Source organism: Anolis carolinensis, chromosome 2, assembly GCF_035594765.1.
Source record: "Anolis carolinensis isolate JA03-04 chromosome 2, rAnoCar3.1.pri, whole genome shotgun sequence".
NCBI classification, from domain to species: domain Eukaryota; kingdom Metazoa; phylum Chordata; class Lepidosauria; order Squamata; family Dactyloidae; genus Anolis; species Anolis carolinensis.
The window spans coordinates 166,242,393-166,308,746 of record NC_085842.1 but is presented as its reverse complement, the minus strand read 5'-3'; the positions used below and the strand labels follow the sequence as shown (position 1 = coordinate 166,308,746).

General features: G+C 41.6%; 1 protein-coding gene across 1 annotated transcript; it reads right to left on the bottom strand.

Annotated features, from left to right (window-relative positions):
• Positions 1 to 7,810: 7,810 nt before the first annotated feature.
• Positions 7,811 to 55,197, bottom strand: lmbr1l (limb development membrane protein 1 like). The gene is made up of 17 exons (XM_008114412.3): positions 54,830 to 55,197; positions 26,654 to 26,738; positions 23,818 to 23,848; positions 23,085 to 23,224; positions 22,103 to 22,206; positions 21,657 to 21,783; positions 20,747 to 20,815; positions 19,299 to 19,363; positions 17,626 to 17,701; positions 17,094 to 17,177; positions 16,543 to 16,619; positions 15,620 to 15,697; positions 14,403 to 14,476; positions 13,531 to 13,621; positions 12,504 to 12,570; positions 11,138 to 11,299; positions 7,811 to 10,008 (listed from the first exon to the last, which is right to left on the bottom strand). The coding sequence occupies exons 1-17, from the start codon at positions 54,899 to 54,901 to the stop codon at positions 9,950 to 9,952; spliced, it is 1,461 nt and encodes a 486-aa protein (XP_008112619.1). The 5' UTR covers positions 54,902 to 55,197; the 3' UTR covers positions 7,811 to 9,949.
• Positions 55,198 to 66,354: the final 11,157 nt, after the last annotated feature.

The following is a 66,354-nucleotide window of genomic DNA, read 5'->3' as shown; positions in this document are numbered from 1 at the left end:
GGTAGTAACAAGAATTTCTTGATAGGATTCAGTTTGTCTGGTTATGCTGGTTTGTGATGACAGCTACTGTACAGTATATAATGTTCATTTTTTTGTTCAACAATAAATGTGAATTCTTCTTGATAGAAAAATAAGACATCCCCTCAAAACAAGACCTAGTGCATTTTTGGGAGCAAAAATTAATATAAGACACTGTCTTATTTTCGGGGAAACACGGTAGCTGTGCCCGGCCATGCATTGCTGTGGCGAAGTATGGTGTATGGGAAATAAAGTATCTTATATTATCTACTTAGAACTGGATTATATGAGGCCCCTTCTACACAGCTGGATAAAATGCACACTGAAATGTATTATATGGCAGTGTGGAGTCAAGGTAATCCAGTTCAAAGAAGATTGTCAAAGACAGAACGCCACAAGATCAAAGATAACAGAGTTTATTGGATAACAGAACTCAAAATGCCCGTAAAATACAAGGGCCAGGCAGTATTAGCCTTTAAAAGCAAAAAGGGGCAAGGAAAAACGTTCAAAAGATAAACCGGATTAAACCGGAGTTTAATCCGGGTAAAAACAAAACAGCTTGCTTCAGCCTGGGGATAAACAAAACAGAAGCCGGGGAACAAAGTGTTCAAAAGAATGCAATTAATTGGCAGCAGATTCCTCTCTGCTGCCAGCACTGTGCTTTGAGTAACTTGAGTCACTCCTCCACACAGCAGGCAAGATTTCCAATACACACAGATCAGCCGAGGATTGAAGCAGTAGAGTAGACCCAGTTCCTTTCCGTAGTTCAAGCCAGAAGCAGACGTTTGTAGTTTCACCAAGTCCGAGTAGGGGGAAGTCAAGCCGTGGTCAGTTCAGTCCGAAATCCAAAGCAGGAGATGGCGTCCGTCAAGAAGACGACGGAAGGTCAAAGCTAATGAGATTAAGCACAAGTTTGCACAAACAAAAGCCCACACAATTCCTCCCGCCGTCTGACCCCAAATTCCAAAACAACTTACGTATCAGCACACGAAAACACACCAGTCTTCAGGAAAGCGTCCCACACAGATCCCAAGCATTCGTCCAGATTACCTTGCCCAACGCAATTTGCAATTGCTCCCAAGCCTCATTTTATGCCAGTTACAAATCCTCATCACTATCAGCTGCCCTCCTTAACCCGGGCGTTTCCTCATCACTTTCCTCATCAGAGCTGGAACACCTCTGACTACGCCCCACAGCATCCCCAGCTGTGGATCCCGTCCCATCCCTCCAGCTTGTCCATGGGTCTAATCCTGAAGGTCCCCATTCATCTTCCATCCCATCATTGCCAGTGGCACCCAATTCCTCCCTCACCCGAGTCCAATCCATCTCATCCTCCTCCGAGCTAACCAGCCCCTCCTCCATTCTCTCCGTAAACCCCTCAAAAGACTCTTCGTCAGATGGTGCTGCAAAGATATCTCGCAGTCTCTTTCTTTCTCGCTCCTCAAGAGTATCTGACTCTCGAGGAGTCTTACGCCCACGTCTGCCAGTAACAGAGCCATGAGGCTCAATCATAACAAAGATAATATAAGATTATATAGCTGTGCGGAAGGGCCTTGAGTCTGCACTGCCATATAATCCAGTCAAAATCGGATAATCTGTATTTTATAGGCAGTGTGGAAGAGGCCTAAGTGAGGCCTAACACTGCCTGCCCCTGGGCTGAGTGGGTTGCTAGGAGACCAAGTGGGTGGAGCTTAGCCTTCTAACTGGCAGCAATTGGCTAAAAACAATTATTCCTCTCCCTCTAATTAGGACTTTATTTTTCTTTTATTTTTGTTGTATGAACGTAGAGGCATGGATGAGGGGTTGTGCTGCCAAGTTTAGTGTTTCTGTGATGTGTTGTTTTGTTGTTTTGTCCTAGGCCGAAATTTCATTACCCTTTTATATATATAGAAGGGCAAACATTCAATGCCCATATACACATAGAACCGAGACAGAGACAGTTGCAGAAGCGATTTAACTTTCTCCTGAGGGGATGTTCGATTCTGGCTACAGGGGGGAGCAGCTGCTTCATCATCCACTGTGACGGCACTTCCTCATTCCAACGTCGTAAATTAGTTAAATTTGCCTCCCCACTATATAAGTGGTACCTTATTTCCTACTTGATAGATTCAACTATCTTTCGGGTTGCTAGGTCAGCAACAAGCAGGGGCTATTTTTTATTTTTTAATTGACGGGTGCTCACCCCGCCACGGGCTGGCCTCGAACTCATGATCTCATGGTCAGAGTGATTTATTGCAGCAGGCTGCTCACCAGCCTGAGCCACAGCCTGGCCCTTGTCCTCAGTAGTCAGCCTCTCCCCTCCCCACCTATAAGAGGGTTTCATGAGACCAGTTGTTCTGGTTGCAACAGTGTAGTAACACTGAGGCCGTGGACCATATTTTAGTTCTTAGGGACCACTGTGGCCCATGGAGTACTGATCTAATTGATGCAATGCCACCTCTTCAGGTCCCATGGCTCAATGGTATGAAACCATAATGCAAATTGGTCTTTTGACAACTCTGCCGAAGAACAATGGTGCCGCAACAAACTACAACTCCCAGGATCCCAATAGCCTTGAGCCATGCCAGATAAAGCATTAACTCTATAGTGTAGACACAGCCTAGATTACACTGTGTAACACAATTTTGTCCCTGGGTTATAAATGTCATTTCCTAATTGGCTCTATCATTTATAATACGTGGAAAAGGTTTATTAAGCTGCAAAAACTTTTGTTTTTGCAGAACATCCTGCTATAGTTTTTCAATTGATATCTTAAGAGTCTCAACCACTTCAGGGTACTGGGTTGCTGTGAGTTTTCCAGGCTGGATTGCCATGTTCCAGTAGCATTCTCTCCTGACTTTTCACACATATCTATGGCAGGCATCCTCAGAGACTGTGAGGTCTGTTGGAAACTAGGCAAGAGAGGTTTATATATCTGTGGAATAATGTCCAAGGTGGGAGAAAGAACTCTTGTCTGTTGGAGGCAAGTGTGAATGGAATGTTGCAATTGACCACCTTGATTAGCATTGAATAGCCTGGCAGCTTCGAAGCCTGGCTGTTTCCTGCCTGGGTGAATCCTTTGTTGGGAGGTGTTCGCTGGTCCTGATTGTTTCCGTCTGGAATTCTCCTGTTTTCAGAGTGTTGTTCTTTATTTACTGTCCTGATGTTAGAGTTTTTTGAATACTGGTAGCCAGATTTTTTCATTTTCATGGTTTCCTCCTTTCTGTTGAAATTGTCCACATGCTTGTGGATTTCAGTGGCTTCTCTGTGTAGTCTGACATGGTGGCTGTTAGACTGGTCCAGCATTTCTGTGTTCTCAGATAATATGCTGTGTTCAGGTTGGTTCATCAAATGCTCTGCCATGGCTGACTTCTCTGCATTAATTCTATAGTGCAGAGACAGCCTAGATTACACTATGTAACATGATTTTTGTCTCTGGGTTATAAATGCCATTTCCTAATTGGTTCTAGCATTTAAAAAACATGGAAAAAGTGCATTAAACTGGACATCCTGCTATAGTTTTTCAATTAATATCTCATAGAATCTCAACCACTGCAAGATAGTTTGTGGTAGCTACAAGGACTCTCGAAGTAAGGTAAAGGTAAAGGTTTCCCCTGACGTTAAGTCCAGTTGTGACTGACTCTGGGGGTTGGTGCTCATCTCCATTTCTAAGCCGAAGAGCTGGCGTTGTCCATAGACACCTCCAAGGTCATGTGGCCGGCATGACTGCATGGAGCGCTGTTACCTTCCCGCCGGAGCGGTACCTATTGATCTACTCACATTTGCATGTTTTCGAACTGCTAGGTTGGCAGGAGCTGGGGCTAACAGCGGGTGCTCATTCCACTTCCGGGATTTGAACCTGGGACCTTTTGGTCTGCAAGTTCAGTAGCTTAGCGCTTTAACACACTGTGCCACCAGGGACCCCCTCGAAGTAAGTACTGCACAATTAAGCAGGAAATAACACTTTACATAGTGTAACTGGCCTATATTCATGAAGAACCAATATCAGGACAGATCCCTTCCTCCCTTTGGCTCTTTTTATTGCCCACCAGGATATAGAAAGATAAATGGAAGAAGCAGAACCAGCCAGCAGAAGCCTCTTTATTGAGACCTCTTTCCTCAGCCAGTTCTTCTGGTCACCCTCACCCGAGTTATCCACTGTGGGCCCTAGGGATCTGCTGGGATTTGGTTTCAGGACCCCCATAGATATCGATATATATGGACACTCAGGTCCCATAACACACATTTTGGTGCCTCAAATGTTACCAGTTTCTGGGTATATATTTGACCATTTGATTCTACAGCTTTCCCCCAATAAGCTTTATTTTTTTGAGATACAGAATACATGCCACCTACCATTTTTTAATCTGTTCTCCCATGATAACCATATCTAAGAAGCTTGAGCTGATGCAGTCTATTCAATACAATGTTCTGAATCCATGCCCCCAAATAACCCCAGGAACAAGCCTAACACTAACTAATGATTTATTTGTGGGGTGGGTGGGTTGGGCTGTTATATGCAATAGTACAGTAAATTGTATATCTTATATAAAATGGCAAAATCAAGGTTTGTTCTTTCAGTTGAAAAAAAAAAAACCCTTGTTTTCTAGCCATGGATGGTTGAAGCTGAGGATGCAGAATCTGTGGATATGGAGGGCAGGCTGCAATTCCCAGAATTCCTCTTAATTGACTAGAATTTATGGGAGTTGTAGTTCAGCAACAGCTCCTGGAGGGCTTTACTTTATGTTAACTGGGATATGCAGATCACATCTGTCCCCAGAACCCTCTTTCCTGTTAAAAGGTAGAGGGAATAAGATCGGGTTTACAAGAAGATCCCAAAACCTCTGTATCGGAGGAAATGGTGTTGGTACTATTTTGCCAAGCAATGGACAAAGGACCAGCAGAGCACATTACAATCAAAACCAATCACGGCTGGATGGGGAAGAGCCATGGCAATGCAACACCCACCACAACGGGGGAAAGAGGAACAGATTTCTAGTTCCCTTCCTTTGAAGTGAACCACATGGTCCTGTAGAGAAGAAACATCTGGTCCAATGCAGAATATAGATTGGTGGTCATGCCAGTCAACTAGCCACATTAACTATAATTTTACTTAAATCTGTGAATAATCTACAACATTCTAACCCACCATTATGTTGTAATTATGCATGTGACGCTCATTTATTCATTCTATGATGACCATGACAGGGGCTATCTGTAACTTCCATCCATCCCTATACCATATTAAATGTGTGACAGATGAAGGTTTGCTTAGTGCCCTTCTCTACTGCAGCACATGGCTGGTCCAAGGCATTTTGATGTTTGAGGCAAAGAACAAAGTGGCAGCCTCTTCTTCCATTCCTACAGGAGCTGACCATTGTCCATTGAGTTATCTTCTACACTATTGATGAGACTGCACCAGGATAACTTGAAGGTTGTAGGCCTGCAAGCATTCAACTCTCATAGAACCTAAGGCATGAAGCCCTAACACTGGCTTCCCATAGATACAATGCTTACTACATTACACCAGACTCTTCTATTCTTCTGTCAATGTGATTTGGGTCTCTCCTCCCATGCTGCAGTCTCTGTCTGCTGCCCAAGACAGCTATAATACACCTGCAACAGTTAATGTTCTTTAATCACTTCTTTTCCAGAGTCACCTATTTGCTCATACAAACATTCAAAACGTCATCAGGATTGATAGCAGCACTGCACTCTTTTATGACGCAAGCTGCTGTAAAAATCCAGACAACAGCAACAGAGATAATAGCTGTTATCAAGGGAGAAATGGGTTGAGATGTTTTCAGAACAAAGGAGGTTGCTGCGCTTACCAAGAGCACACATTCCTCGCACAGTGTCAAAGCAGCTACGAAGGAATTCTTTCAACCCTGGGATATTGAAGATCACATGAAACACATACTTTGTGGAATAGGCCTGGTTTCAGGTTGGCTGCTATTGCAAGATTGTGCAAGCTTTTCATATCTCAAGCTTTTCACATCCAAGGCCCAACTCTATTCATAAGTTGTTTATACACTTACCTAGCTGGTAAATATCTTGGAGCATTTTAACTACATGGAACTCAGTTTAAAGCAAGCTCCAGTGTATGCCCATCTTAAAAGCGAGCTCCAGTGTATGCCTATCTTGAAAGCGAGCTCCAGTGTATGCCCATCTTGAAAGCGAGCTCCAGTGTATGCCCATCTTGAAAGCGAGCTCCAGTGTATGCCCATCTTGAAAGTGAGCGCCAGTGTATGCCTATCTTGAAAGCGAGCTCCAGTGTATGCCCATCTTGAAAGCGAGCTCCAGTGTATGCCCATCTTAAAAGCGAGCTCCAGTGTATGCCCATCTTGAAAGCGAGCTCCAGTGTATGCCCATCTTGAAAGTGAGCTCCAGTGTATGCCTATCTTGAAAGTGAGCTCCAGTGTATGCCCATCTTGAAAGTGAGCTCCAGTGTATGCCCATCTTGAAAGCGAGCTCCAGTGTATGCCCATCTTGAAAGCGAGCTCCAGTGTATGCCCATCTTGAAAGTGAGCTCCAGTGTATGCCCATCTTGAAAGCGAGCTCCAGTGTATGCCCATCTTGAAAGTGAGCTCCAGTGTATGCCCATCTTGAAAGTGAGCTCCAGTGTATGCCCATCTTGAAAGCGAGCTCCAGTGTATGCCCATCTTGAAAGCGAGCTCCAGTGTATGCCCATCTTGAAAGCGAGCTCCAGTGTATGCCCATCTTGAAAGTGAGCTCCAGTGTATGCCCATCTTGAAAACGAGCTCCAGTGTATGCCCATCTTGAAAGTGAGCTCCAGTGTATGCCCATCTTAAAAACGAGCTCCAGTGTATGCCCATCTTAAAAGTGAGCTCCAGTGTATGCCCATCTTAAAAGCGAGCTCCAGTGTATGCCCATCTTGAAAGCGAGCTCCAGTGTATGCCCACCTTCCCTCTTCTCTCCAGGGAACAGGCAGTGAAGAGGAAAGCAGGGCTCCTGCATCAACTCAGACTTGTGAAAAAGGAGAGATTCTAAATAGTGGCTGTGGGCAAGTTGTACTTCTGGAATAGAATTCAGGCCTTGTCCTTCTTTGGATTAAGCTAGTTTCTCACTCATATGCCCCTTTAAAACAGCATGAGAATGAGAGAGAGGTAATGACACTGCTACAACCCACTCTATAGTGGACTCGCAAGAGACTTCACAGGCCATCCTGTCCAAGCTCTACTCAATGCAGGATCTCCAATTCAAGCATCTCCAGCAGGAAGCTGCTCAGCCTCCTTCTGAAGAGGAGACCTACCATGTCAAGTCAAAATCTACCTGCCTGTAACTTAAAACCACTAGTGGTCCAACCCAAAGCTGCTTCACTTCTGTGATAGCCCTTCAGGTATGAGAGTGAAGGCACGGCCCACATGTTGATTCCAACTTAACTGAAGACTAGCAACCAAGGAGTGGATGCATTCCCACTCATTTGTAGTAGGCTAACTAACTCCCAGAAACTGTTAATCTTGCAGTAAACAACTACAGCTGAAAAGACGGAAATACTGAAATGTAGTGCTATGAAGAGATGAAGAAAACCATCTAAGTGTATCATTGGCTTAAGTGTTTGGGCTCAAGTCAGTGTTTATTGTCAGCTCATCTGTACGTAGCACAACTGCAAAGCCCAGAATGCCCATCTACATTAGAAATGCTTCACCTTCACAGTAAACAATTGTCACATTCAAATAAAAAGGGCTAGAATGGCCCCACGTGTGACTGGAGGTGTATTGTATGTAAGGTCATATTGAGTTTCTTGCTTTGTCTACTAGTATGCTTCTTTTCCCAGCCAGCAATCAGAGAATATAAAAAACCAGGCAATTTATTGCTTACATGGCTAAGAGTCCATAAAATAGTACAGTACTGAGACCAAAAAGCCATGGGGTTGGGAGGGGGAAGACAAAGGTTACACATCTCCATTTAAGTTGGTCCACTCAGCCTGCAATTCCATTATATGTAGCTGCAATAGAATAACTAATTCACTTTCAGCTCCCTGTATATGTCTGGGTTGGGTTAAGAATGTAGGGCTTTCTTCAGTTCCAACTTTAGAAATTATAGGGGCCAAATCCCATTGCAGCTCGTAATTCTCCACCTATGAGGCAACCACACGTCAACATACAAGCAGGGAAGTTGTGTCACAAGCACAGTGGAGAAAACAGGCAGGAACAACTCCAAACATTAGATTCAACGTTCACATTTTACCTGCCACGAGGAACAATCATCCCCGACATGCAATCACCATTCTGATATCTGTCCCCATACCTTCACCCAATTTGGGTGTTTTACCTATTACTATCCCCACAGAAATCAGAGAAAGAATGAAAATGGAGGGCTGAATAGCCTCATGTTCTACTTGCTAAGGACTGAATGCAAGTTGACTGAACAGCCCATGCCATCATCCAAGGATTCAATGCATGCGTTCATATTGAAGCCACTGGCATGTGGTTGTCAACAGCAAGCAGTCTGTTTGACACCTTTGAAAGAAGGGTAATGGAAGGGGTAAAAAGCCTATGAATAATGAACTAAAGGGAAAGTTTCCTCTTGAACTGCTCTTTCATACTTCATTTCATCACACACCTAAGCCTTTCCACCCTTTCACTATCCACCTCAGCACCAAGCAAACTCACACTCTAAGCCCCTGTCCTCTTCCATGCCCTGCATGCAATAATGGGATTGCTCTTAAACCTGGGTGACTTTAGATTGAGGAAGGGGAACCAATGGTTGTCTCAGTATCATTGCCAAGGGTCAAGAGTGGTGGAAGTCCAACCCTCCATTTTAATTCTTCTTGATTTGTATGGTGAAGTAACAGGCAGAACATCTCAGTGTAGTTAAAAATCAGAACAGCTTCATGTAAGTAGAGCATGAAATGAAAAGCTTGACAGATTGTCTATGAAATCCATCTCTGTGGAAAATTTGTTCCCACCAGCACAATGGAGATCAGAGGAAAGCACAGGAGCAGTTTCGATCTTCCAGGGAGCTTCTCTAAGTCTGAAAAGGGTCAGGAATGAAGGGAAGGCAATGGTGGCTAGTTTTCCACTCTGCCAGGCAGAAAGGGCTGTGTCCCTAACTGCTGGGCAGGGGGAAACCCAAGAAGGCAAAGCTGATTTACAGTTACCCAGAATACTGGGGCGTTTCTTGGATGCCCACCGTAGTGGGAGAATGAAGCATAAACAACACATATCACTAAACAAAAAGATATAACATATATACAAAGGGCAGCTGAATGGAAAGCCAGGGCAACATGGCCCTAGTAGCGCCAGCTTGTATTGCACTTGAGTGAGGTATGTAAACATGGAACAGAGTTCAAATTGCTACTCAGAACTGGCTCAAAACTCAAACCAGGCTGGTTTGGGTCACAGGATTTAGCAAGAAAAAGGAGGCCTATGAGGATACAAGGCTTAATACAATGTCAAATGTAAACTCAGGAGAAGCAAGAGCTGTGAAATGCAGGCTCCTCTGCCAGGACCAAGGAAGGACACCAGGCACTTTCACCAACAGCCTGCACCTTTGCTTTGCTCCCAGTATCACTCTTCTGGATTGTCCAATCCCTCTTTCTCCAACATCTATTACTTGCACCTTAGTTCCGCATTCTCCACTGCAAGGTGCTTCTTCAGCGGATAGACAAAGGAGGCCTTAAGGAAGCGAGTGAGCTCTTTAGAACACTTTGAGCCCATCGCTATCGCTTTTTCCTCCTCCTCAGGCTTCTGAGTTGCAGAGACACAAGAACCAAGCCGCCATAGACTTCACTTTCCCATCCTTTGGTTTGGTCAAATCACTGGTCAAAAGGAGGGTGCAGCAAGGAAAGGTGTCCTGCCCTCTTCTGCTGCAATTTGATGGCTCAGAACAGGAGAAGCACAATCATGGTGGTCAAAGTAAGGATATCCCTATGACAGGAGGCAAGCATGGCTGCCAGGCCACATCTCATCCAGGGATCAAGCCCAATTTAGCTGAGCTTACTTAGGAGGTGTGACCGGGTCACAGGTAGAGGCAGCTTGTGGAGGCCTGGGAGGAAGAAGAAAGGAAGAGGGAGATGCATTAGACACCAATGCCGGCAGTTTCTTATCTTGCTACCTAGACAAGTAGATACTAAAGAACTGTTTTAAATTTCCTTTTATTTTTTTCAAAAATATTGGTATTAAGTGTTTTAAAAATATTATTAGGTTTTTGATGGATTATCTTTAGGAATCACTCTGGGTTCAGAAATAAGATGAAACAGATAAATAAATAAATAAATATACGTGAAGCATTCTTAATGTGTTGCGGATGTACCACCAATAAAAACAAAAACAAAAACAAAAACAAGAGGAAGAGAAAAAGCCAAAGACTGGATGGATGTAGAAATATTCCTAACATATAAGGTGACAATTAAAGTTGTTTGGGCTATGAACTGGCAAATCATGGTGGAAGGATCACAATGTTCCAAGCACTATATTCTCAGGGATCCAGGGCCCATCCGCCATGTACTATCAGCCCTAAAATACAGGGCTTATGGGATCATTATCCTCCTCCTCTTCTATTCATGGGATATTCAATTCATTGCTGATTAACCAGTGTGGAAGACAATGTTAAAAAGTGATTTGCTATGTAATTTGCTGCAAAGCCTCAAAGGTAATCTGCTACGATTCAACCCTTGTTGAGTTACTCATTATTTTTTGTTCCATTTGGCAGGAAGAAAATATAACTTTAAAAGAAACAGTCTATAATCTCAGGGGTGTCAAATTAATTTTCACCAAGGGTCACATGCGTCTTATGGTTGCCTTCAGAGGGCCTATTGTAATTGTAAGACTGTATAAATGTAATTATGTTGCCTGGCATTGAACACCTCATGGGACACACAAAACAATGTGGCGGGGTAGATTCGGTCTGCAGGCCTTCCATTTGACACATGTGGTATATTATCGTCCCAAAATGTTACACGTTTACTACTTTCATAGACTTTGGGTGACCACTTATATGAATAATATTATCAATCTTTATGTTCTTTGCAAAAAGAATGTCTTAACGCAAAAGGAATACTGTTATTTGTAACCTATTACCTCCAAGTTTGGAATCACCCCACTTATTGATCCTTGTCTCCCATTATGAGCACAAAGTGTAAGTAGAAGAGCTTTAGGGGAAAGACCTCACTTACCAAAGGCCCTGATGAGTTCAGCTTGCACAGCCCAAGTAAACTTCTTCACCAGGCAAAGAGTAGTCAGGCCAGCAAACAGCATGTTGTAGAGAAAGACAATGTAGAAGTTTCCCAGCCAGTTAAACCTTCCAAAATCACCTAATAGGTCAAATCTTGTGATCCCTGAAACAAAAACAAAGAAAAATAAGATGCCTCCAATGAGGCAGATATTTACATCTTCAAACCCATCTGTTAACCATTTTCAACCGTCTACATCTTTTTTCAGACGTTCCTGAAGATTTTTGCACTAAACAACAAAGCAAACACGATTTTCTCCAAAACATATACAAAACTGATTTCTTGGAACTAATTTAATTCTAGTTTTATCTAATGTGGGAATCTCTAACAGAAACACAGCCCCTCCATTAAGTACAGGTATCCAGAGTTCACTCTCACTCTTGTACCATGACAACACTGTGATGGTCCTTTATTTCTTTTTGTCCCTACTACTAACAAGGCCAATAAAGGGAGTTGCTTCTGCCTGCATAGAAGTCCCTCAATACAGGCCTACATTCTGTCAAAGACAGAACATAGGCCTGCAATCCTAACATCATCACCATTTCTTTCTTGTATAATTTTCCTGATAAAGAAACCAACGTAGTTTCAAAAGCTTGCATAATGTATGCTATTCTTTGGTGTTGGACCCACAAGCTGTATTGCTGCTTGTAGGCTTTCAATTTTGTTGGATTTTCCTACACAACCTACATGTCTACCCCTGAATATTTTTGGAAGCCCCTTGTCACTTATCACATCCTAATTCTTCACAACTGTGAGAATGTCCCCACACAGTTGTTGTTGTGTGCCTTCCAGGTCATTTTGAGCTTATGATGACCTTATCATAGGATCATTGATCAAAAATAAATTACAGGGACATCATAGCTCACAGTGATTTACAATCTCATAAGCACATTGAGAAAGAAAAAACATGGACTCTGAAACTAGGTGTAGAGTGCAGCACCCTTGCCACGTTTTTAAAAGCAAGGTTCTATTATATCATTCTGGAAATAAGTGTAGGCCAGTGCCTCTTGAAGCTTTAGAAATGAAAAGCCAAAATGAAATAGCTTTCGGGGGACAGATCTCCAACATCCTGTCTTTACTTGGATTCTTTCCAAAGATAAGTGGAAGTATGCATACAAAGCAAACAAACAAACATAATTGAACCCACATAATTTAACTCACACCATTTAGATTTTATTTCTTCCATTTTCAAAAGCATAGAACCCCTGGCTATCAGTCAATTTTCCACAGTTAAATTAAAATGATTGCTTTAATCTGGCAGCCTCCGGAAGCTGGGGAGGATTCCATAAACAAAGTGGAGGAGACTCACCCAAAGTACGAGACAAAACAGGGAGTGCAGAACTCAACACCAGCAGGGAGACACAGTTCCCAATGATCTGCAGGAAAAACACAGCTTGAAAAATAGCCACTTGTGAACTTCCTGTCCACTGTATGAATCCCTTCCCTGGTAGCCCTAGACAACACTGGGTTCTTGCTACTCCTTTACTCTCAGATCCTCAGCTCAGCCATGAAATGGGTAGAACTTCCTCAAGAGGAGAAAGGAAAAGGTAGCTCCTGGCTCACAAGTGACTGTACTGACCCAAAGAGGCTATTAGATTAGTTATGTTCTTCTCCTTTACTCTGGCCAACAAAGAATTCAGACTAGCAACTCTCTTGGAATTGTAGACTCTCATGATGCTGTGTGGGGTGGGGTCAGGAGAGGCTCAGAGAGACCATCTATAGCATTGTGCGGCACTGACAACTCAAGCAGTGACCTGAGATGCCAGCAGCCTCTGACATCCTATTAGCCAGCACTATCCCTGGCTTGCAAGTTACTTCTACCCATGATGTGGTCAAGGCCTCCCGCTTAACCATCAGGAAAGCAGTAGCAGAAACTCAATTTTTGATCACTCCCCCCTCCTCCCCCTACACTCACTTCAATAACACTGGAAGCTCACACTGCATTTGACTGGAGATACTAGCTATGTGATTAGTATCTGAACTACAATGGTTTAAGTTCTCAGCTAGCGGGCAAGAGCCTTTGTCTGTCTCTGTTGCCACTCAGTGACAACTCAGCCTCTCAGTCCTTTGAGTTTCCCAGTCCCATTCACTAACAGCTTATCTGATCTCCAATTTCTGGGTGAAGCTTCTTCATCCTGACCCGCTTTTAGAGGAAAAACTCCAACAGTTCTGTACCATATTCTGAACAACATTCCCTTTGCCTTCTGCCAACTGCTGTATTCCTAGCATATTCAATGCCATCATAGCAATTAATCCAACGGGGTGTCCTAAAGGGAGGTTTCCAGTGGGAGTAGGCTACTTTCAAATGTCTTGTATACAATAGCAAGAAGGCTTACCTTTGTCATGGCTGTATCATGCCTCTCAGGTAGCAGTTTGGTGAAGAGAGGGGAGCTGTAGAATCCCACAACAGAGGAAACCATTAGATAGCTAAGACATCAGAGTGTTAAGGAAGAATGGCAGAGGAGTAATAACTAAGCTCCTGGTTGCTTAAGGAGGGAGAAAAGGGCTGCTACCTATTACTCCTCTTAATTGTTACCACAAATCCCACATCCTACTGTCACCATCCAAATGTCCTTTGCTCAGAAGGAAAGACAACCCCATATGGAGGTTCTGGTTCTGGCTGGCTCTCCAGAGCAAGTGTCTTCTTGGAGTGAAACTTGGAAAGAACCACTCTGAGTGAGACCCATTGGGCTATGCTGTATTAACAGCCATGCCGTCAGTGTCCTGCTGCTACTAAATCAGCAGGAGAGTAGCTGGTATACAGCTCCCCTGCAGAAAAGCCAACCTGCCCATGGCGCTTTGTCAAAGTAAGAACTATTCTGTAGGAATTGTAGGATTCACATGGCTCACTGATATCCCTTATATGCAATTCTCTGGTGCGTAGCATGTGGGCTGAATGGCAGAATTTCCACAGAGAATAATGTCAACATGCAACCACAAACAAAATTACATGCACATCCTTTTTGATCAAACCTTTTGACCCTCTTCCGTCACTTCCTACAGAAGCTCAGGAAAAGAGCTGCAATTCAGATATTCAGGTAAGACTTCCCAAGAGCAGGAAAAATATCCCTGAGACACTTTGATATCCATGGTAAGCAGCAGAGGTAGACTTCTATGGTGACAGAAAATACAATTGGAAACTGAAGGGATTTGCCAGTGGAACCTTTCTAGCAACATTCAGATCCCAAAAGGTGGTGCAAAAGGATACAATATCAGGATCACCTGCAAAGCTGCTCCAAAAGAGCCAAAGACAGAAAAGGAAACTTTCCCCAGCGGCGCATCCTGTGAAGGGAGGGAAGAAAGAGAATTATAAACTGGGGGGAAGAAAGAGAAAAGAAACTGAACGAACAGCTCTTAAGAATCCTTCTGGATTCATTTTCTCCTTCACAGCTAGACTGGTACAGAAGTTATCTGAGTGTATGAATGCTTGAAGAACCTGAATTTTGAAATTAAAAACCAAACTTTTATGTGGCACACTAGCAGTGCCTTCCCCTTTCTTTTTAGATTTCAAAACTTTATGGCCACAGTATAGACAACCAGGGCTAGGGAACACAGAGCCCTCCAGAGGTTGTTGGACTACAATTCACGTGATTCCTCACCAATGATGATGCTGGCAGGGCACAGTGATGCAATCTAACAAAATCTGGAGAGCCAAACATTTTTCACATCTAGTGTACACAATTAGCATTGATGAGAAGCTTTCTTCAATCAATAGAACAGGAAATAAGAGATGTCTTCCATCCCACCTTCCATGTGCCCTCAAATCTATTCTGAGTATCCTCTGGATGTTTCTCCCTCTGGGGGAGAGGGAAACATTGATTCATGGAGAAATTTTAAGGGACCACAAGAACTATCTAGTATAATCCACTGCTATGGAGGAAAACACAACCTAATCACTCCTGAAAGATGCCCATCCAATCTCTATTTAAAGGCCTCCAAAAACAGAGAGCCCCAATGGATGAGAAGAAACCTGCTTGTATAATGGTGCAGGCATTAATCTAATCTGCTTAACCAAAATATTTTATGCCAATAATTTATACAATTGATATAAGTTCCAGAACTCAGTTTATCTTCAGCCCACATTTGGTTTTTCTTAACACGGAGAAAACACACAGTTCTGAATGAACGCAAAGGAGGGAGATGGCCATTTCTAGAGTGGTTTTTATTCATGAGGGCTCATGAAGACTTTAAATCTACAGGATGGGCATGTGTGTTTATCCAAACCGCGCGCTCTGACAAAGGCCACAAAGGAGTTTTAATATTTAATAACTCCTTTATTTTTTATTTTTTAATTTACAATATACCATATACAAGATAGATAGGACCCCTTCGTGACTTTTCACTCACCCTGCATATTTCAAATAGAAAAACAAATGTAGCAGAGACAACAGCTAAAAGAATGACAAGCAATTCCTTTTCTCTCACCTGGATACCTCTCGGCATTGCAGCATCATCCAACAGCAGCTCCAAAACATGGAAACAGACAACAAGAACAGAGATGCCCTGCAAAAGCCAACCAGGTAGGGGAGAAATCTTAAAACAGCACATTAAGTCCCAGTCCTATACAGGTAAAGCTGCAGAACCCTTTTCAATAAGTACAGCTGTCTTTTAATGCACATTATTGGGTAAACTTAATTACTTAACTCTAAACCTGACCCCCACTTCCATAAAAATTCAACAATGGACACTTGTTTCAAACCACATGTTGTGATGCTTTTATAAAGTTCCCTCCATATTGTGGCTCTTTGTTGCCTCCCAGAGGCTTCTCTGTCCAAGGCCAACACACCTTTTTGAACAGAGCCACTCGAGTTTGCTGTAACAACAAAACTCTTGCTCCTACTCCAAAGTTACACCAAACACCTTTGCTCTGTGTGGGAAGGGCCTTTATTTTCGGTTTTCTATATCTAGGAAAAATGTAAAGGTGTTGATTTATGTGCTCTTAATTCAACTGTTATCTTACTTAGGTTTAGAAAAAGGAATCAGCCAAATCCATGGAAAAGAGGATTATCAGCAGCTAACAGAGCTAAAATTGGAACCTTGATATTCATACAGCTTACAGATACATAGCCACCAATAGGATGGCTCTCTAATCATTCTGTCCCCTTTTTAACATGCAAAATGAAAGTGTATCGCCATTTTCTATCAACCCTCCCTAATCCACACATGGTAGCTGCATATCACAGGAAAAGCTTTAGATCGGTGATTTTCCAAACAGTATTGGGGATTATGATGATAATGCTATGAAATGGACTAGGTGATAAACATGAAAGACTCTATGTATTCCAAAGAAGAACTCTCCTTGCTGTTTCAGCATTTACCATCAGGGAGCAACTAATGTCAACACTTACCGTCAGAGATAGCAAAGACAACATGGCCAATGGGTAGCCCAAGTTCCGTTGCCAGGCAGAGGCTTTGCGGCGCGTTTCTGCCAAAATCAAAAGATGCATAATGACTGGCTAGAAGCATAACAGCTATCCAAACTGTCTTAAGGGCAGGTGCATGCATGAATGCAGATAGACATGTGAGTACTCCTATACCTTTCTTGACCCATCTTAGAATTGATCAAAGGTACCATTAACACAAACTTGCTTATCTACCTAATTCATTCAAGCAACAAAATAACTTCACTTGACACAAACATTAATATTTTTATTTTTTAAACGATACAAGTAAGAAAGCCCCGATTCCCATTGTCACAGCAGAACAAAATACAAACTAGCTACCTGGTGCCCTCCTGATTTGCTGGACTATAAGTCACATCATCCCCAGCTGGAAGAGCTTTGGGGGATGATAAGAACTGTAATCCAACAAATTAGGAGAGTGTCAAGTTAGGTGAGGCTACTCCATATGGATAGAAAGGTTAGCGTCCAATCCTTTTCCCACACCACTTTATTCTTACCCAGCGTTATGCGATGTGCGTGAATTGCCAGATATTGTTGTCTCAACACTTCCATGTCAAAGCTAAGCCAGCAGGAAGTTTTCCCTGTTCAATGTAGAAACAGAAATAAATAAAAGTTTAGAAAGTAATAATAATAATAATAATAATAATAATAATGAAAACTTTATTTGTATTCAGCCCTATCTCCCCAAGGAGACTCAGGGCAGATTCCAACATACAACAGCAAACATTCAATGCCTTCATAAAACAAACAAATACTGACATAAAGAGAGAATCAGGATCAAAGAGGAAGAGGAATCTGGATGGTGCTCATGCTTAACTTTCAAAGCAGTAGGATCGAAGTGAGGACCTTTTGCCCTCCAAGTGTTCGGAGACTGCAATTTCACAAGCTGTTAACTACTGGCCATGCTGTCAGGAGCTTGTGAGAATTGAAGTCCAAAACACTTGGAGGTCCAAAGATTCCACATTTGTATGCTAAAGATTGCCCAAGTCTACATAAGTCCCATCTCCACCAGTCTGAGTGGGTGCTTACCAGACTTTATCTTACGAGAGATAGCTGCCTCTTCAAATCCTGTACAGTTCAGCTGCTCATCTAAATCTTCCAGTAGCTAGAGGGGAAGAGAAACATATCAGATACCTGACAATCAAGAATTCCACAAATCAACACTGTGGACTGTCTGTCCTCTTTCAAACACTTATTGGAACACAAGACATGAGCATGAAGGCATAATATTTCCACAATACTCCCTGGATCATGGCACTTTTGCTCAACCCCGTCTTTCAAACCTTCTTCTCAAAAGAGCACCTGAAATATCATCAGACACAGCATAAACAATATCAAGCAAGGGCTAGAAACTTAGGGGTATAAAATGTATTTTATTTTTGGCAACTCAGTTTGATCTTTCTGGATTCTATATGGCAGGCATGGGCAAACTTGAGTCCTCCTGGTGTTTTGGATTTCAACTCCCAGAAATCCCAGCCAGTTTACCAGCTGTTAGGAATTGTGGGACTTGAAGTCCAAAACACCTGGAGGGCCAAAGTTTGGCCATGCCTGCTTTATGGGTATAGCATGGCAGCAGTTTTTAGAACTGAACATTTATTTTGACTCACAGAAAACACAGGCCTAACCCAAGGCAAAAGTTAGAAGAGGTAAAGGGCCTTAGGTCCTCTTGGATAACCAGAAGTGCTCAACAACAGGTAGTGGCCCAATGCTCTCCCCCACACCACCTCTAACTTTACTAAATCCCGAATGCACAGGCTTCACAGCCTTCCTAAAACTAAATAGATTTAGGTCTTGATCAGGACCCAGATGGGTGACTTCTTGAGAACCCCAGGTAGGTCATCTTAATTGAGAACCCCAGGTAAAGCATCTTCCACTACAGGAGGAAGAAAGGCACTGTCATAAACACAAAGGACTTCAAGCCATCAAAAAGAGTGTAGCCTTGAGCAATTTTTCACAGAGTTTTTTTAAAAAATTGCTCCTTTGGGCCATAACTTCTGGAATCTCCCAAGTTATCCCAGTAAAAAGATTCTGTGAGTTCCACTCCAAAGAACTATAATTTTCACAGCCCTATAACTTTATGTCTTCTAGTCAGCTGGGCCTAGACTTAAGATGAAATTCACCAAGTAACTGGATTCTTCCCCATGCTTGGCACCGTGACATCAGTGTACACAGTGTGTCCCTGACACAAGGGGGAAAGTCACATACTCTACTGTCACTTGCTCTCAAGCAGCTCAGCTGGGACTTAGCTTCATTCACACTGTGAGTTCTTCCACAGGGGAAAAGAAATTGCAGCTGACTGACCTATGCAGCGTGGGACAATGTTGCTCTTACCATATCCTCTTGGGTTCAAGAGCATAACTTACTCAGCACATTGCTAGACCAAGGTGCATGTGTGAGTAAAGATGGATGGAGGATCCACCATTATCTCCAATCAGATGACATAAATAACAGTAGAATCTCCCCACAATGCAGGACAAGAAAGTTCATCAGGCACTCAATGAGGCAGGTGAGAAATTTCTGTGGCCTGAATCAGACTTAAGAGCCAGAGGTTCTTCTCCCCTGATCCTCACATTATTTCCACCTCCTGCCCAGCTAAATACTTTTGCTAGTAATAAGCAATTTACAGGCTGCCCCCTATACTTTCTCCCACCCCTCATTTTGTACTAGGATTTATGTGCTCTTGAAATGATCTCTGTTCTTACCCTGGGCTTCACCAGCAGCGTTCCTGTGACCGTGAACATACGAGACAGGCCAAAGGGTGTGCACACTGTGGAGAGGAGCACAGAAAGAAAACAACAGATGAACATCATTTGTCATGAGCCCATCTGCCAGCAGAGGGTGCTGTTCTCCACATTCAAGGAATGCCTGGCTAAGCAGGAAAATAGATTCCTCTTCTGTCTGTTTTGCTAGACCAGCAAAGCCACAAATCCCTTTTGCTTGGACAGGATCAGATGCAGAACATAAGGACAACACTGGGAATACAGCTGACCCAGAAAAATCTGTTCCCAAACTATCTCACTCAGCAGTGAACGGTCTTTGGACTGGGCCTTTTTACTGCTTTTGGTAATCACAGCTCCCCTCCTCCTCGGCCTATAAGGTCAAAAGGTATACTGGTTGAGACTGGAAAGGAGGAGTTCTGTTACTTGAAGATGAAAAGATAACTTTTTCTCAAGCTCAGCCTTCCTTCAACATGATTAATCTTGGAATCTGTACAGGTTGAATTCCAGACAGTTTCAGAAACCTCCTGTCCTGTCAGACGCACCCTCATGTAAGAGATAAATATAGCCTGGCAAAAAGTCATGGTAAAGCTAGCTGAGTTCCTACATGAACAATTTCAGCTGGTGGGGCAATCTGCTTAAAAGCACTTTCTACTCATTTTTTTTTCAAAGGGTTGATATACGCAAAAAATGTCATTAATCTATATCCAGTCCTACATGTCTGTGTGCATTAAAGTATACCCACATTCACTCTGTGAAATGGTCCGCATCCTATTAATCAATTGTTTACATTGCTGGCCATTCTGGCAGCGAGTAAATGCCAAAAGACCTCACTGAAAGTATTTTCCTCTCTCAGATCCACGCAGATCATTCAAATTCCTTTTAAGTGGAACAAGACGGGTAACTCAAGAGAAATGAGCTAAAGTAGGAACAGGTAAAATGTAGCCTCTTTAATGTTGGAGTACAACACCCATTTTTCCTAGCCAATCACAATCATCAGTGGTAAGGGGGATAATGGAAACTGAAGTCAATAAAATATGGAATGGTCAATATTTCCCATCCCTCAGTGGGCAGCACACAGCAAAGACTTTCTGTCTGAAACCTTATAGAGCTTCTGCCACTCCAAGCAGATGAATAGCCCAACCTGGTGTTAAGGCAGCTTCCACTCCAAGAGGTGTCGCTAGGCAAAGTCTCCTTCACAGAATCCCAAAGAAGTGTTGAAAAATGAACTTGCAATGATTGCTCACTCCCGGTTTTAAAGGGAAGAGCTGGCTATTTGATATAATTAAACAAAATACAAATTTGACCAGGAAACCTGGACTTTAAGCACACCTTACTCTCCTGTTCAGATCTTTGCATGGACCTCTCCCTCCCTCCTCTGCCACCCCCACTCTCCTCAGTGACCTAATAAAAGATTAAAACAACAGGCTTACACAAGAGCAGGAGCACACCAAACAGGGAAATGCATGAGTAGAGGTAAGGGAGGTAGTACTCCCAGAGGTCTGTGGGAAGAAAGGGAGACAAAATAAAAATGTCAACTTTGCAAGGGTAAAGGCAAAAAGGACGATACAAATGCAAAGGCAGTTTCACTCAACTTTTTCAGAAGTTTTATTTTATTTTTATTTAATCCCTCTCTTCTTTTTTTCTAACATAGGACCAAGGTGTCTTTTTTGCGACCAGCTTAAAAGAAAGTACAACCAAAAACCTGGTCGCAAAAAAGATTTTTTTAGAAAAATAAATAAGCTATAAGCAATATAGGAATCCTGAGCGGGGGGGAAAAAAAGCAGGAAATAAATAAATAAATATAAGCATTTTCCCCAAAGTTGTATCATTTAGTGGGAGCCATGGTAGGGAATTACCTGTTAGTGCAACATAAGAGATTTTTTTGTGTCGAATCTGCTATTCTGTCACAGCTTTCTCCAATTGGACAACCTTCTAGGAAGGCCAGACTGCAAGCCCCAGCCCCATCAGCTGGCAGTCAAAGACTACAACAAGTAAGGATTACAGAGGTTGCATTTCAACAAATCTTGCAGTTGCCAGGCTGAAGAAGGCAGATTTTACCAGACAGATTTTATTTTTCTTCTCTTTCCTCGTTGGTCATAAAATCTTAATCATATGCCAAAATAGACCATTAAAAGCTTAGGCTCCCATTTCACACAAAGAAGCAAACTGATCAAGTGTGAAGTGGTTAATGGACAGAAGCTTCACCACACATCACAACAGCACACTAATTTTAGACTGTGTTACATGCAGTGACTGGGAGTATAGAGAAAATACCCACAGGGATGTTGCTTGAGGTAGTTTTCTCAATTGTCACATGGGAGAACTTGCCCAGAAACTCACCATAGAGAGACTCCCTGCTGGCAGCATCATTGTCCAAAATGGCAGAAGCCACCCAGACCATTCCAAGTATTAATAATGTCAATAATAGGAGCACCACAAATGTCTCATATACACGGGCCATGATCCCCTGGAGAGATAAAGGAAAAAAGAGATGGAATCATAGAATCATAGAATAGTAGAGTTGGAAGAGACCTCATGGGCCATCCAGTCCAACCCCCTGCCAAGAAGCAGGAAATCGCATTCATAGCACCCCCGACAGATGGCCATCCAGCCTCTGTTTAAAAGCCTCAAAGAAGGAGCCTCCACCACAGTCCGGGGAAGAGTGTTCCACTGCCGAACAGCTCTCACAGTGAGGAAGTTCTTCCTGATGTTCAGGATTAAGTAACTCTGCTTCAAAGCAAAGAGTACAGTATGGAAAGAGAACATGATGGAAAAATGGTTGGTACCTTCTTTGATCCAGCAAAACCTTCAGACTCTGTGAAGAAGTAGGCAAAGGGCATAAGGAAGACCAGGGAGAGATTAGAAAAAAGGAAGATGAGGTTCCAGAGCCCTAAAGAGAAGGAGAAAGGGACAGATTTACACTAGGTTTACACACCATCATGTTCAGGCTTTTATCAACAGTTTTCCCATCTGACCAATGCTTGAAGTCCATCTCTTGCCATAACACATGTTCACATGCAGAACTGCCCAGCTTCTGTGGTTGTTTATTTCTTCTCCAAGGCAGATCCCACATGCCAGGTACACTATCAAACTCTTATTTGGATTCTTTGTTTACTTTCTAAAGCTGAAAACTCTGCTTAAAATAGAGAGCTGAAACCTAGAGAAGAAATTTCTGAATCATTATAGCATTGTGTCACATTCCTGTACTGAGGTCATGGAACACATCCAAAATGCCAAGCATCCTGGACTTTCATCTCTATGATAAAAGCCTGAGGTACCTTTAAACACAATCTTCATACTGAACTGATTGCACATCAGTTGGGAGGAAAGTGCTGACATGCTAATATGGTGGTATAGTGGGGATAGCACGAGGCACTCCCATCTATGTGAGAATATACTTCTGTCTTTCCACCCTGATGGTCCCTCCTAGTATGGAGGCCTCCTTGGAAACCACTAGGATTAGGACTTTGGTCTACTAGATCCCATCTTATGGAAAACCCTTCTGGCTGAGATTGGTCATGATGTCTGCTTGATTGTGTTTTGTTTTGTTTTGCACTGTTGGTGGTGAAAATGTGTGTTTTTTAAGAAAAGCATTTACCAATTGAAATTCAGCTTCTGGTTACATTTTTACTAACCGTTTCTTTTCACTACAAATATTTGTGTTCACGTTTGAACCTGTTGTAGATCACTCTTAGGTGGAGTGATTTACACAGCCCATAATAAATGATTATAATCAAAAACAAAATTAATGCAGCGGTCTCCACTTACCGTGGATAAGAGAGCCATTCAGCCACTGGATGTAGTAGTTTTGTGGGAAGGAGAGGAGCACTTCATTGCTGATTATGGAGAAAGGCAGCAAGAGAACAGCCCCAAGAGAGACAGCTAAGGTGAAGGTGCACAGCCACAACCTGGGGGAGAGGGAAAAGAAAGGAAGGAAAAGGGACTAAGACACATGACTTGCAACTGTTTCCATTTTCCACCACCACCATTTCCTTAAACCAAAGCAATTCCCTTTTCACCAGAAATAGAACTGCCTTCTGCATAGCCAGAGAAACCAAATATGGTCTCTCATCTTAAGGAGTCTTTTCTCACCCTACACGAAAGAACAGGTAACAGTTTCAAAAAACATTTTTGTGTGGGCGCGCGCACACACACACAGCCCAGCTACAGCTCAAAGTGCCTAGTGACAAAAGAACATGGATGGCAATCCTTGAATTCTTGGTGGATCATCAACATTTTGGGAGAGCATGTAATTACATCTTCTACCACCATAATTTGAAGGAGAAACATAAATGTTGCTCCTTTTTTGCCTCATCCTGCAGATACATTTGCCAAAGATGTTGAATTATCTTGATCCGTCTCAAACTTATATTTTAAAAGATCAGCAAAAGGATACATAGAAGACTATGACAATAGCAATAAAGCAGCAGGAGGAAACAAAAAAGACGTGGATGTTGAGTAGGTTAGGAGTAGCTGTAAGGAAGGAAAGGGAGAAACTTACGCAATCCTGTTGACAGCAGCATCTTCATCAACTAAAAAACAAAGAAAATATTACTATTATGAACATAACTGTCTGCCAAAAATATGATGACATATGTCCATGGAAGGGACATGGCCTCCCTTCCATGTATTTTTCCTAACAGGCTTGTGAAGTGCCCCAGCCATCACCTTAGAGCCTGACCAATGTCTTTCCAGTCTGAGTGGGGATTTGAACCCACGTCTCTTCAGGCCTTGATCCATTAGTTCTTCATAGATCTGGTCCATATAACACGTAGACACCATTATGTGACACCATTCAGACCTAACTGTTATAGCTGATAACAGGGGTAATGGGTGGGCTAGTCTAAAATATGTAGAGAGAAATTTGTCCTCCAGTTTTTGGTGTAATGCTTTAGGAAGGGAACTGGAGTGGAAAGCACCAAGAAAGTGCATTTAGATGCACAGTGATCTAGTGAGACCTGCATCAGGGATAAGCACTAAACCCTCTGTGAAAAAGCCATTATTTTCTTGCTCTCTGAAAAGCTGGAAAATTGCCCAGGGTCACAATGACATCAACATGAATGCATGTGTCAGTAATTCTTCCAAAAAACAGTAGAAGTCTCCAGGAGTGACAGAGATACAAGAAGTCTCCAGAAGTACCATAAATTTCTGCTTCAAAAACAGCCAACTGGGCAGCTTGGTTAATATGTTTTTGTGGCCTGGTTGGAAGGAAAGAACTAGTAATAGTTGCATTTAGGGAAAGAAACCCCACTTGCACAGTACTCTGAATGACCCTTCTTGAAACTAAAAGGGGTGGAGAAAATGTTTTCCTCTCTTATTCCGCACTCTCCTTAGGCCTTTCTAAGTATAGCTGGGCCTCTAATATCACAAAGCGGCAATGAAGAGTGCTGAAAGCAGGCATGCACACAAAATATAACAGGCTGTCTTAACCTGGTGCCTTCTGGATATGTTAAGCATACAACTCCAGCTTATTAGAGGTTTCTGGGGATTGTAGTCCAAAACATCTGGAGGACATCAAATTTGGAGGAAGGCTGACGTAGTGGAACTGAACAACCCAACTCTCTAGGTCAGCAACATCCTCAAGGCCAAGACTACATTGTGACTGAGATTGATCTGCTGGGTTGGCAAATGCATCTGCATCTCTAAGCATATCTCTGTATGCCCAAGGATTGATTCTGCACAGTGTTAGAGAGGCATGAGCAAAAACATACTACAACCCCACTCCTACATTGGCAGGTCACTATAGCAGCCACTAGACTAGATGGCCTGTTTTCAATTTTCATGTCACTTCAGTGATGCTGAAGAGCTCCAATCATATGAGGGTCACTTAATGCTCCCTTCAAAATCAGATACAACAGACCAATGTGCAACAGAGCAATCCCTACTGTAGGATCAATTTTTTTGTCAGACTGTCCATAGGAGAATAAACCTCTGGAAACCTCAGTGACAGTAAGAGAATGAAATGCAGGAAAAATATCTTCCCCAGCTACTATTTGCTTGGTAATGTACAAATTGGGTCCCAAATGAAAGACTGTTTGCCATCTGCTGTCTGCCTGCAAACGCACTACATAATAACTGGAATCATCCAGGAAATTAGTGGATGAACGAGAATGGAGCTTTCTGGGAAAAACCACTTGACCTGAGGCATTTTCATGCTATGCATTTACAACACCATGATCCTATTTAACTAATGTGATAGCATCCTATGGAATCCCGAGCTTTCCAGTTTATGGAGGGGCATTTGACATTTTCAGTTAGAATGTCTCTGCCCAAACTAAGAATGTCAAGAATCCACAGGATGTAGTAATAGCAGCTGAAGAAAAATCACAGTACTGCATTATGTTAAAGTGTGTCTGATAGATCATAGAGTTGGAAGAGATCTCATGGGCCATCCAGTCCAACCCCCTGCCAAGAAGCAGGAAAATGATACAGAGAGAAAGCTTAATATAAAATGTTATTTGAAAGTAGCTCATGAAAAGGGTTTCCTACTCTTCTCTTAACTTACTTTGTGCATAGGAACTGCAGAGCTACAAGGTTCACTGGCAAGTAGAGGCTCCCAGACAATCCTGTGCCCACATTGTCAAGGCAACTGGATTAAGAGAAGCATAAACAAAGCCCCACCTGAAGGAAAAGGAGACTTTCCACAGGAGCTGGCTGAAAAAGTATACACTGCAAAACTTCTGCAATAGTGCAGGACTCTGGGGAATGTAGTTTCCCCAGGGCAACTCCTTCGGGTATAAAAGGTCATAATTGTCTCCCATAGTTTAGCTCAGGAACTGCATTCAAAATGGAAATCAAAACAGACAAAAGCTGGAAGGGAACTATTCTGACCACAATGAGCGGTAATTGACAGATTCTCCTGAAAGCTTCTCTGGGGATTCTTTGGAGACGGTTATAGGCACTATCTTTAAAATGACAAAAGTGATGTTGTCAACCTCCAAGGAGAGGTTGCCTTCAAGGAAATTTCAAATGAAACAAAGATTTCAAATGAAAAGAAAGGAAATCTTGCTTTTAAAATAAAATAAAAACTTTTTAAAGGATAAAAGCATAAAAAGCTTTTAATTGGATGAAAGCAAAAGATCCCAAAGGTCCAAAAATCCAGGAGTAGAGCACTGAATGTTACCATAGCAAAACATCCACAAGACCATGCATAATTGGAATATACATCTTCCAACAGCCATATTAAATGTGTTGTGGACTATCTGCCAGCAAAGTCAGAAGCACTAACTACTCCCCCTTCACATGACTCTGGAAGGAAATCAAGTGTACACTTTGAAAACTGAGCAGCTTGTGGATTTCAAATTCTGTTTGTCATAGTTCCCACTCTCCCAACCTACCTGTGGTGAAATCTGTGTGCCTTTTGAAGCGAGTTAGGATGAAGTAGCACAGAATGTAGAGGCTGGCAAAGAGGAGGGCACAGATCTGCAGTAAGAGAAGGAGAAACAGGTCAGTCAGGATGTTCTGAATTGTGAGGGAACTCTTTCAGCTCCCCCACTGACAACTAAATACATGCAGTCCACCTCATACAGATTTCAATCAAGAGTTTTGGGGAAAATTTGAGTTAGGATCCTCACAATTCCATTGGCTATGGAGGTTGTGGGAGATTCTAGGAACTGTACTCTGAAAATTAACTTTTCCAAGTTCTGCTATTGGTCACATGAAGATTCCTATTTGCACTTTGAGTTCAAAAGCCATACTTTACCAAAGTTGTGCCTAAACTAGATAGGAAAATTAAATGAATTTAACCCTCATTCAGTTCCGAGACCAAGTCTCCCACTCTTTACCCGCAAATCCAAGCTAACCCTATTCCAAGCACCAATGTTTTAGAGGCACAAGAAGAATGGGCAAGCCCTGTTTTTTTTAAAATGCATCACCAATGAAGAGATTATGGGGAAGAGATTAGACAGTACTGATCTAACCCTATCAGAACATACTTTCAAATGAGGTCACAGCTGTTTCTAGAGGAACTAAGTGCCTACAGCCTTGGCACAGCATCTGCTTCCTTAATTTTAGACAAGGTACACCCCCACCATTCCAATATATTTGTACCCCAGAAAGAGGCTTACAAGAATTAAATCCAAGAGGATAAAACATGAAATAAATTCATTTCAAAAAAGAATTGAACATGGCAGGGGTGAATCCCAGAATCTGACTGTTTGCCTACAAACATCCTAGAAAGAATCCACCTTCTATTACTATTTAGGAAGATCATGAAATGGTAAGTGCAGTATTGTGACTCTCCAGGTCATCTCTTCTCACTCACATATTTGAAAATAATTTTTTGATTTTAGAAGTCATAGAGGAATCAAACCACTGTTTGATGAAAAATAATTGCAGGAACCCCAACTCAACATGAGATGTTATTTAAAGGTGGGTGCAACCAAAATGAAATATTAGTGGTAGTGTACATGGACACTCAGTATATATAAACTGTGGTGTCTAAAGTAACTATTTTATACATGAGGGAAGCAAGATAGAGGAGACCCCAAATCTTGCAACAGTCCACCAAAATGCTTGAGAAAAGTTTTAAGGAAAACAACGAGAAGAACTACCACTTTAGGGAGATGATTTAGAGGGGGACTGCCAAAACAACCATTAATGTCTTCATCCAAGAAACAAATACAGAGGAGAAGGGAGAGGAGGAATAGAATGGGGCAAAATGTAACCTAAATAAACACCTCATACTACAATATTTTGTTACAGATCCCACTTTTTGGAGAAAACTGATATTATTTTGATTAATCCTAGACTGATACATCATCAGTTTAAAGTAAATCTAACAGAAGTAGGCAAGCTGGCAGCTTCCAGATATTCTGACTATAACCCCCAATACTTCTGACTACTGATCATGGTGGATAACAACAACACCACCAACAACAAGCTTTATTTGTATCCTGCCCCCTCTCCCAAAAGAGACTTTGGACGGCTTACAACAAAAATATAATATACATAGTAATAATAGCAACCAAACAAACAGAACAACAAATGGTAATACAAAAACAAAAGCAGCCATAAAAATATTAAATTATAACATCATAACATCACAAAGTATAAAAAATTTGCTGGAATAAAATATATTATATATAAGAGGCAAAAAACTAGCTCCTATTAATAATCAATTAAAAATCCAGTTGTTATTAGAATCAATTTAATTGGATGGCTTGAAGCAGATGGTATAGCTAAAAGATAATGGGCTGACAACACCAATCCTGTGTACTGTAGTTAGAAAGCAATTTCACAGTCACAGATAGGGTAGTTCCCATACCAGGCACTTGCACTTAATAATAATAACAACAACAACAACAACAACAACTTTATTTTTGTATCCCGCCACATCTCACCTAGGGGACTCAGGGCGGCTCACATGGGGACCAAGCCCAACAACATACAATAAAATACGGCGGCATAAAATTCACAGTATAAAATACAACAATATAAAATACATAAAAATCACAATAGATAGATAGATAGATAGATAGATAGATAGATATGTGCAAAACACACAGCTTCACAGAATAAAAGCATGGCCATTAATTACAGTCCCTGGTCCTTCCTTCCAAAGGAGAGAAATGAAAAGAAACAGTCTCTGCAAATGATCTGGGTTGACCCAACCTCCTGTATTATATGACTAAAAGCTCTTACCCTTGTCAGCAAGAATAGGTTCCTGCCTACAAGGAGCAAGGGAGACGACCAACCCAAATGTAAAGGATGTCAGGCCCTCCTCTGCTGGGGGGAAACAAGTTGTTTCTTCTTTTTAAATATTCTAGACTTGCATCAGATCCCAAGATGTTCACCCTTATCCACAGAGTAAGTAAGTAAAACTTTATACGGCCCTATCTTCTCAAGGTACTCTGGGCTGTTTCCAATACAACAGAAAACATACAGCAAGTTAAAACGGTATAACACTTGACAACATCAACACAAGTGCATAAGACATACAATTAAGGTAATAAACACACAAGGGAACAGCATCATGGAACCTAACTGAAATACATTTTAAACTTATAGAGGAAATAATTGGATTTGTGTGCATTCAGCATGTGTGTGGGATAATCATAAAGGTGTGCTATCTCAGCTTTCTTTGTGTGTTGTTGCTGTTGTTAAAAGCTGTGGTCTAGTCTAATGGTATGAATGGGCTTGCAATAGGGATAGTTTAGATTTGTGGGTCCATGGAAGCATGAGGAAAATGGAGGCTCAAATGAGAGGAGAGAAGTGACAGTGAAGAAACGGTTTCAGAGAAACACAGGCAGTGGGTTAGCTTTTGTCCCTTCCCTCCCTGCCCATGAGCCTCAGGACTCCTCTGCTTCCACAAAACACAAAAGGGAAGTGTGAAGTGCAAAACAAGTCATTCTAAGCCAACAGGCATCCTGAGCTTCGGCAGCAGATTTTTCCTGCCTAGGAGGTGATGTAGGCAGAGCACCATGCAGCAAGGCAGGCTGTGTTAAACTCCTTTTCACATCTTCTGAAAGATGCCCTGTAGTTGACATTTCAAACCGGAGGAAAAAAGGAAACACACCCGATCCCAAACAAAAGAAGCCTGGCAGCCCTTTGGTGTACTTTCCAGAATAGCAAGCCAGGAGCCTTATTGGCAAGCTCCTGACAAGTGAGGGTGAAGCTGTGGAAAGGCTTTGCAACTTGACATCAGAGAGAACCCCAGTATTTCCTCAGTTGAAGAACACAGGTTCCTTTCAGCTAGCTTAAATTCAAATACAAATAGTTTATTTGCTTTCAAGCTTCAAGAAGAAAAGAAGCTGAAAGAACTTGCCCAAGGACTTGCACATGGATTCCTTTTACTGGAGGAAAAGATAAAACAGAAGATCTTCATGTGACAAAATGAGATATACTAAACATTTCGAGCATTTTAGATCATCTGAAGATGCTAGCCACAGGTGCAGGTGAAACAACAGAAAAAAATGCTGCTAGACCATCGCCATACAGCCCAACATTCCACTTAGAGCAGTGGTTCTAAACCTGTGGGTTCCTCAGATGTTTTGGCCTTCTAGAAATCCTAACAGCTGATAAACTGGCTGGGATTTCTGGGAGTTGTAGGCTAAAACACCTGGGGACTCACAGGTTGAGAATTACTGGCTTAGGGCATTTTCTTTTAAGTTGGAGGAAACATCCTTGTGACCTCTACAGAAGTAGTTGGCCTTGAGATCCTCTAATCCTTCGGTGCTGACTGAAATTAGGGTCTCGCCACATCTGAATGGCCATGGAGTCTCCACCCCTGTTTGAGCACAACAGACAATTATTGCTGTATCCTTTACTAAACGAGGCATATTTTATTTAATTAATTAACATGTTCTTTCTCATCCTGTATAAGAGGATTTCGGGTAATGTACAAGTTAATACAAACTGAAAAAAATATTCTTGTTTTATTCTACTCATTTTAAAGAAAGATCAATGGTTAAAGGACACAGTCTAAGGAGAGCTAAACTGAGAGTTTCCAAGATAATAGATCACTCTGTACTACAAAAAGGAAAGGAAGAACACCGAAGTATTTTGCCCCCTGTAAGACAAACACATTTATTTCATTTAAGCCTAAGATGCAGGTAGCAATGTCATTTTTTAAAAGGAACAAATAAACTAAGCCTCGTGGCACATTTAAAACAAACTATTTCTGCATATGCTTTTGTGGATAAGTGAGCTTGTAGCTCATAAAAGCTTATACTGAAACAAATGGGCCAGCCTTAAATGTGCCAGAAGACACACATTCCTTTTTAAATACTGAAACAGACTAATACAACATCCTAATACGTGCTTAAAAACCTCCAGAGAAGGAGACCCCACCACACTCCAAGGCAGCATATCCCATTGCTGAACAACTCTTACAGTCAGAACATTCTTTTTAATGTTTAGGTGGAATCTTTTTTCCCTGCAATTTTAATCCATTGCTCCATGTTCTAGTCTCCAGGGCAGGAGAAAATAAATCCGCTCTCTCCACAACATGACATATTTAAACATGGCTATCATGTCCCCTCTCAACCTTCTTTTATCCAAGCTAAATATACCCAGCTACCCTAGTCATCCTTCATAGCTTGCAGCAATACCTTTTCTAGATACATAGTAAGCAAGCAGCATGCTAAAAAAAACCCTAGCATAAAACAAAAAAATGGGCAAAACCTTATAAGTTTTCTGGCCAATCCCCCCCCCCCCCCATCCCCAGTCATTACTGCCTTTGCAAGGTGAAATGTAGGAATAACTGAGATAGGGAAGATGTGGCCCTCCACATTTGTTGAGCTTTTACAGAGATCCATTCAGCCTTCATTTAGGGTTCCAAACCCCTTGCTGTTCTGTTTTGGTTTGCCAGCCCAACAATTCCCTTTTTTGTCCTAGAGCAGTGGTGTCAAACTTGTGACCCTCCAGGTGTTTTGGACTTGAAGAATTCATGGTCATTGGATAAGCTGGCTAGGGCTTCTGGGAGTCTGAGGCCCAAATATCTGGAGGGCCATACGTTTGATATCTCTGCCTCCACATCATGTAGGTGTATATAGTCCAATTCCACTCTCAAGCATCATTAAAAGTTATGAAGAAATACATTTATCACCAAAACTGTCAAAAGGAAGACTGTCTAGTTGTCAAGACTACAAAAGTCTCTATCCACACAACATGTAATGCCTCCCCACAATGTGTAGGCTGCTTAATCTCCTTCATTTGATTCAGATAACTAGTGTTATTGGACCCTTAGTGAAAAGGCAACAATACTTTGCTTATAGGCAAATAACCACTTACTTGGCATTTGTCTTTATGGACAAATTCATCCACTCAAATTGGGGATGGCAAGAATTAAGAATAAACACCTCCCTAATTTTCCATTGATCTCTGTTCCCTTCTTGGATTTCAGGACAGACAAGGCGTGCACCATTACAGCTAATACTCAGAATGTATCAGCCACTCCAAAACAGCATATAAATGCTCTCTGAGGTTCCCTCTGTGATGCTACTCATCTCCACAGTTGACAATAGTCCCCTAGCAGCAGCCCCTCTCCCCAAAAGGATTTTTTCTGACTTATTTATTTGCATTCTAAAGAAATCTGAATTTCACTACTTTAAAAAAAACACAATGACAGTTTAAACAAAAATAGAATGGTAATTTCTTAAAGATAAAAGCTTATATGTTTTAAAGTGGTACCTTTTTTATTTATACGCAATGCCCTACCTGATATTGCTTTGGAGCCCACTAGAAGGATAGGTTGTGTGCAAGATGCAGAATACTATGTTGATTATATAGGAGCCAGAGAAGATAAAGAAGGGTGGTCCTTAGCTCAGAAAGCTACATTTTGGACAAAAACTTCCTAAACACCAGCAGCTACATTGTCAGGTGATTCTGGGAATTGTAGTCTTTCTGTGCTCTGGTAAAATGAAAACCCCACCATATTAAATAGGGCCTCCTCCCAGGTTAGCATTGATAGGATTAGGCTCATTCCCTATTAGCAAACGAATGAAGAATGCAGTGTTATGAAATGAATCTGGTGGTGCACCCTAGTTTTTGAAAAGGGGGCTGGCTAGAAGCACCGGAAACCTCAGACATTCGTGACCTGGCATGACAACTACACAGGTAGACAGGAATGCCAGCATTGCTTTTATATTCCCAGACCAAACCAGCTAGACCATGCAATGACAGGAATGTGACCCTATCTAGTAATTATACATCTCTGTCTTGCAATTAACTTCAAGTAGAATCCTTCTAGAATGTTACGCAGCCAGAGATACCTTGACGCAAACAGTCAGAAGCTGAAAGTTCAAATGTGGAGTTCCACGCTGTGACTAGCAGTTTCTACAGTAGCCTTGGGCACTTTGAGCAGAGAGAAGTAATAGGTTTTATAAAAACAGGTCAGAGTCTAAATGGGGGAAAGAAATGCAGCTCTTAGATGGCAACTGCCCTTCTCTGTTTTTATCAAATGAGTTCAAGGGTTCAGTATTTAGCTCAAACAGAGCCTAAAGTCTTTGCACACAGAACAGGATGGAAAATTATTATTCTAGCAAGATTTAAACAGATTTATTGCTCACACACATCAATACTAACTGAAAGACCTGTATCATCCTACCTTTGAAAATTCAGGGCAAAGAACACAAAAGAGGGATCTTTCTGGATCCTATTGCATTTTAATCCACTATCACAACTACAAAATTATGCTTTATACCTGAGGTATTAAGCTAATTCTCTACTGTTGGTTTATATTCACAAACTGTCTTGATAAAATTAAAAAAGCAATTCATCTTAGAGATGCTGTCACATTCCCATTGTCTTTCCCCTCCCTTCCTCTTTTCTACACAGCTACTTCTTTGAAAGTTTCCAAGGAAGAGATAAAGAAAGGTAGAGGAAAAAGTGAAAAGGCAACGATAGCAGAACCTCTTAAGAGTTCAAAATACAAAGACCATGCTGGAAATGGACCTAGTAGGAGTTGAATTCGCAATTTACAAACTCACTCCAAAAAGATCTGCAGTAGAGGCTTGGATGTCAACTTGCTTCACAGGTGCAACTGTTCAGATGGTGCACAGATGAATGCTATTTGAGAGCTGTGTAACTATACTTAAACTCCATCAGTGTATCTGAAGGAGTGGGCTGATAGCCCAAATAAATAAATAAATAAATCTCAAGGTGCTCCTAGATGCTTTACTTCCCCACTCTTTTTTCAAAACAGATTTTATAGTAACAGATACACATACGGAACATTGTGCTCTGGTCACAGATGGACAGGTTGAAATAGGCACATGTTGATTATCCATTTCTCTGTAATTTCTAATGCACTTTAAAGAAATTAACCCCCACAGAGCTAGTTCTGAACAAGATTTTTAAAGCTTGAGTGTTGCAATTCACTTGCAGACAGGTGCCAAATCGCAAGGACAATCATTTTATATACAATACACTAGTTGACAGTTGGCTTCTCATTGTAGCCTATAAAGCCATTCACCGCCCGTGTTAACTCATGCCATCTCTTTCTATATGAATTATAAGATCAGACTGTTCAGATTAACTGTTTTGCAGATAAAATCTTTTGCATAAGAGCTGACTTAGATGCCTCATCGGGAGCAGAAGTCGATAATGGAGTATCCAGCAACCTTGCGAGAGAGATTATACTGGGTCAATTTCAATTGGTGAGTACTGCTGATGTGGAAAAGTGACTGGTGCAAGTAAGGAGGACAACCTGCTTTCTTGATCCCTGCCCCTCTTAGCTGGTCATCTAAGGAGGAGGTGCAACTAATTTCAAATATAACAAATTATTAATGCATCTCTCAAGGAAGAGAACTTTTGAACTTAGTTTAAAATAAGCAGTAATTAAATCACTGCTGAAAAACCCTTCCCTAGATCCAATGGACAGTATAGACCAGTCTCTAACCTTCCTTTTTTGGGCAAAGTGTTTGAAAAGGCAGTTACCCTCCAGCACCAGGCAGTTTTGGATGAAAAACACTTCCTTGACCCATTTCAAACTGGCTACAGAGCAGGATATGGAGTTGAGATGGCGATCATCACCTTAGTAAATGATCTCTGTCTTAACACTGATAAGGGCTGTGTGTGTCCCTGTTGGTGCTTCCAGATCTCTCATCATCTTTTGATACCATTGACCACGGTCTCCTTCAGGAACGTCTTACAGGGGCCTCGGGAATCAGAAGCACTGTGTGCAGTGGCTGTATCTCTCAGGTGGTGCTTGGGGATACCTACTCCACAAAAAAAGAGGTGTCATGTGGCATTCCACAAGATGCCATTCTATCCTCAATGCTTTTTCATATTAACGTAAAACCACTGGGAGAAATCATCTTCAGGCATAGGGCAGGGTGCTATCAGTATGCTGATGACACCCAAATATATTTCTCCATGCCTTAAAAAAACAGCCTCAGCTAAGGATAGTGTGTCTGAATGAATGCCTGGAGGTGGTAATGGGCTGAATGAAGAAAAACAAATTGAAACAGAATCTGAAAAAAACAGAGGGGCTTCCCATCAAGGTTTCTAACCTGGGGATGGAGATGTATTAGCCAGTTTGGGACAGGGTTACACTCCCCCGAAAGACTATGTTTGCAACTTGGGAGGGCTCCTGGATCCGTCTCTCCAAATGTCATCCCAGGTAGATGCAACCATCAAGAGTGCTTACAACCAGCTTTGGCTAATATGCCAGCTACACTCCTTCCTAGAATCAGAGGACATAAAGATAATAGTGCACATGCCTGTAGCAACAAGGTTGGACTTCTGCAATGTGCTGTACATTTGACTACCTCTGTGCCAAGTTCGGAAATTCCAATTAGTTCAAAATATAGCATCCAAATTGGTTACAGGAACATCTAGGAGTGAACATATTACACTCATACAAAAGTCACTCAGCTAGTTGCCAATTAGTTTCCAGGCAAAGTATTATTATTGCAAAGACCCGGCTAAACACTGCTATGAGGAAATGAAGCTACAATGAGCTCAATGCAGAGCAGCTGCCAGAAATCTGTGAACAAGCTCTCAGAGAAAGTATACATTTCTGTTACATATACTAGAAAATAACTCAAAAGGCAACTGAGTATATAGAAAAGGGGTACATGGAAGGTATATCTGGAATTTACATGAAGTAAACAGGAAGTAGCTTTCAAAGTGGAAGGACTGTGAAGACTTTTTGGTTCCAGAGCTCTAATTCCATGTACTCCTAGTCTGAGTCTCAGTTGATGGGATATTGGGGTTCCAGCTTTTTTAAAAGAAGAAGAAAAGAAACAGATTTCAAACCTGAGGACTACATAACCCTGTTGTAGAGAACTGGACATTAGAGGCATTGTTTTATAGATGTCTGAGTTCAGTTTTAATTTTTACTGTGGTACAGAAAATGCTCCAACCAGAATTGTAAAAATGTGTGCCTCAACAATTTCAAGAACCATGCTTCTAAGAAAAAGCTATTTTTTTGCTATTTTTATTAGTACTGGAAAAAAGTAAAACAATGGCATGCAGGACCAATGTAGTTGCATCCTCTTTGCTTCTGTGATTATCAAGAACAACTCACACAGAAGGAAAAGCTAATAAGACGGTTTCCCTCTGCTTCAGGAATTAGAATTTGGCTTGTGATGCTCTGGGACTAGGTCAAACATTTCACAGGAAACTAGTATTCCCACATTTCCTCTGGTCCTCTTCAAGATTGCCAAGGGAAATAAATGAGTTTTGCTGTCCCTACCTACCACCCAGCCTTCAGCTGGCTGCTGTTTCCAGCTATTCTGACAGACAGACTCCATGTGCCATATTCACTCAGCAACAACGGCCAGCAGAACATTTGCTGCTTCAGCTCTTTCTGGAGCCAAGAACTCCCTGTATCAAAAGACCCATTCTCTGATGCTAAACTAACTGTATTAGAAATCCCAGCTGCCAACAGCAGCAAACAAGCCATGTCTGTTGCACCACTGGGACCAGAGACCCATTTAACAATATCTATGAACTAAAGCACTTGGCATTTCATCTAAGGACCGTGCAATGCAGGAGAAGCATCAATGCCTCCATGAAGGGAAGATTAATTTCAGAGTGCTGGATGTCTAAGACATTGCTACATTATTTCCAGGCAACAGGAGGAACATCATCTCTTTTTGGTGGGATTTGCAAATAGGGAAGTATATTAGATGCATTGCAACAGGTTTGTGGGTATGGGCTATCAGATATATACAGTGGAGGGAAAAGTATTTAGTCAGATACCAATTGTACAAGTTCTCCCACTTAAAAAGATGAGAGAGGCCTCTAATTGACATCATAGGTAGACCTCAACTATGAGAGACAACATGAGAAAACACATCCAGAAAATCACATCTTTTTAAGTAGGAGACCTTGTACAATTGGTATCTGACTAAATAATTTCCCCCCCCCCCACTATACATAATCCACATCAGTTTCAAGAATCTGATTTACTACAGATATCCCTAACTCAACACCCTCCAGATGTTTGGACTACAATACCCATGAAATCCATGGTTTATGGGAGTGGAAATTCTTTTGCCTGCTTTTGTGAACGCTCTTAAATATTTCAAAATGTATAAAGCTGACTTCATTGTTATACTTAATAATAATCATAAAACTTTATATCTTGCCACCATCTCCCCGAAGGGACTCGGGGCAGCTCACAAAAGCACTCCAAGCACACATAAAAAACACACTACATAAGCATATAAAACAATGACAACATAAATTAAAACAACACTTTCACCTAAAACATCAAATAAAATTTAAAATTCCATAAATGCAGCAGTACCTGCAGATAAAATTATTGTCTTCTAGTACCAATCCAAAGTGCCTGAGTGACACAATCACTAAGTCCTCGAGTCTAACCTCTAAAATTCTAATCAAGATCAAAGGCCTGCTTAAAAAGCCATGTTTTCAGATTAGACAGAAAAACTTGAAGAGAGGAGGCTAGCCTAATCTCTCTAGGGAGGGAATTCCAGAGCCACGGGGCCACAACCGAGAAGGCCCTTTCTCTCGTCCCAGGCCTTCCCAGCAAATCTCAGAGCTTGTACCGGCTCGTAGAAGGAAATGTGGTAACGAAGATAGATTGGGCCCAAAGTGTATAGGGCTCTATAGGTAATAACCTGCACTTTGAATTGGGCCTGGAAGCTTATCAGCAGTCAGTGGAGCTGCTTTAATAGCTGCATAGTAAGCTCCCTATAGCTAGCCCCAGTTAGTAATCTGGCTGCCGATCTTTGCAATAACGCAACTTCCGAACAGTCTTCAAAGGCAGCCTCACGTAGAGTTCATTACAGTTGTCTATTCTAGATAAAACTAAGGTGTGGACCACTGTGGCCAGGTCAGGTTTTTCAAGGTATGGTTGCAGTTGGCACACCAGTTTTAGTTGTGTGAAGGCCCTCTCAGCTACCGCTGACATCTGAGCTTCAAGCGTCAGCAATGAATCCAGGAGAATCCCCAAACTGCGACTTGTGTCCTTAGGGGAAGTGTAACCCCGTCGAGCACAGGTTGCCACCCTATACCCCAATCGGCCTCGTGGCTAACCAGGAGGACATCTTTGTCTGGGTTAAACCTCAGTTTGTTGGACCTCAACCAGTCCATCATTGAATAGTAGCTATCCTTGTGAACTGCCTTTCTTGCTGTTAGTGCACAATTGCTCTCCTCCTCAGGGCATCCTCACAACAACTCTGTGTGGTAAGTCTGATTGACAAATGGTGACTGGCTCAACATCACCAAGTGAATTTCATGGCTCTGTGGAGACTTAAACCTCATGAGCCACACTACCACAGACATCTTTATTCTATTTGCTGAACTCTGGTATTATGCAATATACAGGAAGGGGCATAACAAAGATGTCTTCAAATCCACAATATTCAGCTGTTATTACGCATGTATACACACAATGTAAATAATATAGGAATATGTCTCTATTGTGACTGGGCCTAGCTCTAGCTGAGAGCTACACCAAACATTTATCTCACCTCAAGTGTTCCAGCTGAAGAAACTTAACAGAAACACTAGTCAGACTCCTGGGCCCAACTTCACATATTCTGGATAGAGACAAACATTTTCAATATCAACATATCATAAAGCTCCAACTCCCACATACTGATATGAGCCTCATATAACTGAGAGATGTCCTGCAGACAACAGCAATATAGATTACTAACTGTGTCCGGCCACGCGTTGCTGTGGCGAAGTATGGTGGTATGGGAAATAAAGTATTGAGGAATTGGTGGTAGTTAAGGTAAAGGGTAAAGGTTTTCCCCTGACATTAAGTCCATTATAAATGGATTATATAGCTGTGTGGAAGGGCCTTGAGTCTACACTGCCATATAATCCAGTTAAAATCAGATAATCTGTATCTTATAGGCAGTGGGGAAGAGGCCTGAGGCCTAACTGTGCCTGTCCCCTGGGCTGAGTAGGTTGCTAGGAGACCAAGTGGGCAGAGTTTAGCCTTGTAACTGGCAGCAATTGGATAAAAATAATTATTCCTTTCCCTCTAATTAGGACTTTATTTTTCTTTTCTTTTCTTTTTGTTGTATGAACGTAGAGGCATGGATGAGGGGTTGTGTTGCCAAGTTTAGTGTTTCTGGGATGTGTAGTTTTGTTGTTTTGTCCTAGGCCGAAATTTTTTTATCCTTTTATATATATAGATGGGAAGGGCTACTGACAAAAAGCTGCAAGTGACTGATTTGAAACTGATTTCGTAGAGAACGACAAAAAAGCATATATTCATCAAGGTGGGCTCTTTGGAGCTTTGGGGGGCTGCTCATCTTGACAGAAGAGAATGGACTATGATTCTTGCATATTTGTGTGTGTGTATGAGTATATCACATTACTGTGAATACATATGTATATGTATTATATATATATTCATTATATGTAACTGAAAATACCAAACAATTCATGCATTTACAGGGGTTACATGAATAAGAGTCAACCTTGTATTTTGATTAAACTTTGGCCAGAAACATATCACACAATCACACTGAAGGATCTAGAGAGGCCTACAAGCACTTCGGGGGGTGGGGAGCTGTTGTTTAGGAGCATGGGTAAATGAAACCATGGATATCAAATGTGTGGCTAAGTGGGTTGGGCAAAACAACCCTATGAGTACTGAAAATAGTAATATGATCTTCTATATTATAGATTTTTCTGGGAGGATTCCCAGAAAATGAATATGATATCCTGTCCATGAAGTCTTAACAGATCATCAAATGTTTCCATGTGTATATTTTTACATCAAAATCCTTTGTGAAAGTCTTTCTGCAGAAGGAAATGTAACACAACACAGAACCTACACTAACACAGAGATCTCTATCTAGAGATCATAATGGCCTAGGGAATGAATTATCCATGTCTTCATTTTGAATAACATATTCAGTACACTATGAAAATGATGGCAGAGGAAGGGATTATGTTAATGGCAGAAGTGTAGTTATTGTCCAACTACTGTTTAGCTAAATCCCTATACATATATGATCTCCTGCTTAACCTATAATCCATGCCAATTCTTTGGAATATTATAATCAATATACAGGAAACTACAGATAATTCATTTTCTCTTCCAAGATTAGAAGACTAAAATTTTGGACAAATGCATAAGTTCAGAAAAGGATATTTGGGAAGTGCATCCAAAGAATTAAATTAAACTAGGATTACAGGAGAGAGCATTCTTGAGTGTGTGTGCCTTCGTCACCTGTCATCTTATGATGACCTCATGAATTTTCTTAGACAGGAAATACTCGGATATTTTGCCAGTTGTTTTCCTCTGAAATATAACTTACAGCATCTGGTATTTATTGGCAGTCTGCCATCCTAGTATGAACTGGGGCTGAATTCTTAAAGAACTCATTATGTACTACTGTTGATCTCTTCATAAAACACAAAAAAATCACTAAATATGTTCTTCTCCATAATCAACAGGAAAATAACCAATGCAATTTTAATTTGGGGGGAAGTAGGAACATCAAAGAAATCAAAGAACAGTTAGATGAACATCTATTCTGGATTGGTTGGTGAAAAGCATTATTGAAGAATTAAGTATCTAAAAGGGAAAAACATGCTGAGGAAGAATCAATGTAGCTTCTGCAAAAATAATTTTTTCCTCTCAGACCACTTTTGCAATTTCCAGGGAATTAAACATATAAACAGTGATACTCCCTCAAAAATTAACTGAGCATCCAAAAAAAACATTTTGATACAGTTCTTCATTAAATGTCCCTACCTATACTTTAGAGCAGTGGTTCTCAACCTGGGGTAACCAGAGGTTTTTGGCCTTCAACTCCCAGAAATCCCAACAGCTGGTAAACTGGTTGGGATTTCTGGGAGTTGTAGGCCAAAAACATCTGGGCACCCCAGGTTGAGAACCACTGCTTTAGAGAAAAGGATGCCCAAGACTGCAATAAAAAAAGAATAATCCCAATAGAGGGAAGTAGGCAGCAGACAATTAATGGTTTTGACCAGAATCATTTCTATTGAATAGAGGTAGGGACCCTAGGGTGCAAATGTCTATGGATCATGGGATACAGAACTTGAAGATACCCAAAAAACAGTTACTGTGGGAGTCTACAAGAGATGACACAGCCTTTATCCCCTTTGCATTAGAGTATCTGGTTATCCATGGCTGGGGAAAAACCCCACTCGATTAGTCAGACCTTTGATCTAATTCAGCAGAGCACGCCTTATGCTCTTCATAGAACCAGAGCATGGAAGACTTATTTTGGAGGGGGCAACAATTCCTAAAACTCAGCAGCTATCATACTAGCTAGAGAACTGTACACTAAAAAATAATTTTCAAACGTTCGATTCTAAACAATGCTTTACACCGGCCATTCTATGCTAATGGCTCAACATTAGCAACTCCCGGGTAAACCCACACACTTTGAATCTCACAGCCAATGCCAAGTTGGCAGTATGGGGCTACATCCTTGTCTTGCATAACTCAAAACACTCTCCCTACTAATCGGATAACTGACTGTTATGGAACTGAAAATCCCTGCTAATATTCTGGAGTCCACAGAAGAGACTCTGGACTAACCTTTGGCCCACAAAGCCACGTTGAGAAGGCTGAACTCTCTGCCCTCCTTCCTCTCCCTAGCAAGAGATGCCAGGAATCTCTCGGCTTCTCAGTCCTATCCTATCATTAATACACTATATGGGTGGTTATCACTGGGCAGAGATACAACCACAAATAAAGATGTAATGTATGATGTTACCATCTAGAACTTTACCCAGCAACTGGAAACTGAGCTGCCAGGACATCAGCTGTCAAAATGCAGCTCTCAGCAAACACCCAAGAATTCTTGGTCTAGTTCTGGAAATGATACAGCAGAGTCCTCGTTTAAAATATGGGGTCAGAACAGGATAACATTCCCATGCAAGTCCAGCAAACAGACTGTCCTCTCATAATGAAAACAACACAGATTTAGAAAGCAGGTAAGGCAAGCCAGACCGTGGAGCAGGGTGCAAGCTCATCTGTCTCTGCTAAGGATGAACTATATTGATGCAGTCCTAACACTGTGATGAGTTTTGCACACTTGCACATCTCATCAAGCTCCTAAAAATTAAAGGGTCTTTGTATGTGGATGTAGACAAGACCAGCAAAGGCAAGTACAGCTGTGCTTGTGCACATATACAAATTAGAATTTTTTTCTCAAGGTTAGAGAAAAGCTCTGGGGGCATGTAAACAGTTCTGTTGCATGCTCTTGTATCAATTAAAAAACTATTGCGCCCCACTCAAAAAACACTTGTCTGCAGATGTATATAGGCTTATTTATGCACACCACAGAGATTTTATATTTGCCCTTCCTCCATGGATCTCTGACAGTGCACATGGTGCTGCAAACAGAGATTGCCCATCTAAGTCCTGGATAAATCTGCTGCCCAATTCATTTTAAGAAAAACACTAATGCACACACACTACTACAACACACACACACACACACACACACACACACACACACACACACACACGGGACTCTTGAAGTATTAAGAAGTGCATGCAAGTTGCACCCAAGAACCCATTATGTCAGAGAACTATGACATAATCGGCACCAGATCAACCATTCCCATCTGGGTGGTGTCTTTTATTAAAACCACCAATTGTGTCCCCAATCACTGGCTCTGTTGCATGAAGCTAATAGGAGTTGTTGCCCAATCAACTAGAAGGCACACAATTAGTAAAGGCACAATGGAGACCATCTACTATGTTACATGTGAATATCATCCTTAACCAAGTGACACAAGGCTACACCAGAAATTAACAATCTGTCTTTCTCCATTTGAGAGGCAATCTAGAATTACTACTTAAGACATTTTAGATCGTTAAGATCACAAAGTCCACAGACCTGTGAGTGCACAAACAAACAGCATACTATCACACATAGAATACAGCAGTGTAGCTGATAAAGCATCAACATGTCTCAAGGTGAAATAAAATATTTCTTGATGGGAATATGGCCATGAAAAAGAAGGTGGCCCAACTCTCTACTCAGTTGCAATGTTTATTCAAAAGCCTTGGTTGCATCACTTCCCACAGTATCAATTCGATATTTATTATTTTAGGCTTAACTAAGTTATTGGTGTGGTCTCCAATACATTTAAAAAGAATACATTGGTTATTACTATAGCAAAGATAAAGGAACCATTCTGAGACATATCAAGCAAAGAGCAAAACAACAAAATTAGCAGTTTCTTAATAACTGGTAAATTAAGTTGTTGAGAAGTCAAGAACTGTCCTCAGAACTTGTTGGAGAAGGAGTAAGATACTAATATTGCAAAATTTGGAGAAGAGAAAATCCTAGTCTGATAATTAAGACAAAGCAGTTGTCAGAGAGGCCTGGAAGGTTGGGGGGGGGGGGGGGAGGAATTGGTTGAATTGGCTGAAAATGATTACAACTCCAATTTAGCAATTTGCCTCAAATTAAACCCCCTCTTATCTGGCTACTGGATCCCTATTTATGGGTGGAAACTTGACCCAAATCCCACTAATACAACGAGTCTGCTCTCCCCAAGACTAGAGATGCATCTATACCAGTGTTTCTCAAACTGTGCTCCTCCAGAGGTTTTGGACTTTAGCTCCCACAATCCCTAACAGATGATAAGCTGGCTGGGATTTCTGGGAGTTGGAGTCCAAAACACCTGGAGGAGCACAGTTTGAGCAACACTGATCTATACAGTAGAATTAACAGTTTGATACTATTTCAACTGCCATAGCCCAATGCTACGAAATCCTGGGAGTTATAGCTTTATAAGACAAGGTGCTAGCAGTCTCTGCAAAAAAGTGCCGGTTCCTCCCCAAACTACAACTCCCAGGATTTGATAACATTATTAAATTATTATTTATACCCCACCTTTTCTCTCTAAAAAAAGACACTCAATGCGGCTTATAGCAAAAGCACTATTCCATGACAGTCAAAATATTATTATATTTATGTATACTCCACTTTATCTCTCTCGAAGGGGACTCAAAGCGTCTTAACATAAAAGTATTAGTATACAATTTAAAGTATACAAACATACATATATTAAAATAAAATAAAATATAAACAGTGTTAAAAAATTCACAGTTAAAAACTATTCAACGATATTCAACGCATTTTCAATTTAAAACCACAAAGGTGCCAGTCAGCTCCTTGGTTCACTGAGAAGTTGGCGATGATGAAGCGGACGAGATGACTAGAGTACTGCTGGCCGAAGACTCGGCATGCATCTGACCAAGCACAGGCTAGAGCAGGGGTCCCCAAACTTTTTAAACAGAGGGCCAGTTCACGATCCCTTAGACTGTTGGAGGGCCGGACTATAGTTTAAAAAAAAAAACTATGAACAAATTCCTATGCACACTGCACATAACTTATTTTGAAGTTAAAAAACAAAATGGAAACAAATACAGCCTTAATGTTAATAATAATAATAAAGAGGGCTGGAAGAGACCCCTTGGGCCATTTAGTCCAACCCCCTTCTGCCTTTGTGCACCAAAAACACAAGCAAAGCACCCCTGACAGATGGCCACCAAGCTTCGATGTTAATAATAATAATAATAATAAAAGAGGGTTGGAAGAGACCCCTTGGGCCATTTAGTCCAACCCCCTTCTGCCTTTGGGCACCAAAAACACAAGCAAAGCAACCCTGACAGATGGCCACCAAGCTTCGATGTTAATAATAATAATAATAATAAAAGAGGGTTGGAAGAGACCCCTTGGGCCATTTAGTCCAACCCCCTTCTGCCTTTGTGCACCAAAAACACAAGCAAAGCACCCCTGACAGATGGCCACCAAGCTTCGATGTTAATAAATAATAATAATAATAATAATAATAATAAAAGAGGGTTGGAAGAGACCCCTTGGGCCATTTAGTCCAACCCCCTTCTGCCTTTGGGCACCAAAAACACAAGCAAAGCAACCCTGACAGATGGCCACCAAGCTTCGATGTTAATAATAATAATAATAATAAAAGAGGGTTGGAAGAGACCCCTTGGGCCATTTAGTCCAACCCCCTTCTGCCTTTGTGCACCAAAAACACAAGCAAAGCACCCCTGACAGATGGCCACCAAGCTTCGATGTTAATAAATAATAATAATAATAATAATAATAATAATAATAAAAGAGGGTTGGAAGAGACCCCTTGGGCCATTTAGTCCAACCCCCTTCTGCCTTTGTGCACCAAAAACACAAGCAAAGCAACCCTGACAGATGGCCACCAAGCTTCAATGTTAATAATAATAATAATAATAATAATAATAATAATAATAATAATAATAATAATAAAGGGGATTGGAAGAGACTCCTTGGGCCGGATAAATGGCTTTGATGGGCCGCATGTGGCCCCCGGGCCGTAGTTTGGGGACCCCTGGTCTAAAGTTAGGCTTCCATAAGATCTTAAGATACTTTAGACCAAGGACCTAATCTGATGGATCTTCATGTTCTTTGGAAACATCCTGAGAATCAACATCAGAACTTTCTGAAGAAGTCTTGCCAAAATAAAGCTAAAATAAAATAAAATAAGGTCACCTTAGGGTTGCCAGAAGTCAAAGACAACTTCAAGGCACACAACAATAATACAGTATACTAGAAGCATAGTAGAGCTTAACTCCAGCATCTCCATGGGACAGAGAAGAGATTCTTATGATAAATGTTCTGTCTCTTTCAGGCTATGAGTGCAGCTGTCTGTTTTATGATTGATAGTGAGTATAAAATTATATTCTTTGAAATAACCTGCTCTTTTTTTTCTCTTGACAAATCCGTGTGAACATTTTCAATAATTATTTAGTGGCATTTGCTTGGCTTATTCCTTTTATAGGGGGTTTACCAGAGGATTTATAATGACAGATGTGTTTGAGCTATTTCCTTTATGATTGAAATAAGGATTTTTCAAATGCAGGCAGTCCCTGGGTTACGGACAAAATAGAGCCTCTGCTTGAGAACCACACTCATTTAGAGAATAAGGAGAAACTGCACATCCTTCTACGGGGTTCAGATAAAAACTCTATTTTAAAACTGACCCTTTTTACACAAAAAGCGCTGGCCATCCGCGAGAAGATGGAAGCAGACAGCTGTGATATTAATGCCAATAACAAAATCCAAATTTAAAATTTTACTATGGACAAGCCACTAGTTTTACTTACCCTTGTCCCCGCTTATACCTTACCTAAAGGGAATAATTAATCTTAATTTTTAATCTTTTTATTCTGTACTTGCACAACTACCAAGGAGTGGGTTGGTAGGCTAGTAGGCCAGGATGCCTTGTTTTTACATGGTTTTACTGTTTTACATGATTTTACTGTATGTATGGGAAAGGGTGTACGTTTTGTATGTTTTACATGTTTTGATATGGTCAAAACTGACTAATCAATAAAGAGTTGTTGTTGACAGAATAGGTTCTGTAGGTTTGCTCTCAAGTTGAATTTTTCTGTGAGTCTGAACAGGTACATTTTAAATGTAACTCCAGCCATTTTTTAAAAGTTTTGGATGGCATAAAGAAGGATTAACGTCCCTGTAGCATTTCTTTTGCTGTCTGTGCCTCTGTTCAGAAGATTTCACTTCATTTTCTGTCCCTGTGAGAATTGGATTTTGAAAATTTTGGCTTGTTTTGAAAACAAGAATTGGTGAGAAAACTTCAGTGGAAAGACGTTTCCTCCAGGATAACTCTTTCAGGAGTGTATTTCCCTTCCAAGGGATAGATTTCTCTCACTTCCTGTGGTCTCACCTCTGTTCTTGACTAGGAGTCATTTGTAAGTCGGGTGCCTGTAACTTGAGGATTGTCTGTGGAGTATTAAAGAACCATGGGTGACATAGTAGAAGAGAGAGCATGGTTTTGTAACAGTCTACTTAGAAGCAGAAATGGGTAGACTCAAAGTCTACCCATTTCAGTGAAATAATATTTTATATCTTCTGCAAATGTGGTATCAGTGGTTGTGACATACACTGGGGGGAAGTCTCAGTGTCCTTTTCCAAACTGTTTTGCAGCCTCTGTGCAGCCAACCCTGGAATTTTGCCGTAAACTTGACAGCATTGTTGGACCTCAGCTCACCGTATTAGCTTCAGACATATGTGAACAATACAACATCAACAAGAGGATTTCAGGGTTCGTACTATCTTTCTGTCTGTTTCAAAATGTCTGCCAGTAAATAGGAGCCAGCAATTTCAAAACTGGCTACAATATTTAAAAAAAGTGTTTTAAAAGAGCATTCATTTTGTCATCCCATGAGGTTTGGTACAGATAAACATGAGCCCTTTTGTGGAGACACTTGCCAGACTACCGTATATACTTGAGTATAAGCCAACTCGAATATAAGCCGAGGCACCTAATTTTACCACAAAAAACTGGGAAAACATTGACTCCAGTATAAGCCGAGATACCAATAAAATTACATTAATTGAGGCATCAGTAATTTAAATGTTTTTGAATCTTTACATCAAACTGTAATTTAAGTTATGACTGTTCAACTCTGATTAAATCATTATTTTCATCTTCTTCAATGTAAATGTGCTTATGTATCCTTTTAATAATAAACTGAAATAATAAATGTAATAATAATAATAAATGCAGTAAAATAATGACTGTAATAGAGTAAAATAATAAATGTATTAATAATAAAAATAGAGTAAAATAAATGTAACAATAATAGAGTAAAATAATAAATGTAATAATAATAATTAATAGAGTAAAATAATAAACGTAACAATACCAATAATAATAGAGAAAAATAATAAACTTATAATATATACTTGAGTATAAGCCAACCTGAATATAAGCCCACCAGGACCCTCACCCGAGTATAAGCCGAGTATAGGACTGGGCTGTGGTGCAGGCTGGAAAGCAAGCCAGCTGCAACAAATCAACAAATCACTCTGACCAAGAGGTCATGAGTTCGAGGCCAGCCCAGTGCCTGCGTCTTGTCTCTGTCTCTGTTCTATTGTCATGGCATTGAATGTTTGCCTTTATGTGTGCAATGTGATCCGCCCTGAGTCCCCTTCGGGGTGAAAAGGGCGGAATGTAAATGCTGTAAATAAATAATAAATTTTTAAAAATTCAGTCCTAAAAAAGGGCTGAAAAACTAGGCTTATACTCGAGTATATACAGTATGTGGCACAGCTTTGTCTTCCTCTTCCTTCTCCTAGCCAGGATATTGTCTCCTTCCCCCTGCCCATAATAAATGGCAGATAAGGAGGGATGAAGCCTCTGTTCATCATGATAGTTTACATACTGACCGGAGGAAACATTGGAAATCCCACAATTATATCAGCTCTTGTCTGCTGAAGGATAGCAAAGGTAGATTTCCTTGGTTGGTTTCATTCTTATCCCAGGTCTGGAGACCAAGAGATCAAAAGCAATGGGAGAGAGCCAGGCTGCAGAGATCTCCATTGCCCTATGAATTTTCCAAGATATGTTTCCTAGGGAAGCAAAGGACTCCCAAGAGAAAGATTATACAGAATCCTTCCCTTCTGCCCCACATGATCACGTGGTAGAATCTGGTGAGAAGCATGCGGTCTTCACTGGTGTGGCACGGGATAGCATGGGATGAAACTCAACAGGGAAGAGGTCAACACATTTGCCTCCTGGTTGGATACTGAACTGATAGAGGGGTTCAGCTTTTCCTGGGAAATATCTGTAGCTCGTGAAACAAGGTGATGCCTTCTATCCTGGGATTCTTCACTGATCCTGCTGCCAGATCCTATAGCAAACGGATGGGATAGACCAGGGGTCCCCAAACTTTTTAAACAGGGGGCCAGTCCATGGTCCCTCAGACCGTTGGAGGGCCGGACTAGAGTTAAAAAAAAAAACTATGAACAAATTCCTATGCACTCTGCATATGCCTCATTTTGAAGTAAAAAAACAAACAAAACAGGAACAAATACAGCCTTGATGATGATGATGACAACAACAACAACAAAGAGGGTTGGAAGAGAGCCCTTGGGCCACTAAGTCCAGCCCCCTTCTGCCTTTGTGCGCCCAAAGCACAAGCAAAGCAACCCTGACAGATGGCCTCCCAACCTCAATGTTAATAATAATAATAATAATAATAATAATAATAATAAAGAGGGTTGGAAGAGACCCCTTGGGCCATTGAATCCAACCCCCTTCTGCCTTTGTGCACCAAAAGCACAAGCAAAACACACCTGACAGATGGCCACCCAGCCTCAATTTTAATAATTTTAATAATAATAATAAGGGTTGTAAGAGAAGAAGAAACCCCTTGGGCCATTTAGCCCAACCCCCTTCTGCGCTTGTGCTATGGGGGCCGGATAAATGGCTTCGATGGGCCACATCCGGCCCCCGGGCCTTAGTTTGGGGACCCCTGGGCTAGAGCCTCACTTAAGGCCTACTCCGCGGCTAGAAGGGCAGCTAGAAAGTCTTTCTCGACTGCCCGCATTGCATCTTCAACAAATAGACCTACTGAATTGTTTACGGGTAGTCCTGAGGAGGAGGAGTCCCCATACGATCTGACAACTCAATGTGGCGACACCTGTCTGTCCAGTTCTGATGGATTTGTTCAGCTTGAGGATGTCGACAAGATCCTTGGAGCAGTGTGAACGACCACATGTGCTCCAGGCCCTTGCCCCTCCCGTCTTATCAAACTTGCCAGCGGGGGATTAGCAGAGTGGTTTGCGATTATAAATGCCTCGTTGGATCAGGGACATTGAACAGCAAATCTAAAACAGGCAATTGTGAGACCAGTGCTGAAACAGACATCCCTTGATTCCTCGATACTGAGCAATCACCGGCCAATTTCTAATCTTCCCTTTTTGAGCAAGCTCCAGGGATTCTTGGATGAAACCAATTATCTAGATCCATCGCGATTTGGTTTCAGGATACAGAGACGGCTTTGGTCACCTTGATGGATGACCTCTGCAGAGAACTAGACAGGGGGAGTAGGTCCTGGGACATCTCAGCCGCTTTCGATACCATTGACCATGGCATCCTTCTGGGATGGCTGTCTGGAATGGGTCTTGGGGGCACTGCTCTGCAGTGGCTCTGCTCCTTCATGGAAGATCATACCCAGTTGGTAAAGCTGGAAGATACCTACTTGAACCCCTGGCCTGGCCATTGACCTGTGGGGTTCCGTAAGGTTCCATTCTATCTCCCATGCTTTTCAACATCTACATGAAACCACTGAGTGAGGTAATCCGGAGTTTTAGAGTTCAGTGCCATCTCTACGTGGATGACACTCAACTCTACTACACTTTTGCACCAGATTCCAAGGAAGCCCCCCAGATCCTGGACCAGTGCCTGGCCCATTTGATGGACTGGATGAGGGCTAACAAACTGAAGTTTAACCCAGATAAGACAGAGATCATCCTGGTCAGTTGTGAAGCCGATTGGGGTATAGGGTGGCAAGCTGTGCTCGATGGGGTTACACTCCTCCTGAAAACGCAGGTCCACAGTCTGGAGATCCTCCTGGACTCTATACTGGCGCTTGATTCTCAGGTGTCAGCGGTGGCTGGGAGGGCCTTTGCACAGTTAAAACTTGTGCGCCAGCTGCAACTATACCTCGAGAAGGCTAACTTGATCATGGTAGTCCACACCTTATTTACATCAAGGCTGGATTCCTGCAATGCACTCTACGTGGGACTGCCTTTAAAGACGGCCTGGAAACTAAAACTGGTGCAAAGGTTGGCAGCCAGGTTGCTAACTGGAGCAAATTATACGGAGCAAACGACACCCCTATTAAAACAGCTCCACTGGCTGCAGATAAGTTTCTAGTTCCAATTCAAAGTGCAGGTAATCACCTATAAAGCCCTAAATGGTCAGGACCCTGCCTATCTTTGTGACCGCATCTTCCCCCCACCCTCATATACCTGCGTGAGTGTTAAGATCTGTCAGGGAGGCCCTCCTCGTGGTCCCACCACTGTCACAAGCACAGTTGGGATAGAGCTTTCTCGGTGGTGGCCCCTGGTTTTGGGATGCCCTCCCCAGGGAGATTAGGCAGGCCTCCATCCTGGAGGAAATAGAAAACTTGGATGTTTAGGCAAGCCTTTGAGAATGTCTAGCCCAATGGACCGCAATTAAGATACAGCACAGCACTTTCACCCATGCCCTTGTCCCTTAGCTACAACTTGCACTATCCCTTTCCTGTCTTCTTGTCTACAGTTGTCTGTGTTATTACAACAGTTGACACTATAGGTTATTGGGTGCTGTTCTGAGTTCAAACTGTTGTTTTAATACTACTGGTTTTATTTTGTGTTTATTTTATACTTTGTTTTAGGCACTTTGTGCCATATGTAAGCCGCCCTGAGTCCCTTCAAGGAGATGGGGCGGAGTACAAAAATAAAGTTATTATATTATTATCATTATAAAGTGCATTTCTTCTACAATACAGAAAGCACAATATTTAGCAGAGGAGCCTGGTGATCTTGTAAAACCACAACCACCAGGGTTCATACCCTGTTTCCCCTAAAATAAGACATCCCCAGAAAATAAGACCTAGTAGAGGTTTTGTTGAATTGCTAAATATAAGGCCTCCCCCGAAAGTAAGACCTAGCAAAGTTTGTGTTTGGAAGCATGCCCAATGAACAGAACACCAGAGCATGCAGGATCGGTAAATGTACGTACCAGAAGATCAGCTGCTGTCCTCCCATCCTTTTTGCCTTGTTTTTTTAAATTATGTTGCACTTTGAAATGGTCATATGACTGGTCAAACAAATAAATTATTATTATTATTGTAATGGCAATTATGATTATTTTTTCCACTACACCTAATGTTCAACAATAAATGTGAATTCTTCTTCATGGAAAAATAAGACATCCCCTGAAAATAAGACCTAGAGCATCTTTGGGAGCAAAAATTAATATAAGACACTGTCTTATTTTCGGGGAAACACGGTAGCAATGAGTTCAAATTGCAGGAAAAGATGGCTCTACAAAGCAAACAACAGGGGCAGTGCCAGTAATGAGCTAGGACAGTGAAAGTAAGCGCAGTGTCCAAACAGGCTCATATGAGGAGATGCGGTTAGCCAGGTAGTCTGGACCCGAACCGTTTAGGGCTTTAAAGATAACAACCAGCACTTTAAAGTGGTGCCAAACTGCATTAACGGCATTAATTATAGGCTGTAGAGATGCATTCAAAGAAGTGAATGTAGTAGGCTTCAGGTTCTTTGGGTGAGAAGACAACCTTGTGATCCAGAGATGAGGCTGATGGGAGTAGAGCTGGAAGAGACCCCAAGTGCCATCTAGCCCAACCCCCTGCAAGCAGAGCCGGTCCTAGGTATTTTTCAAGTGTAGGCAAACAGAATTTTGGCACCCCCCCCCAAACCAATCACTGAAAAATAAAAACGTTGGATAAGTGAAAATATTGGATAATAAGGTGGGATTAAGGAAAAGCCTATTAAACATCAAATTACATTAAGATTTTACAAATTAAGCATCAAAACATCATGTTTTACAACAAATCAACAGAAAAAGCAGTCTTGACTGCGCCCCTGTATGTTTTGCGCCCCAAGCGACTGCTTAATTCGCCTCATTGTTGGACCAGCTCTGCCTGCAAGAAGCAGGAAAATCTCATTCAAAGCACCCCCGACAGATGGCCATCCAGCCTCTGCTTAAAAGCCTCCAAAGAAGAAGCCTCCACCACAGTTCGGGGCAGAGTTCCACTGCCGGACAGCTCTCACAGTCAGGAAGTTCTTCCTGATGTTCAGGTGGAATCTCCTTTCCTGTAGTTTGAAGCCATTGTTCCGCATCCTAGTCTTCAGGGCAGCAGCAAACAAGCTTGCTCCCTCCTCGCTGTGACTTCCCTTCACATATTTGTACATGGCTATCATGTCTCCTCTCAACCTTTCTGCAGGCTAAACATACCCAGCTCTTTAAGCCATTCCTCATAGCGTTTGTTCTCCAGACCCTTGATCATTTTAGTTGCCCTCCTCTGGACGCTTTCCAGCTTGTCAACATCTCCCTTCAATTGCAGTGCCCAGAACTGGACACAGTATTCCAGGTTTGGCCTGACCAAGGCAGAATAGAGGGGTAGCATGACTTCCCTGGATCTAGATGATATACCCCTATTTATGCAGGCCAGAATCCCATTGGCTTTTTTCACCGCCGCATCACATTGTAGGCTCATGTTTAACTTGTTGTCCACGAGGACTCCAAGATCTGCTGTCGAGCCAGGCATTGTCCCCCATTCTGTATCTTTGCATTTCATTTTTTCCGCCTAAGTGGAGTGTCTTGCATTTGTCCCTGTTGAACTTCATTTTGTTAGTTTCAGCCCATCTCTCTAATCTGTTAAGATCGTTTTGAATTCTGCTCCTGTCTTCTGGAGTGTTAGCTATCCCTCCCAGTTTGGTGGTCTGCAAACTTGATGATCGTGCCTTCTAACCCTTCTAGCATAAAGGAACACATATTTAAAGGACCCCTGACAGATGGCCATCCTGCCTCTACTTAAAAGTGAAGTAGACTCCACTGTCAAGCAGCATGTCCTGTCAGGAAGTTCTTCCTAATGTATTGTCAAAGGCTTTCATGGCTGGAATCACTGGGTTGCCATGAGCTTTCCGTGCTATATGGCCATGTTCCAGAAGCATTCTCTCCTGACATTTTGCCCACATCTATGGCAGGCATCCTCAGAGGTGGTTAGGTTTGCTGGAAACTAGGTAAGTGGGGTTTATATATCTGTGGAAAGTATAGGGTGGGAGAAAGAACTCTTGTCTGTTTGAGGAAAGTGTGAATGGTTCAATTGGCCAGCTTACAGCATTCTCACCTCTGCAGGAGTCTACTGTATACCATTCAGATGTGGGCAAGTCTACATAAGGACCACAAAACACAGCAAACACAAACAAAAATCAAGGAACATGAAAGGCTCTACAGAATAACTCAACCAGAGAAGTCAGCCGTAGAAGAGAATTGGATGAACCAACCTGGACACAACACATTATTTGAGAACACGGAAATGTTGGACCACCATGTCAGACTACACAGAGAAGCCACTGAAATCCACAAGCACATGTGGACAATTTCAACAGAAAGTAGGAAACCATGAAAATGAGCAATATCTGGCTACCAGTATTTAAAAAAACTCTAAAATCAGGACAGTAAATAAAAACACAACACTCAGAAAAGAGGGGAATTCCAGACATGAAAGAATCAGGGCCAGCTAACACCTCTGAACAAAGGATTCCCACAGGCAGAAATCAGCCAGGTCTTAAAGCTAACAAGGTCATTAAATGCTAAATGATTCATTACCACATTCACAATTGCCTCCTACAGACAAGAGCTCTTTCTCCCACCCTGGACTTTCCAGATATACCGTATAAACCTCCCTTGCTTAGTTTCCAATAAACAGTACCTGACAACCTGAGGGGCTTGCCATAGATATGGGCGAAACATCAGGAGAGAATGCTTCTAGAACACGGCCAAACAGCCCAAAAGACTCACAGCAACTCAGTGATTCCAGTCATGAAAGCCTTCGACAACACAAAAAACAAACTTACCTCCCCCTCTCCTCCTCAGTGTGACATCCTTTCAGATATTTAAACATGGCTCTCATGCGGCCCTCCTTTTCTCTGAAGTAAACATACCCAAAGGGAGGGCCACTCTTGTGAAGTAAACATACCCACACTTGTTGCTCTCTTTAAGAAAGCCCCGCCGTGAAGCTTCCCCCTCAGCCCCTGACTCACAATGCACTCCCGGACCCTTTCGTGGAAGAGCTGCTCCCGGGCGGAGAGGGCGTCGTGCTCCGCGGCGTCCATGCCCCCCGGCCCCGCATGGCTGAAGGCTGGAAGGGCGGCTGGTAGAGGAGCCGGCGGAAGCAGGGAACGGGGCGCCCAGGCAGGACCCAGGGCCGCTGGAGCCACGCTGAGGGAAGGAAGGAAGGAACCACTGCTCCTCCTCCTCTTCCTTCCTGGGCCCGACTTCACTCGCCTCTCCTCACCGCGCCGCGTCCCATCGCGAGAGACGCCCAACGGCCCACCAACCGACCTACTTCTGAAGGCAGCCACGGGCAAAGGAAGGAGACAGGAGCAAACGTCCCTAGGCCCCGCCCCTCGGCGACGCGCACATCGTTGCGAGGAGGCGCGGCTTCCCATTCGCTTCCCCTGGAGGCCACGGCGCCACGTAATAGGCTGAGCTCCAAGTCCATTGTGGCGCCGCCAGCCACTCACAACGGGCGGCGAAAAGGCGGCCCTCGACATTTCACTGCATTGAGTGAGTCAGAGCGCGTTTCACGGATGTGGCATCGTTCGGAGTTGTTGTTTGCTGACGTAATAGCACTCTTTTCCAGAAGGGGCTTGTAAAAGTACAACTCCCAGCATCCCGTAGCATTGAGTAAGTGGTGTCAAGCTGCATTCATTCTGCAGTGTAGTACAGTAGAGTCTCACTTATCCAACACTCGCTAATCCAACATTCTGGATTATCCAACGCATTTTTGTAGTCAATGTTTTCAATATATCATGATATTTTGGTGCTAAATTCGTAAATACAGTAATTACTACATAGCATTAATGTGTGATGAACTACTTTTTCTGTCAAATTTGTTGTATAACATGATGTTTTGGTGCTTAATTTGTAAAATCATTACCTATTTTGATGTTTAATAGGCTTTTTCTTAATCTCTCCTTATTATCCAACATATTCACTTATCCAACATTCTGCCGGCCCGTTTATGTTGGATAAGTGAGACTCTACTGTAATAATAATAAAATTTATTGCAGCTGGCTGGTGAGCAGCCAGCTGCAATAAATCACTCTGACCAAGAGGTCATGAGTTCGAGGCCAGCCCATGGCGGGGTGAGCAATCGACAATTAAAAAAAAAAAATAGCCCCTGCTTGTTGCTGACCTGGCAACCCAAAAGATAGTTGCATCTATCAAGTAGGAAATTAAGGTACCACTTATAAAGTGGGGAGGCTAATTTAACTAATTTAAAAGGTAAGGTAAAGGTTTTCCCCTGACGTTAAGTCCAGTCGTGACCAACTCTGGGGGTTGGAGCTCATCTCCATTTCTAAGCCGAAGAGCCGGCGTTGTCCGTAGACACCTCCAAGGTCATGTGGCCGGCATGACTGCATGGAGCACCGTTACTTTCCCGCCGGAGCGGTACCTATTGATCTACTCACATTTGCATGTTTTTGAACTGCTAGGTTGGCAGGAGCTGGGGCTAACAGCGGCCGCTCATTCCGCTCCCGGGATTTGAACCTGGGACCTTTCGGTCTGCAAGTTCAGCAGCTCAGCGCTTTAACAAACTGCGCCACTACCAGGGCGCAGTGTGTTAATTTACGACTCCATAAAAATCATCCAGCCACCGTTGGAATGAGGAAGTGCCGTCGCAGTGGATGATGAAACAGCTGCTCCCCCTGTGGCCGGAATCGAACATCCCCTCAGGAGAAGGTTAAATTGCCTCTGCGTCTGTCTCTGTCTTTGTTCTATGTGTATATGGCATTGAATGTTTGCCTTATATGTATACAATGTGATCCGCCCTGAGTCCCCTTCGGGGTGAGAAGGGCGGAATATAAATACTGTAAATAAATAAATAAATAATAATAGGGTTGCTGTGAGTTTTCCGGCCTGTATGGCCATGTTCCAGAAGCATTCTCTCCTGACGTTTCGCCCGCATCTATGGCAGGCATCCTCAGAGGTTGTGAGGTCTGTTGGGAAACTAGGCAAGTGGGGTTTATATATCTGTGGAAGGTCCAGGGTGGGAGAAAGAACTCTTTGTCTGAGGCAAGTGTTAATGTAGCAATTGGCCACCTTGATCAGCATTGAATGGCCTTGCAGCTTCAAGGACTGTCTGCTTACTGCCTGGGGGAATTCTGAGGGAAGAGGGAAGAAGCCAAATAGCCTGCAAGTTAGCAGAACACCAAACCACATTTCTGGACTAATCCAACCAGCAGACTAATTCAACCAGTGAAGTCAGCCATGACAGAGCACTTGATGAACCAAGCTGGACACAGCATATTATTTGAGAACACAGAAATGCTCGACAAGCATGTGGACGATTTCAACAGAAACCATGAAAATGAACAAAATCTGGCTACCAGTATTTTAAAAACTCTAAAATCAGGACAGTAAATAAAGAACAACACTCGGAAGACAGGGGAATTCCAGACAGGAAACAATCAAGACTAGCTACCCCTTCCCAACGAAGGATTCCCCCAGGCAGGAAGCAGCCAAGCTTTGAAGCTGCCAGGCTTATCAATGTTAATCAAGCTGGCCAGTTGCAACATTCACACTTATGTCAAGCAGACAAGAGTTCTTTCTCCTACCCTGGACATTCCATAGATCTATAAACCCCACTTGCCCAGTTTCCAACCTCTGAGGATGCCTGCCATAGGTGTGGGTGAAGCGTCAGGAGACATTGCTTCTGGAACATGGCTAAACAGCCCGGAAAGCTCACAGCAACACAGTGATTCCAGCCATGAAGGCCTTTGACACCACAAGTCCATTATTTTTCAAAACCTGCTGACATCACCTCTTTTCTTAGTATCCAGTAGAATACAAGTGGATTCCATTCAGTATAGTTTTCTTCTGATTTCTTGATCGTAGCCTCTCTTCTGATTAATGACTGAGCCAAAGGAAAATTATGTCAATGTTTTCATTGCCTGCTTTGAAGTGATGGAAACCATCTGTGGTCATTATTTTTGTTTTCTTAATCTTCAGTCATAGCCTTAATACTAGACTAGCAGCCGTAGCCTCTTGTTAATATGATTAACGGGTATCTGGAACAAACTTCTCAGAAATGCTGCTGTATGCTTATTTTTCAGTCACCTGCAATAACGTAAAAATTACAGCATTGTTTCTGTTACGTTTAGATAATAAAGTCGCATAAAACCAAATGGGTAAGCGATAGCAGGAGAAACAATAAATAAAACCAACTCATATGAAACTGACAAGACAAATGTATGAAGTGCAGCATTAAAAGGCAAAAGGATGAGTAAATTTTTAAATTAAAAAAAAATCTTATTGCTTTGATCTTAACCAATAACATGCCAGTGTTAAAACCACCAGTTCTTTGAGGGTGCACCTACACTGTAGAATTAATGCAGTTTTACACCACTTTAGCTTCCATAGCCCAGAGCTATGGAATCTTGGGAGTTGCCGTTTTACAAGGTCTTTAACCTTCTCTGCCCAAGTGGGTTGGTTCCTCGCCAAACTATAACTCCCAGAATCTCATAGCATTGAGCCATGACAGTTAAAGTGGTTTGAAACTGCATTAATTCTACAGTGTAGATGCAAACTAAGAAACAGTTCTCATCTTCTGCAGAGAGATGAAACAGGCTTCTCTTAACAAACAATCCCATAGCATGGAGGAGGCCTCAGTCCTCAAAGGAACTGATTTTAATGTGTGCTAATGATGGAATAAGGATCAGAAGTTGTTTCTCATGTTAATACGGTTTATTTAGTCTTAATATAATGCAAGCGTGAACACTTTGGACTCTTCTGCTAGCCTCCTAACTCACAGAGTTTGACTGATGCATCTTGCACAACATTTACAAAAGTGATGAAACAGCTTCCCTTTCAGATGATGAAACAGCTCCCCTGGGAACAAAAAGTAATTCTTGTTTCAGTTTGTCTTTTGAAACAGAATTTGCGCAAGTTCCTTTCTCTGGGTCAATAGTAAGTCTTCTCTTTCTATGTCTGATTCATAAAAAGTTAGCAAATTTATATGCATTGAGGATCTGCCTTGATTTTGCAAAACATCTTATGGTTAGGCAATGAACTACAGTAGAGTCTCACTTATCCAACATAAACGGGCCGGCAGAACGTTGGATAAGCGAATATGTTGGATAATAAGGCGAGATAAAGGAGAAGCCTATTAAACATCAAATTAGGTTATGATTTTACAAATTAAGCACCAAAACATCATGTTATACAACAAATTTGACAGAAAAAGCAGTTCAATATGAAGTAATGCTACGTAGTAATTACTGTAGTTACGAATTTAGCACCAAACTATCATGATATATTGAAAACATTGACTACAAAAATGCGTTGGATAATCCAGAACGTTGGATAAGCGAATGATGGATAAGTGAGACTTTACTGTACTATAAAATGATCACAGGTGTTAGCTTTTAATGTTGTGACCCCAATTGGTAGAAACACAGAGGAATATCATGCCTATTCTCTCCCACAAGGAACTTTAACAAAAGAATGCCATTCAATAAATAATATTCAGTAGGTAGAGAATGGAAAAGAGGAATGACTGCTTCTAACAAGACCATGTATTTATACATGCTTATTCGAGGCAGAAAAACTGAAGAAAACAAAAAAATGTAAACATTTTCACATCCTCTTTGGAAACACTAGCTGGATCTATACAGTGTTCCCTCACTACTTCGCGGTTCACTTTTTGCGGATTCGCTATATCGCGGTTTTTCAATAAACTCTAAAAGACTATTATAAATCATAAAAATTACAATTTACAGCCTAAGGAAGTGAGGAAGGAGAAGCCAAAAGGAGAGAAAAGGAGCTCAAGTGGCAACAGAAGGAGAAGAAGGTGATTTATCAACACACAATTGGTTGATAAAGGCTTAAAATAGTATATAACTACTAAAATAATGTATAAATATTAAAATAAATATAGTGTCCCTACTTTGCGGATTTTCATTTATTGCGGGTGGTTCTGGAACCTAACCCCAGCAATAAGTGAGGGAACACTGTACTGCCATATAAGGCAGTTTGAAACAGTGTTATGTGGACAGTGTAGACCCATATAATGCAGTTTGAACTTTAATGAACTGCATTATATGGATCTACATTAATCATTCAAACTGCATTATATGTCTGTGGATCTAGCCTATGTGTTAGAAATTCCATGTACTATACATGGAGAGAAGCGCCACTCAATAAAGTCAATATTTTGAGGTACCACACACAAACTTGCATCTAAAATTCATGCAGTTTGACACTACTTTCACTGGAAGGGCTCAATGCAATGAAATAATGGAATTTGCAGTTTGGTGAGGCACTAGCCTTCTTTGGCAGAGAAGACTAAAAATCTAGTAAAATTACGACTCCCATGATTCCATAGCATTGAGCCATGGCAATTAAAGAACTGCATTAATTCTACAGTGTAGATAGCTCCAGAGAAAAGGAATTGCTAGCCTTGAGCCCCTTAATGTCCCTGTTTTCCAGTAGCTTATATTGAAACCAAGTCGGTTCAGGGCAGACACCACTTGCTAATGGAAAAGTCAGAGCCATAGCGGTTAGTATTCCAAAAGGAAGATTCTGCACTGGAAGGACCTGTCTGAGAGAGAGAGCTGATATTACTAGCCTTTCATCTTAGCAAAGTTCCTGTGTCCTGGACTTTGGCCTGGCAAATAACAGAGAAAAAGTATGGGATTAGTGTCCCTCCTGATACTGGTTAGGACCTCTGCCACCAGTGTTGCAGGATTAAGCAGAACATTCTGTAATAGAGATTGCTAGGTTGCAAAAACCTCCCTGGAATACAACCCCATAGAGCAGGGGTAGAAAAAGTGCACCTTGGGCCCTGCATGTCACCCCACGGCTGTTTTTTTTTGACCCCAGATATAAAAAATGTGGTTTTTACAGATATCCCTTGGTAACAGGGGAGACAACGTAACATACAATAGTCAATAGCTAGAACAAATGTTATCTGAACCTATATCGATAGCTGAAGGAGATAGGCGGCACCACCAGCTATCTTGCCTGCTCCAGTCCCAAAAATCTCATTTCCAAAGATTTAAAGATCATGAGGTGCAATTCCACATGGGGCCCATGCATATGCGGACGTGTGCCCACATGCACGCACACACAGAAATGGTAGACAAGGTCCCACAGCCACAACTGGCCTGGGACAGCCATAAGCTGGTTCTATGCTGTAATTAATGTAGTTTGACACCATTTTAACCTGTATGGTTAAATGCTATAGATTCATGGGAGCTGTACTTTTACAAGGTCTTTAGCCTTCTCTGCCAAAGAGTGCTGATGCTTCACAAAGCCATGGCCGTTAAAGTGATGTCAGACTGCATTAATTCTACAGTGTAGGTGCACCCATGGATGGGATCCCAAGAAGTAGATACTACAGATGACTTGCTTTTTGTCATTAATAACACTAAATATCGCTCTGGGTTTCAGCTAATTTCCAGATACAGATTATATAATATGCATGCCATTATATTGCCACGAAGACACTGCCCAGGCAACCAGCATCCTGTTTTCCTTATATTTTTAGGACAGTAGCTTATGATGACACATCTCCAGTAAGGTGTAATGGTTTGAGTGTTGGGCTATGCCTATGGAGACCAGGATCCCTGCTCGGTCATGCAAACACACTGGGTGACTTTTGACAAATCATACTCTCTCAGCCCCAGAGGGAGGCAAAGGCAAACCCCCTCTGAATAAATCTTGCCAAGTACTCCCTATGATAGGTTTGCCTTAGGGTTGCTGAAGGTAGGAAACAACTTGAAAGAGACAAAAAAGTTACAATAGCAGGTATCATTCCAGACCTGTTCTCCTTACCATTTTCAGGAATTGCTGTGTGCCTTCAAGCACTTCCTAATCTACAGTGACTCTCAAGGTGACTCTGTTATGTGATTTTCTTGACAAGATTTATTCATAGGGTGTTTGCCCTTGCTTTCTTCTGAAACGGAGAGAGGGTGACTTACCCAAGGTCACCCAGTGGGTTTCCAGGGCTGAGTAGCGATCCAAACATGAGTATCTAGACTAGAAAGGAGCCGCAGCGGCACAATGGGTTAAACCCTTGTGAACTGCTGACCTGAAGGTTGGGTTGCTGTACCTGAAGGTTGCCAGTTCGAATCCACGAGATGGGGTGAGCTTCCATCTGTCAGCTCTAGCTTGCGGGGACATGAGAGAAGCCTACCAGTAACACATCTGGGCGTCCCTTGGGCAACGCCAATACTCTCACACCAAAGCGTCTTGCAATATGTTCTCAAGTCGCTTCTCACACAATAAAAAAATATAGAGATTTGAATACAGAGAGAGAGAGAGAGATAGTGACATCTAGTGGTCTTGCAAGAGTTTTCAAAGAGCAGAAGGCTGTTGTCCAAAAAGTCAGGAGGACAGAAAAAATGTATTATCTCAAAAGACTTTTAGTTTGACATATGGAGTTTGAGATATGAACTGAATACTCTGTTATATGAGAACAGCTTTGAATACAGAGTATATTTCCTTGAATGTCATTTCAAGCCACTATGATTCTCCACAGACATTAAACTAATGTTGCGGCTAGCTAACTACTTGAACTTATTGATCCTTGCACTTCATTTTTCTTCAAGACCCAGAAAATGGGAAGCATCTAGTGCTTTAAACAAGCAAATAGTAAGCTCTTAATATATTGCTGTCCACTTACTTTTGATTCAATATGTTGCTTGCAAGGCAGCCTCAGAACTCTTAGGGTGCATATACTGTGGAATGAATGCATTTTTGTAATCAGAAGTGCATAAATCTGTATATAAATTCAATAAAAAATGTAAACATTTATAGGTCAAAGAAATGCAATGGAAAATACTGACAAAATGGTATAGAACCCCCCAGCAATTAGCCTAAATTATGAAAAGGACATCTAAATTATGTTGGCATGAATGCGGGGAAATGGGAACTTTTATTCATATATGGTGGGACTGTGCCAAGGTACAAGAATTCTGAAGGAAAATAAAGGGGGAAATGGAGGAATTATTAGGGCAAATAATAGGGTTGAATAAAAAACAGGTTTTTTTATACCCTGAAACTGGAAGGGGAAAGCAGCAGTAAAGGCTTGGACCACAAAACATAGCCGTGGCACAAGCTACTAGGATGGAAAGAGCATAAAAATTGCATACACAAAAATGGTATGAATATTTAGCAGACTATATGATTCAAGATTTTCCATTATGGATAGGAAAAATAAATATACTAATTGATACCCTGGGGGAAATGGGAATGGAAATGGGAAGAAACGATAGCCAAGGCTAAGGGCAACAGAAAATATAAGGAATTGAACCTGACTATCTTTATGATCAAACAAATAGAATAAATGATATAGGAAACGTATGACTGTTCTTGGAGGGAAGGGGTAAATGGGAGAGGGAAGGGAAAAAACAGGGAAAACAGTGGAAAAGGTATGGATATAAGTAGGGGACGAGTAAAGTATTGATATGGTGGAAACAATAGGTGACAATGGAAGAGAGTGAATGTATATTGAACTTTTTCCTCTTTGTTAAAATTGATATACATAGTATACGTCACCTTTGTTATCTTCTATATTTTCTCGTGAGGAAATGTGGTTATGTTGTACTCTACTTATACAATCCAAATTAAAATAAGCATAATTAATGCATTTTGACATCACTTTAAGTTCTATTGCTTTATGATAAGAGGAATCATTGCAAGTATAGGTTTAGCTTTCTGTGACAAAGAATGTTGGTGGCTCACCAAACTAAAACTTCCATCAATCCATCGTATTGAGCTATTGCAGTTATAGTGTTGGCAAGCTGCAAATGCAGCCTTTGTTCAGTAAACATCAATTTTGTTCTGCAGATTACATTGTTCCAGTTTTGTTCTGACAAAGCAGGGAACATTTCTAGGACTCCCTTTCTGCTCCTTCCAGTAAAAAAGTGATGAAATATTGCACCAAATATTGTCCTTGAGTCCCTGTGGAAGCTGCACAGACAATCAAGAAAAGAAATGACTGAAAACTTTTTATGTTAAATAATTTTATAAATGCAATGCATCTCCTGAAAGCTTTTAAGAGAGTGTTTACTATTTTTTGGATCAGAAAAAGGGTAACCAGGGAGACTAAAGGGTTGAGTGTCACAAAAGCAGTTTACAAAGACCACAGGCACCTCTAAGACCACACTGTTAAAAACATTGAATTTCTAAGCTCTTGGTCCAGAGCACAATCACATGCCATGATATGAAAACCTTAGTCCCTGAATGGCTGTATTTGCAGGGTTTTCAGACCCTCGGGGAATTTCTTTCTCTTGTTACCACCATGATCACAGGCCCCTTTGGTGAGGCATGGGATGGGGCATTCACTTAGTTATTGTTGAGGTTTTTAAATAAATGATTTCACACTTTTAAATATGAGATGGTGTTTTAATGTGATTTAATCATGTTTTGACATTTTTTGAATTCAAATTTCAATAGTATTGAATTGTAGCTTTTCGTAAGCCATTTTGGATCCTGTGCTGGGGGGAAAGCAGGATATAAATAAAATAAATTTGTTGCTCCCCCTCTGTTCAGCTCTGGAAATATTTTTTAATTCTAATCATAAAGCAGATGGTGGTGGCGAGGAGAGAGGTGGTGGTATGAATGAGATGTAAATATAAAAAGCCATTCTAATGAAGTTACATTAATTTTTTTTTTATAAATCCTGTGTAACGGATTAGCCTACCTTGCAGGGTTGGTGTATAAGGCAGTTCAAGGCCTTGCTTGGAAAAGCTAAGCCAAGAAGGGGGAGAAGTCATCAGGCAGCTTCATGTGAGGAAGTGTAGTCTGATTAGTTGGAGAAATTGGAGGGAGTTGCTTAGCAACCAGAGGTGGGCGGAGCTAGAGATATAGTTGGAGCTATTTAGCTAGATAGTGAGTTACATAGGGTTTGGTGTTTGTAGAGCTAGGAAGTGAATTTTAAGGAGGAAGAAAGGAAGGTTTTGGGAACTGTTTGAGAGAGACCTCTTTGAGGGAAAAAGTAATTAGCCTTCAGGGAGAAAAGCTAAGAACTATAGTGAGCCTCTAAGAGTTTAGAGTGCTTAAGTTTGGAGTCTCTGGGAAGAGGTCTCTAAGGTTTGAAAAGCCTGTTAATATTTCTTTGTGAGGAAACAATATTTTTCAAGAAACTCCCATTTAAGAACCATTCACTATTAAAGCAAAGCCTGTTATTTTTATGGAAACCAATATGCAACATTTTTGTTCAAGTACAAATAAACATCATAATTCTGTTTTATTTCACTCCAAGTGTTCGTGTGTCTTCCTGAGAAACATTATAAAGAGGTGGCCAGTCTGCTTATTTAACCATTGCTCTATAAGACAGTGTTTCCCTCCATCTTTGGATCTCTCTGCATGCTGGCAGTGGAGAGCAGTGGCACATACATGTTATTATATGGTGGCAGCAAAAGTATATAATTATTAATTGGCAGCAGCAAAGAAACAAATAATATTATTTGGTAGCAACAAACGGTCTCATCCCTCGCACCCTGATTATTTAAGCCAAGGTTTCTGGGGCTGTGTTATAAGCCTCTTTAGGAGGGAATGAGTGAAAACTGATCCAGTCCAGGGGACATGTTTCATGCTCATTGCAGCTGAGCATTCAATGAAACAGTGATCCGATCACTGTCAGGTGGCCAGATAATTTTTTTGACCCACTAAATACACAATGAAGCTTTGTCAGACTGCCAGTTGTGAGTACAGTTGCCACTGTACTCACAATGGAAGCAGGACTTGTTTTCTATGGTCTCAATTGGCTCCAGACAGTTTCCAAGCTCACATCCATTTGCTCTCTGCGTAATCAGCATTTACATAGTGTACATGTCGCTAGACAAAGAGAAAGGAATCCAGTTACATTCCCCACACTGTGAAAAAAAAGAGTTGCACTAAAGTGCTATTCACATTAGGCTAAGAAGCCTCGTTTCAGAAATGATACCTTGCAGAAAACCAGATAAAGGGACTGTATTTCTGTTGGTTCTGCTGGACCTCAGTGACTGTTACTACCATCAACCACAAATACATCTACACTGTAGAATTAATGCAGTCTGACACCACTTTAAATGCTGAAGTTTTTAGTTTTTAATCTTCTCTGCCTGAGTACTGGAATTCACTAAACAAATCCCGATTCCATATCATTGAGCCATGGAAGGTAAAGTAGTGTCAAACTGCATTCATTCAACAGTGTAAATGTTATGTTATCCTGCTGGGCTGCTGCTCTAGGATGGTAACTGGAGGCAGTTTTACAATAGCTGCCCCCCCCCCCCCAAGGGGAAAACCCAGAACACGATTTTTGACTTCTTGTCTATGAAACGCTGGGAGTTTTTCTGGAGTCAGGTGTCACTTGTATATTGATGACATCCAGGTGTATTACTTATTTCCACAAATCCAAAGATAAATTTTGGAATTAAAAGCAATGATGGCTGCTGTAGTAGACTAGATGAGTCAATAAATTGGAGCTTCGTCCAGAGAATTGTGGTCCATTGATACTGGAAATAGTGTCTTAACCTGTTAACTGAGTTATACTCACCTTGAAAATGCATGTTCGTAA

Excerpts from the sequence above, each read along its gene's own strand:
- lmbr1l (XM_008114412.3), bottom strand. The coding sequence starts at position 54,901 with ATGGACGCCGCGGAGCACGACGCCCTCTCCGCCCGGGAGCAGCTCTTC. Across the intron at positions 17,178-17,625 it reads CTCTCGTAAGATAAAGTCTG|GGAAAACTTCCTGCTGGCTT; the intron begins GTAAGCACCCAC and ends TACATTGAACAG. Across the intron at positions 11,300-12,503 it reads TGTTTTGTCTCGTACTTTGG|GGATCACAAGATTTGACCTA; the intron begins GTGAGTCTCCTC and ends TTTTTGTTTCAG.